The 72,089-nt window shown below is 28.0% G+C and overlaps 1 protein-coding gene across 1 annotated transcript; it reads left to right on the top strand.

Annotated features, from left to right (window-relative positions):
• Positions 1-9,040: 9,040 nt before the first annotated feature.
• LOC132930613 (uncharacterized) lies at positions 9,041-59,396 on the top strand. Its single transcript, XM_060996567.1, has 4 exons — positions 9,041-9,626; positions 31,895-32,033; positions 53,965-54,274; positions 58,907-59,396. Exons 1-4 carry the CDS (start codon positions 9,153-9,155, stop codon positions 59,025-59,027), a joined length of 1,044 nt encoding a protein of 347 aa, XP_060852550.1. The 5' UTR covers positions 9,041-9,152; the 3' UTR covers positions 59,028-59,396.
• Positions 59,397-72,089: the final 12,693 nt, after the last annotated feature.

Consider the following 72,089-nt stretch of genomic DNA (forward strand, 5'->3'; position numbering starts at 1 on the left):
TAAATACATTTAAATTGACGAAATAATTGAATATTTTAAATGTATATTATATATATATAATATAATATAATATAATATGTATATTACTAACATTGGAGTTGTTTCGCAAGTAATTTTGTATCGCTATATATCACGATTTAGTGTACCAACAGTTTGGTATGGTAATTAACATTCAGGATGGGTTAATAACATGAGTTAGAAAGCTCTTGGTAACCGTAAATCTAAGGAATTCGGATAAGCCCCAGCTACCCGGGCCAACGCATGATTTATTGCTGGGAAGAGCAATGCATTACTAAATCCATGTGCGTGAAATTTATATGTATATTTTATATAGGTACTTTATTATGCATATAAATATAATATATTATAACTAACAGGGTACCTCCTACGCAAAATATAAAATTAGTGAGTAAAATGTATTTATACATATCAATACAGTTAATTATGTTAATTTGTCTATTTAATATAATCATGATTTGCAAAAACTGTGAAAATATGAATCGTATAATATTTTTCAAGTATTTTAAGAGAATTTCATCATTTTCATAATTTAATTTAATTTTATATTAATATAAATTGGACATTTGTAAAGGTAAAAATTGAAATAAATAATGATTAATGATTAATATTTTAAAGTATAGAAACACAATCGTTAATTTAAATTTCTCTAAAGAATCTTTTTTCTTTTAAATCTAAAATTTAAAATACATTATATTAATGAGCTTTTAAATTTTATTTTAATAGGTTGAATTTATTTGTGTTGCACATCTAGTAATCTAGTTTTAGTTTTAGATTCTGAGTGGAGCGATAAATCTATTGATTTTACTATGGTTTGTATTTTTATTTTATCTGTGTACACGACGATTAGACAATAACATTTTTACTTTGAGAGTATAAGAACATTGGATCCAGTTAGTGTTTTAAAAGGGTTAACATTAAAAATTTTCAGAACTTTTTTTTATAATTATGAAAAATAAAAAAAATTAAGGAAAACGTTAATTTTTACGTAAATCAAATAATATTATTAAAATAATAGTTTTACAATCATAGTTACCAAAATGTAGACTGTCTTCACTCAGAATCGTTTTTTATTGTATAGAATGAGTTATCATTGAATTCAAATTTAACGAAATCCATTATAGTAATTTACTCAATAACGATTTTCTCTAATGTATAGCAGAGCATACACTTGCATATCTATTTTTTTAAATTTAGTATTTGTACAATCTGATAATTTAGTTTTTTTTTTTAATAAGTGTAAATGGTTGTAGAGTTTATACGAAATAAATAATTTAATTAATTAACTAAATTTTGGGCGAAGGACCTATCCAGGAACATCATGTGTTTTAAATTTAATACACGATTTGTTTTTTATTTTTTTTATGTATATTGATATTATATATTACTAATAAGTAATAATTCAATATTAGACCAATAAATAAAAATACATTTTGATAAGTAAATATTATAGTATTCAAACTAAAGTAATATCTTTGAGAATTAAAAAGGAAAACTGAAAGTTGATGGTGGTTTTAAAAAATAAAATAAGTACAGGAAAATATGATCTGTAGTATATTCTGAAAAAAATTAATTTTTAACTATAAATGTATCAATATAATGTCACACTGTATGCAATGTATTTATTTTCTGTGTTTAGTCCAAATCTGCTTTGCAGCGTAAGCATCTATACAAAAATTTAATCTTTATTGTTTTTATCTAATATGTTACAAAATCTAGTTGAAAATTTTAGAAAAAACTTTTATTTGAACATAATAATGCCACGTCAAATTATCAAAATGTACTTAGATCGTAAAAAAAAAATTACTACTCATTTAATGATTTTCTAAAGTTAAACGATTTATAAATAAATTATTTCGAAGTAAAATAACTTAATATGCACTACACTTAATATCGTTGTGTATACATTTCGATTTTCGAATTACTTATTTATTCAGTTTTTTTTTCACGATACACCAATATCCCTAAAACGATTTAATATCCTGGAATAAATGTGTTTATATGTACAAGTGAAAAAGTGCTCAAAAGAAAGTAGGTAGGTAGATAGGTACACCATTGCGTTTCAGTTTGTTTTTTTTTTTTGTCATCAAAGTATATTTCTTATTGAATTCAATAGAAAATACATCGATTTAGCTTATATAAAAAGAAAACACATTAACCGAAACTCTGTTGTACACAAGGAGATTTCAAATTGTACGAATAATTTGACTTTACATAACTCCATTCAATTCAATTTTCCTATCACAAATTACGGTACCTAAGCAATTTATCAAATGAATACGTTGTTTTCAACATTTTACTTCAAAGGAATAAGCTCTGTTATCTGTTTTGTCTACAGACAATACAGTGAATCTTTCATTGGGAAATACAAGAAAACACATTTAAATTGATTCTAAAATACTGCGACAGTTAATATTTATATAAAAATTACAAAACATGCGTTTACCTTATTATCATTAATGAGTCTTCTAAAAAATACTCTTCTAATTAATATTAGTATTATTCATGTACTTGTAATTGTTACCATACATTGATCAATCAAATTATTGTCATATTATTAGCCTACCTACTTCAACAAAAACAATTTATAAATTGGAATATTGTTAGCAGTGTTTTAAAGTCTACAAATTAATTTTTTAAATTAATAATATCTATTACAGGCAGAAGATAATAGCTCTATAATTTGTGGTATTTTTTTTTTTTTATCATTCTTTCACATACTATGAGATTTATATTTTCCTTTTACTCATAAGGAACACTTAAAAGCGTTTAACATCTGATATGTTTTTAAATAATATTTTATATGATGAACCTATAATATTGACAATATAATATTATTCACGATAAAAACAATATTTTACTAAATTATGTGATGTATTTAACATAAATATCAGGTATTGCTCTTTCGATTTTGACAGTAATATTATACTCACGGTAAATTTTCTTCCCACAAATTCACTACTGTCTGCTGTTTTCTTACGTTATGATGGCATGGTTTATATTTTTTGTTTTTGTTTTTATTTTTTATTTTTTGTACACCAAAAGTAACATAACCGCGTTGAAGACGAATTATACGGTCATTTGTTGTACCGGAAAATCTAATTTGGTACCCACGGAGAAAAAAATAACTACTGTTTGCGCACAGGCAATATTTCCTCTTCGTTTTGGACAGACGAAATGGCGGCAAGTGCTCTTACTCGGTAAACTTTCTTCTCTCCTCGGCTTTTTTTCTTTTTTAAATTCCCATCGGTCTAATTCTCGCCTCAGACAGTAATTACTTGAGGAACGTTTAGTTTACGGGTTTCCTCTCTGCAGACAGTTTTTCTCAATTCTCCTTTGTCCACCACCCAGCTCGTCAATCCAGGAGCGCGGCGTGGAAAGAAAATGTCTCTCACCCTCCAACCCACGATAGTTCTACGGGCGAATTTAAAAATAATTAATTGTTTGTGTTGCTTACGTGCTTTGCCTGAATTACGTTTGGTTTGGCCTCGTAGTAATGCACAAATTAAAAATGTATATAAAAACTGTTCACTATTACTGTCGGTCTAATAATATTGTTGGTTTTATGTATATGACTTTAAAAATGTCAATATTATTAACTGACGATGTAAATTCGATACAAAAAAATGATTATTCATTGAATTATTTATAAAATGTATTTGACCTTATTAGATTTAGAGTTATGTGATGAAACTATTTTACAGATTTATATGTTATAAGTGTTACGTTATATTTATATTTTATTTACAGTTATAATTTCAAAATATTATATTACTATTTATAAGCGTGTGAGATCAATTGTATATAACTATACATATGAACTAAGTATTATGTAGGTTTGATGTTAGAAAAAATCTAAGTGATATGCATATAATTTTTTAATATTGGTAAGTTGGTAAGTATACATTATTATTATAGTGATCAATGTCTAAAATTCACCAATAATTATTAATGATTATGTGTTCAGAAAATTCATATTATATGTATTAACTATTTATAGCAACTAGTAAGAGGTTATACTTAAATATTTAAAAAAAATATATGTATCAATTTAAGGTATAAATCGATAGATATTTTGTATTATAATTATGTTGGATACAATGTCTTAAGCTGATTTCAAAAAGGGTATAATAATATGAAATAGTTATTTTACTCCTGTTTACTATACCGTTTAGTTTGTACATAAAATATTATGACTACTGAATAAAATCTATCAGCTTTATATTAATTAAATTTAATAAAAAAAATATTTGGAAATTCAATTTATCCAACAAACAAAATTAATTTAAACAATTTCAAACACACACACACACACACACACACACACACACACACACACACACACACACACAAAATACATAATACAACAGTAAGTTACGAAAAAAAGAGGGAAAGAAATGGATATGAGTTAATGAAACATAAACGTTAAATACTGCATTTTAGATTAAATCAAAGTGTCATTTTTAATGAACTGTCTGTTTTAATCAAACATGTACACATATAAATATATATATATATATATATATATATATATATATATATATATATATATATATATATATATATATATATATAGATATATATATACAAAACAGTGGGCATAATTTTAGTAATTCACATTTAGTTTAAAACAATACAAAATTCATTAAGAGCTATATTATTTCTGTGTTATTATTATTTCAATTATGCAAATGGGCAAATAGGTGATGTCAAAAAATATTAAAATAAGTGAAATCTGTTTACTGTAATAAAAAAAAACTATTTTTTAATTAAAATCATTGCAAACACCGAATAAAATGCACTTATAAAGTTTAAATATAAATATAAAACAATATATTAAGATGTTTAATAACGAAAAATATTATGCGTATCATCATATGAATATTTATAATTTATTTTTTTCCCGTAAAATAATGTTTTGTATTCTACTGATTACACCATTATTATACGAATTTATATAACTTCTCGTCTATGAGTAATTTGAAAATCATTGTGTTTTTTATTGATTATTTTAATTGTCCAAAAGTTTTCATAATACCCCGGTTCATTTTTAATTATAAGTTTACAAATGTCAATAATAAACAATGGTTTAATTAATTACATTATTCTCAACATTGTACGTTTATTCGATAAATTATTTAAAAATAATTATACTAAAATTGCCTAGTATCAATTATATTTATATTAATTAATATTCTTTATTCTTATTATTTTTCATATTATAATATTTATTTAGTTTTCTTTGAAGAAATAATTTTTTTTTACAGTGATTGATTTTTTATAACCCATCGTTCAATATTAATATTTCAATAATGTCTAATACCTCATCGTTTCATGTCGCTTTGATTAATATGCCACGTAACCGTTAAATCTACACCGTTTTATATTTTTCACAAAGTTAACGATCAACATTTTTTCCCTTTCATCAGAAACGCCGATTTTCTACAATATATAATATAATACACACAATATACATAAGCAGTATTTCTTCTCATCCAATTCAAGGGTTTTTCTTTCTATTGCTACTGTCCCTAGAAAATGTTGGTATTCTAGCAGATTGGGTTACGGATGAATTGATCACTTGAAAGAGTTTTCTTTATTCTTTATCATCTTCTTGGGTATACATATATATATATATATATGCGTGCGTGTGTATGTGTGTGTTTATTACCAAAAAAAAAAAAAAAAATACGATAATAGCGACATGTCATGGTTGGCGTAACCGACAAAATAAACAGACCTGTAGAAATGAACCTTTAGAACGGACAAGTGCGCTTTTCTACCCTTTGTTTGTTTACATTTTCACACTTCCTTACTAGTTTGCAAAAAAGATACAAACATCTAATGTGGTATAAGAAAATCCAAGAGGAGAGAAACAGACTCAGTTAGAGAGCGAAAATACAAACAATTCTCACTATTTTAAATTGAACAAAAACTAAATATCCTGGTTTACTATCACTATAAGGATAGTAAATGTAAATACAATTTTTACGTATACATAAGGTTAAAACAACACGTATTCGTATTACTATAGTCTATAAAATTAGAACAATTTAATCTTAATATTAATTGAATTAATATATTTTGGGATAAAAAAAAAAAAATGAAAAATGCAATCAGTGTTAAAAAGTTATTACCAAGTTCCTAAAAATGTTTTATGTTTAGAATAGAAACATTTTATATTTCATTAAATATATAAAAAAAATTGGTTAAATGAAATGTGTGTTAAGTGCATTCAATATATTAAACATAACTATTTTAATGTTATTTCATTTCTTAAGGACATACAATTAGCAGACTAAAATAAATAATAATTATAATGCTAGTTATTGTAATTATTCAGTAGGAGGTACCTACCTATATATTTTTTCTTTTTTGAATTTTATTATTTTAATTGGCATTTATTAAGAATGATATAATAATGTTCGTAGATAAAATAACAACAAAATCGAAGATACGTGATGTTTTATCTAATTTATAATTTCTGAATAAAAAATAATTGCTTGATATCAACGTTACAATCCATAAATCATTGCATATGATTTCGATACAATGGTAATATTGTGATTTCAATTTATGATTAATATGCATTCGAACGTTTTGAAATGTCATTAGAGTTTTTGTGTGTGTATTATTATGAAATTGTTTCCATTAGATGGCCTGTAAGAATAAAGTTTGCAATCGAGGGTTACACTTGGAAAGTTTTGAAGCGCCAAAAACCTTTATGGAAATATTGATAAAACAATAAAGATATTTACAAAAGGTTTAACAAAGGCGGTTTAATATTTCTAAACAAAATAAATTAAACTTCAACAATATAATAAATTCTTAAGATAACAATAAATGAATAGAGTTAACCGGCATAATGTTATTAAATTTGACGCCCTAGAAATTATTTACATCTCATCATACATGCAATATTTTGTTAGGTTTGTTTTGGTTAGTTAAATTGTTATTAGTTTAAATTCCAAAAATAAAATAAAAACATCTCTACAAAACAACACGATACATAATATGATTTGCCAAAATTGAATTGAACGATATATTATACGAATATATTTTATTATATATTGTACATGACTAGAAGTACAATCGAAATCTTGATTGTACTCAACTTTTAATCAACGTAGCGAAATATTTGTAATGATATTAACTTGTAAAAGGTATAATATGATTCAAGGCGATTGCCAATTAAAATTTAATTCGTTTTGGGCCCACCGAGCTGCGTGGCCTTAAACGCTTGACGACATTTTTATGGAAACACACAACTAATCAATAGAATCTCGTTTAAGTATACGAGTACGGCAAAAATGGGACAGGTCGTGTAAATACACAATAAATAGATTACACGTTTGTGAGTAAATATTGCAAAGCAATTCTGTAGCGCACGATACTCTAATAACGTTATGAGTGACTCGACTCAAAGATGCGTTTAACTAGGTACACAGACAATTTGTTGCATTCCGCCATACGGATATTTACATATAAATACTTAGTACAACGATGAGCATTGTAAAGTTTAATACAAACATTCTAAATATTATGGCACGGCAAGAAGCTTTGATATCATTTCTCCAAGCAGTGCCATATTCAAATTAACGTACCTACTATAGAAAAGACTAGGTTAAACGGCTTATTTGATATAATCGAGTCGTATGTCAAATATCTTATATTATAGGCGATGACACTTGGCCGTATAGCCATACGGCTCGCAGTGTGCAATTGGTCGACCGAATATAAACTGCAAATTCTGCTATTTATTACTGGAATATCACAGCGTTAAGAAAAAATAAAATTGAACTGTATCACTTGCACAGGCGGAAATCGGAGGTGAGAGCTTGAGAGGACTAAGCACCCCCCCCCCCCAGAAGCTTACAGTACAGGTCTTAGCATTATAAAGGTATTTTATAATGAGCATGTAATTTCACCAAATTTCCGCTTATGAATTCACTTGTGACGTACCATTACCACGATTGCAATGGGAATAATATAATAGTATTGTAATACATAAAGTAAAAGACCAGCGCGGTCTATCAACTTTTGATAACTCGACATTTCAACGATTTCACGCAATTTTGTTTTACTTAAACAACTAATGAATTATGATAGGGTTTTTATTTTATGGTCTTATATAAAATACAAATGACAAGTTTGAAAAACCGATGTTTGGTTTATATATAAATATATATAATAACAATTATATAATGACAATTTAAACTGTGCACAGTTGTCACAATGGTCTGAAAAAATTGGAATTGACAAAATAACATTGTAATAATTTTAACGAAAATTAACAACATTCGCACTCGAAAAATTGTAATGGCTAGTTTTGAATAAATTAAAAAAAAAAAACGATTTTACGCGTCAAGACTGCAACAGAATTGGAAATATTATTGTACGGCCGTGGCGCAACAGCACAGTAATACAATTGTAAGTGACTATTACGGACCTAACCTATCCAAGTCCCACACTTACGTACTAGCTTATTTATTATTATTATTATTATTATTGTGCGTGCTGATCCGGGGGAGCTATTTCCCGAGAAACCGTGTACATATATAACACGCGTATACAATATATACCTGGGTATAAGGTATGTCATGACGTATATATAGTATGTACGAAATATAATAATTCTCGTCCGTTAAACGGTAGTGCGACACGCTGTAGGTGGGTACGCTCCTATTTTTATTTCTCTGTGTACTTATTTTTTTTTGTTTGTTTTCAATTGCCCCGGTAATATCAGCATCCGCTGCGGAGGATGCTATTGGCTTCCCAATTGAATGTCGCGCCCATTTCTGCAGTGTATTTACTGTCGTCGTCGTCGTCTTTATTATTATTTAATACGGTTATAAAACACCACAGACGCACCCAAAAATACCGATTACCTCACGGTGTCGGCCGTGAAACGCTAAAACGTAATGACAATAATGACGATAATAGTAATAATAATAATAATAATAATAGTAATAATAAAATCCCTACTCGACGGCGGCGGAAAATCGGATCTTATATAAGGACGGACGCTCAAATCGGTGTAGTCCACCACAATCCGTTTCGGCGCGTCGTCAATCGTATATTACCGATATATAACTGACAATTTTTATTATTATCATTAATCTACAACGACAAAGATGATGAGCTCCTCGATGACCGGTCCTAGTGGCGGCAGTGGTGGTGGCTTGCAGAAATCATCGGCCGGAGGTCCCATGTCGACGTCACCACAGTCAGCTGCTGACAAGTCGGCGACAGTGTCTTCGGGCTATGGTACGTACAACAGACGCGGCACAGTGGATCGTCGCCGTCGGACCGACTATCGTGGAGATCACCACGACGATGACGACGACGGTGACGACGACGACGACCGACTGTCCGAGCTATCCGACTCGGGACACTTTCTGGCCAAAGGTGCGTTCCTTATCACGCCCAGCAACGAACTGAACCTGGAGAAGGCGACTGCCATATGTGAAAAGATGAACTACAGAGGACCATACTCGGTGACCAAGACGGCCACGGGTATACTGTTTAAGTTTGCCGAACAAGACGACTATCACGTGACGTTTCGCAAAGGATTTCACAAAGTGACTAACTCGAGATTTTATAAAAAGGTAAGCAAATGGATTCGGAATATTATATAACCTATGTAAAAAATAAATCTCTCGTACAAATACATACACGTTTAGATTCTTGATCAATACGCAAATATATTTATAAATATATATATATATATCAATTATTATTGCACGAACCATTGAACCACACCATAAAAAAAATAAAGGAAAATATTTTTTTAATAATTTATTCATCGTTAGAATAATAGTACCAATATGACGTGGTTACAAAAATTAATTCGAGATTTAAATTTAAAACTCTTATGCAATAATTTTGTCATTTGACATTAAGAAACTTTATTCATCATTACCCGGTCCAATTGACGTTTATTTAAATTAGGAAAAGTAGAGTAAGTTATCTTACTAGTCAGTATAATATAATAACGGCATAACGATTGAATTATTATGTGATGTTAATATTATACCGTATGAATGTATGATAATGACAAAATCGATGTAATTCTTCCTTTTGAAGTGTGAAACTCATTGTAATAATATATGGCCAACCATTTTTGAAAATAAAAAAATCGTTTATTCCTCACACCGAGGGTTGGAAATAGGTAGATCATATTAGTAGAGTGGAAAAAACTGGACCTTCAAAAATATTTGACTTTAAAACTGAGTACCTAATTGAAATTCTTCCGTCTTTAGAAGATACAAAGATTTAAGTGTATTTATTCTCTTTGTTCGTCTCAATATAGGCTTATAATAATAAGCCAATAACCTACTGAAGATCAAAAGCTACTTAGCATGTTAAATTATTAAGTGATCTTTACATTTATTACGCTGTATACATACTTTGAAATGTGCATTTAATTTCCTCTATGATAATATATACTTATCATAGTGATTTTAAAAATTAAGTTTTAAGTTAACTTGTGTGTTTAATACAAAAATTAACAAAATACTTAAAAACTATTATTTACATTTTTTTTCTGGGTTTCGAAATTTTTTAAATTTTAATCCTCTGAAACCTTTCAAAACCAATTTCCGACCATTCCTCTAAACAAAACATTATGTTTGAAAAATGTTTATCGTTTTTGGACTGAATATAAAGGATTCTTAAAATTTATTGTTTTATTCCATTATGTTTTTATAAAATGTGTACATTTCGTAGCTGGCTGTAAAATCTTAAAATAAATGTATACAGTCGAGTCTCAATCACTTGAATTTCAAAGGAGATAAAAATTAATTAGTCTAAAGTATTTTTATGTAAATAACTCGATTTTTTTTTATTTTAACCAAATTAGCTATTATTATTATTTATTTACTAACAAGAATTACAATTAAAATATTAAATTTCTGATAATACAATTTAAGATAAATTGGTCATTGCCGACTTTGTCTTATCTTTGTACAGTTATTTTTACTTTACACTTATTGCGACAGGTATTGCATTGATTTTTTTTTAGGCATCTATAAGTAATAAGAAAAAAATCGAGTTATCAAGATTCGAATAAACGAACCTCAACTACCTATATTATTATTTAATTAGTTTATAATTATTGATCTTACATTTAAATTTATTAAATACCACCATTAATATATTATTACAATTTAAATCGACGTAGTATGTTATTATAGTCAAAATTGTTTAGTAATTTAGTTATTTTTAAAAAAACCCACTAGCTACTAGGTCGAATTTTTAACTACTGGAAATTAGTTTTATAATTTATATTTGAAAAAGATTCTTTATCAAATTATTCATTGGTTAAATTATATGTTTTTTTCAAATTTATATTTTATGTAATTATATTATGAAAATAATTTGAATAGTACCTATAACTAAACATTAGTAGATAACTGGAATTACGTTTGTAACAAAATAATAATTCAATAATAATAATAAAAAAAATAAAAAAATTAATAATACTAATTAATTTAATAATTTTAAATATTTTCTCTCATTTATATTATTACCAAGCCATTTAACCATATTTTTTTTGTATAGAATACATCGATAATTACTTTGTAGGTAATTCAATAATTGTATAGATTATCTGATATATTGTTAATTATTTATATTAATTTGAAAATTTGACTTAGAACTTAAAAAAGTTATATCATTTTTTCATACCAGTAGGCATTGGGCATTTATACTAATTATTTATTTTGCTGTTTGTGAATAAACACAGTAAGTTTAATTTAAAAATAAATAATACATCTCATTTATTTTTTTAAAAGATATACAAAGTGAAATTAAAAGTGAATTATTCCATTAGTTTAATTTTTAGTGATTTATTCTGATAAAGTATCTGATAATTATATTGTATTTGGTTATTGTTATGAAATTTTTTAAAAACAGTTTTTAAATGGGAATAATCCTATTTTTATATCGTATTAAAAGTTGAATGACTAACATCTTAATTGGTGCTTAAAATATTAAATTTATCAGAGAAACTTCAGAATCAACTGTTTTATTAAAATATTTTATTTCATACTGTATTATTACAAAGGGCTATTATAATAGTAATGTCAGTATTGAAACATTTAACGTATATAATATAAACGTAGCTATTAAATTACAAATTTAAATTAAATTTTTTATGTTTAAATTTAAAATAATATTATTATGGTGATCTTTTACAAAATTTAAATTGTTTTTATAAAATGGATTGTTGTGTAAGAATACTTTATCTGAGAAATTATTATTTAATAACTATTCCAAGGGTTACCAATAATAATAATCACAATAATAAAAACTGCCACAGACAGAATTAATATTAATGTAGACTTTTAATAATCATGAACTTTATTTGTCCAGTCCATTATATTTATTTAGAATTCATTTCTAAAAGGATTTTACTATTAATATATATATATAATAATATACCATTTTTACCTTATTCTGATTTATATTTTTTTGAAATAAAAAAGAAACATTGTTTTATACGTTGTCATAAAAATATACCTATCCTAACGTAGAGTACAATTTTAAATTCGAAAATAATTAAATAACTTTGAATTACATTTAATAATTGTATTATCTTTAATTTTTTTTTAAATCACATAAACAACAATCATAACTGTACATACTCCTAATATTAACTCTGTAATTTTAAAAAATTAAAAGAAAGAAAAAGGTTAAAAATATTGTTTTTGACGTCTATAGAACAGAGTTTTTATGATATTTCACTCAGTCTATTATTTCATTAAACTTAGCTCTTTTATAGTTTACTTGCATGTAGAAGTACAGAACGTGACTAGAAATCCCAAACAAAAATCAGTCGAGTCACAATAAATTAAATTACATGGTTTATAAATTTTGTTATACGAATTAGTTTACGCAGTTATAAAGATAATATTATAATCATATTAGCTTGAAACAAAATATTTTTCCCATATAAAAGTATAATAATGTTAAATACATTTTTTTTTCTAAATAACAAACACGATTTTCGTATTATTTATAATGCCTTAAATGCCTTTATTTTGTTTTCTAAAGAAAAAGAGTTATGACCAACTAATATTAAGTAATTTTTAAGAGATTCTATTAAGTCCTTTACAGAGTTTTTGTGGTCATAATTTAAGTTTGTGTTCACTATACATAATATTATTACATGTAATAATTTGCAAGGTTTGGCTTTTAAATAGTCTTTACATAAAATAAATAAGAAAATTTGAAACAAAAATTAAAAATATATACTTTGAAAAACTTTTTTGTTTATTTCTTAATTTGAAAGAAACAACCGCTCTTATATACTTTATTGTGATTGTGGTATTAATGAATTATAACCACAGTCTGAAATAAAATCTTAAGCGCATGTTTTAAATTATTAAAAATTAACTTTTGAATTTAAAATAAATAACTATGAAAATTACTAAAATATAATATATTTATTTAAGTACATGTTTTAAACTTAATATTTTTTTGATAAAATGTATGAAGTGTTAATAAATACATAAGTCTTATATTTTTGTTGGGTATGCATGTTATATTAAAACAATAAATATAATTTAATTGTAACCAAAACAGTTATGTTTATATAATAAATCAACTAGAAAACATTGGTCGTTAATTTTTTTAAAGTTAACTTTAAATTATAGGAGAATTGAAAATTTTACGAAAAATATTATTTTACACAATGGTCAATTAGCATTATTTATAAGTGCTATTTCTCTAGCTATAATTGTCTATTGAATCAGTCATATTTTCGATAAATTCATCTTGACGCATACAATGGTAAGATTCTTCATGTAAACACCAAAATCATGGACGTGTGAGAGAAAAATACCCGTTAACTATTATAGTAAGAAAAATGGCATAAAGTGTAGTGTGTTGTATCTGTTTGTTTGCTTGACATTGAATAGAAATCGCCACACGCCACAATCTAACAATTCTCTATCTCTCATTCCCTTATTTGTTATATTCAAAGACATTTTTTGTTCAAACAGAAGTACATTATTATTATTTTTTATATAAAGCTTTGGTCAGCTTTTATTAAAATATGGCTCAAAAGAAAAAAAATGAATTGAAAGCGAAAAAAAAATGTAAAATCGCAATCTCTTTAATAGCTCTTTATATTAATAATATAATATATACGTATTATTCTTTGAGGTATATAAAAAGGATTATCGTATTTTAAATTAAAATTATTGTTTATATATCAATTAAATATATATAACTATATTAGATATATATTTAAATAAAACTTAAATAATTTAAAATATTTTTTTTTGTAATATTTCCTTTCCCAAAAATTGTTATAAAAATACATAAAAAAGTGTTATATATACTGATAAGGTTGGCACTTTTTTTAATTCGACCAATATTATTTTCAAGTATAGAGTAATAAATAATAATATATTAATCTTTCGTCAGTATATTTATAGCAACAAATTTTCTATTAAGTTATAAAATACAATAAAAAAAAATCATTTGCAATTAAATTACTCCAATAAAACATATTATCAAGATTATAGTCTTAATATTATACATAATTATATTAATTCACCAATTACCACATCTTATTCTTTTGTTCGCACCTATAATTATTGTTGAAAACATTGGACAATTTCCAAATAGTCTCTTAATGTGCACCCCTTGCATACTACACCCACTTTTAAATCTAAAAAATCAAAATATAAGAAACTGTTGGAACACTTTTTAAGTATTAGAAAATGTTCGATGAATATCATTTAAATAAAATTACGTGGTCACGTTGTGGCGTATATTTTGTTCGAGGATACAATGCGTATGTCAATTTAAAAGAATAATATAATATATTATAGCTATTAGTTTTAACATTTCATTTTTAATATATAATAAACATTATGTTAATAATAAAAATACACCATTTTAGATTTTTGTAATTTTACTAATTTATTTATCCAATTATAACACTAATAATTAGGTATTTATTCATTATTGTACTATAAATCATAGTTATTTTTGGTCCAAAGTTCAATCGTATTATCTAAAAATTAAGTAAATAAAAATTCTAAGTCTTATTTGAATATGTTAAGTATTTAAAAAAAAAATTAAATCTTTTATTAATAAATTGTATTTTATTTGTAAACCACTAAATGCTATGAGATTATTATCTTATACTATAAACAAATTTATATACAACCGTATTTTAATAAGCCAATCTAAAATCCTATTAACTTGAATACTTTAATAATGTTTACGATTTCCCACTTAATTTAAAAAATGGCTTAACTGTTACTTTTTTTATTACCCATACGCATGGTTTATAATATTACTATTTATGTTTATGTTAATAGTTATTAATACCAACATATCACTTAAAATCACTTTATCTTTTTGGATAAACGAAATAAAAAAGTTGTGTTCATATAAGAATATATATTTCATATATTTTGTATGAATATAGAAAATTAAATTACATTTAAAAACAAATGTATAGATTAAGTCAAATATGAAATCACATTTCTGATGGTAAAGAATATTTGCGTAAATATAGTTTAAAATTATATAAATGTCATTAAATAAAATATATTACTTCTATTTTAAACATTCATAGGCTATAGAGGTGTTTCAAAATATATTAGTTGTACAGATAGTAAGTTCATATATAATAAAGATATTATATAGAGTTAGTTTATATGAGGAACTAAAAATATATTAATGGTTTATCGTATAATGTGTAATCAATGCACACTTTTATAATCTTAACAATACATCAATAATTCTTGGGTTATTTGAAAAATATCATATTTTACTTTAAATTGAAACAAAAATGATGAAAAGTTGTGAGCTGAAAATCACAGGAAGGTACATAAAAAATGTTAATATCTATGAACAAATAAATGCAAACTAAACCACATAATATCATATTGGTAAATACAATAATAATTTGTTTAAAAAAAAGTCAATTATATGTTTACTATTATTGTTATTCATTTGAATAATTTTATTCTTGCTTACTTCACTTTAATATTATGTGTATAGTGAGCAGTCAAATACTATTATTTCCAACACATTAAAAATTAAAAAGCATTCAGGTAGTTCTTAAAGTAATCCACCGATAACATAATTACTTACATAATATAAGTTATGATATATTTACCATATTTATATTATTTTCTAACTCAATTACAATTTACCTTTTAAATTTTTTTGCATTAACTCAATGTTAATAAAACAAAAATAAAACATATTTAAATTTTCCTTTTACAATATGTACTTATTCTAAATTATATAGTATATTGTGGGTAATCTGTTATTACTCGTTTAATAATAATAGTACTACTATATTCGCGTTAAGTATCTTGTTTTGCAATTTAAATATTAGTTTTTAATTTGGAAATGTGTTTATATTTTCCATTACCTAATTAATTATATGTACCTTTACATATGTTTATTATATTTCTCAACAAACGTAGAAAGAGCGTTGTAAAACATGAATTGATACCATCAAATTAATTTCAATGTACGAATTTAATACAAATAATAAAAAAAAAACAAAAAAGTATAAATACTACGTACCTACTTGGGACAATGGGATGTTTTTTTTTTTATTATTTTTTTATTTTACCTTCGTGTTAACGAGGATGGTTTGAGGCCATATATGGTCTACTTACTTTATTTAAAATACATACTATTTAATACTAACCACGCGATGCATATTGTAATATAATCGATGGAAAAATGGATAAGTTATATAGGATTTCCGTATAATAAAGTTCGGTTTGCGCATAGGCACGAGCGCTAATAAAATAAAACGGTCTGGCAAGTTAGAACGTTAAAAACTTTCCGCTCGGGTTTAATACCACCCTGCATTATACATAATAATATTATTATTATTATATACACATGCATGCGCGCCGGAGGACCCCGAGAGGCTTTTAGGTCGTTCCCGGGCCACCGATTAATTTGATGCATATTTTAGAATGGCGGCTTATATCCCGAAAGCACTTGCGATAAAAAATGCAAGGGAAGCACGTCGTAGTTGAAAAAAAAAAAAAGGAAAAACTACAGAAAAAGACGAAACCCCCAAAACGGGGGATTAAAAGTGCAGTGCAAAGCATAAAATGCGATCAAACACAATAACATTATATCATATTGTATACTATTGTGCAACAGAAGAAGTAAAAGGAGTAGTGCGTATACTAATCCACGGTTTAGGATGGCTTTTGACCTTTAATAATGGCGAACATAGATTTTTATGACGAGATGTGATAACGACAAAAATACTAAGTACAAAATTAACTGCCTTATGAAATATAGTGTTGTTTCCGCTCGCATCTTGTGGTCACTTCGACTGTCCTAATTTTATTTCATTATTTTAACGAATACATTTTCTCGGCGGGTGCGGCACTTACCACAGTGGCGTATTATTACATTATTACGGACAATGTGGGTTAATATTCGTAGGTCGTATAAGGGAAACATACGACCATCGTAACTCATACGACATGTTATTAGACGTGAGTTTTCAGCTCATTCTACTTTGTACCAAATTCGTTTCAAGTCGTTTATGCCATATTATTATCTACTATAGTCGGGTATAGTATTATATTTAATGAAAAGCTTCAAACAATTTATTTTTCATAATAACCAATTTGTTTATTTCGGTTGGTAAAAATAAAAAATTCAAAATACAATCATTATTTAAATATAGCCACGACGTTTAGATGACCTGCAGATATATGTTAGAATAATAAACGCCAAAATCCTACAATAATATTATGTATTATAAGTGCTTCTATGTAATACGAGCACAATCAATAATATTATTTTACACTATCAGAGTATATTATGAACCTAGAGCAGATAATTGTTATTGTGACGAAGCGGAGCCTATATAAGATTACACTGGGTGGAATAAAGAAAACTCCAAGCTAATATTATAATCATTTACAATATACATAATACTAGGTATAAGGTACGGTTGAAATGCTAAACAAGTTGCCGTTAACCGATCGGAAACTCTACAAATGGGCGAAATGTAGCGTTTCGCAATCACACGGTCGGGTGGTCTAACAAGCTTTGGCAATTTCTACATTATCATGAACGTATAGAACGCCTTTGAATTAACAAACGTATCGCGAGCCGTTTCTTACACCGTGCCGAGTATGACGCACATGCACGAACGAAATCGATGTTCAGACTTTGGACAATCTGTTTCACGTTTTCTGTACGTTAATATTAAAAGGCATATTATATACTATACACACGTATAATGTTCAGCGTAAATTATTGAACGGAATGTTAATCCGATTGTAATCGCCACATAATAGACCAAGTTTATTAATGATCAACAATAAAGGCGTGTAATTTGTTGAAACAACAACAACAATAATGTTAATTGCTGAACTTCTCTACCAGAATTTTGATGATTTAAAAAAAAAAATTAAAGAAATAACTACTTTTGAATTGACAATGATTACACTGTCAATTATTGTTGTAAGTGGACGGGAAATGAAATTACTGTAAATTATGTGTGATATTATATCACTAACAAGATAATCTTGTAAATAGGACGTTCAAACTTCCGCTATAAAGTTTAAAAACCAGCGATTTTCTCTAGATCGGTATCGTAGTCTCGAATTATTGCGTGTCTTTCTATAATTTGCGCAGATGAAGTTCCCGAATAATGTTTTATTATTATTATTATTTTTTTTTACGATGCGTGCTTGACAATTTTTGTACAGTATATTAATTTAACATACAACAATCGTTTTATAATTTTCAGTATCCCAGAAAATTCTTCAGTACCTATCTACGTAGGAATTTTTTTTTAGATAAAACTCGATATAATCTTATATTTTTATACATTTCAGTTATAAATTTATAATCAATATATGATATTATATTTTATTATTATTTCAAAATTTATATTCGTATGAGAAAATAGTAGAGAACATATATTATTATATCTAATAAATTGTTATATACATAAAAATAATTAATACATATACTATAACTTGACGTGTCTAAAAAGTTTTACAAGTTTTTAAATTGGGCTTTTGGAATTTAATTGATTAGTCATTATTATTCAATGATAATATAATATAATGTATACAATACACTACATGATTTTTAAAAATCAATAACTTAAAAATACCTGGTTTAGGACATTAATAATTTTTGTTTGTACAGCACCCGCACTAGGAAAAATATATTATTATAGATATATGATCATAATAATTACAGGCTCAGTGTCAGGTTACATATTCACTTATTATGATAATATAACTATAAGAAATACTTTATTATATTATTATATTGTATATGATATATCGAAACTGTGAAGCTTTTATTTCTTTTATTGTGTGATAAGAATAATGTTAAAAGCGTGTATGTGTGTAATTTTTAAGACTATCGAAATCGCTGGCTATTAACCAACTTTTGGCTTAAATTAAGCTATACAATATTTAATAATTAAATTATTATAATAATAATTTGTTAAGCTTATTCAAAAAAAATATATAAATTGCTGCGTTACACTTCATATCGAGTGCTTGTTGTATTGATTATTGAAAATAGACTGTTGAAGATGTTATACACTTCAAGAGTTCAGTGTATTTAGGGCTTTGTAAGGTTTTCATTGTATAAGTCACATTCTAGTGCTGGTTCTTTGCCGATAAGGTGGAAGTGGTTTAGAAATGTGTATCGTATTTTCACCCTTGTGGTTATTTCTTTCTTTCTCCGTCTAATCTCAATTCTCAGGGAATATTTTCATATTCTTAATGTTGAGTTTTTTTTTTTTTAATTCTGAGGGTTTTTGAGAAAATACATTTTTCGTATTGGTTTTTAGTGCTTCTATTATAACTATTATTTCAATAATTTTATCTTTAAAATATATCTGATGTAGTTAAATTAATTTTTGTGGAATACTGAGATAAGGCATTTTCGTTGGCTTTTACCAAGTCTGATATTTAATTTATAGTTACCCATATGAATATTATTTACTGGATCTGTTTTAATAACTCTTTTTTTGGTTATTGGTTTAATTTACTTATGATATACGTTATATCATAACTTATATATGGTATATCATATAACTTATAACTTGAAACGATTTAAGGATCAATTGATTATGATGATGCAGTTTTCTGAGTTAAAATATGATATCATTCTCAATGCTTCATAATATATAATATGTTATATTAGTTTTTGGCAGTAATAAGTATTTATAATTGTTGAAAACATAACGTTTCACATATATTATAATTATTATATGTTACTATCAGACCCGTGCAAAAATTTAACAAAACATTTTAGCATAAGTACACACTAAAATATATTTATTCATCATAAATGTTTATCTTGAGTATTTAATCTTTTAATACCAATGGGTATGTTGAAATTGCAATGGTATATTGTCAAAAGTTATCCATCAAACCATACCCACACGTTTTAGTCGTTTTACAATGTATATTATATTATTTAAATGGCGTATATGAAATCGGACTTATTTATTTAATAATATTGACACAATATGATATGAGTACCATTTTTTATTGCCTGCAGTAAATTTATGTTTGTCTTATTATAATTTAAAATTATTATATAAGCTTACAATGTCAATTCGTTAATAAATAAAAACATAAAATATTTATCGATGACCTGAGTACCTATACAATCTACATTTATAACTGATGACTGACGTACATTAAACATATTATGTGCCATAGATATTTTAGAATTTAAACATTTTCAAATAAATTAAACATTCCATTGAGCCAACTACTATTCTCATGTTGAAATTGTGTAATAAAATAGATACCAATATTTTATAAAGTCTAGTAACATCTGTGCAAAATAAACATTGTGTTTTAGATAGGTACCGTGCATTTAAACTAATGACTCACTTATATAAGTCAGAAAGATTTATTTTATATTTAATTGCAATTTATATTGTAGACGATTTAATTTGATGCTAAAACACACAACAATCGATGTTCATTCTTCAAAAAAAGTAATTTTTATTTTTATATAATATATAAATCTAATAATTTGTATAATGCATCATTTTGATTTCGAAAAGTAACCGAATTGGTTTCGGTATGCATTCTACATTATAAATGATAGCACAGTTTTTATATTGTATTTCATTATAAAATTTTTCTATTAAATCAAGTCAAGCCGGACTACTATAATTTTCCGTATTTCAATGTTTATTACACAAATAATTATTATTTAACATAGAAACACGACTGACCAATGCCTACAATATTATAAATTTATATTTTATACGTACATTTTCCATAAAAAAAACTTAACTACCCACGTCCCTGATAATTAAAATATAGAGTGTATTTCAGTGATATAGAATTTTAGTAAGTATTGATTAAAATTCTATTTTTATTATAATTAATTCGATGACCATTGTAAATAATATATTACAATGTAGAAATAAACCTCAAGAGAGACAATCAAACTTTATAATCACTTCCACCACCATTGTAAATAAATACCACTGGCAGCATTTCCTTGGCACAATATGTGACCCGGGACAATAAAATTACAATCTAAATCATGCTGCAATAATCTATATGTGTTGTTCTATATTTGAATAATCGTAACAATTTTGTACTACGCATAAAACTATATTTTATCAACCGTTAAATTATATTTTAAATTTGCGATGCTGGTAAATATACCAAGTCGTCACAAAAATCTAGTAGGGTAGTAAGTATATAATATATATATATATATATATATATAGGTATATGTGTACCTATATATAAAGTGGATACGGAAATTAAAGATGACATGTATTTTTTTTTAAATTAAAAATCACACTAACTTTGGATCGTTTATTTTTATTAACAAGTATTTTATAAACATATACTGAAAACAAAATAAATATTATTAACGTAATATATTTAAAATTTATAGCAATTTAGAAGCTTAACTAAAATAATATGATGTTTACAGACGTTAATTACTTTTCGAGACTTTTTACTAATTGTCACAAATCATTATTATATAATTAAAATTTGTAACATCGGAAAAATGAAAATGGGTAAGTACCTACCATACTTAACGAAACTTGTTATTTACCGCGTCATATCACCTCGTCTGCAGAGTCGGATTAATGAAATTAGTGGCCCTGGGCTAAGTCAGTTTTTGGGGCCCTATTTTTTTTTAATAAAGTATTTTTATATAATAATATGTCAATTGATATTATTTATTAGTTAAATAAAAAAAATATTTTCCCTCTGAGAAAAAAAATTACATTACACATAACATTACAATTCGTGTGGCATAAGTGCATAACACATTTGTATTTTGTGATTATGGCTATACACAATACAATAAAATACATTTTCATACGAGTAACACGTGGACAATTTGTTACAAATCGCAATCGTGTTAATAATTTCTATTTCATGGAGGTGGGTGGAAAAATTTAATTTTCTGCTCGGATAATGTATATATACCACTTTTAATATAACCATCTCGATCTCGCCCGACGCTGCATAATAATAATAATAGAACGGTGACACGCCGCGTGACAAATTAATATCATCTACACATAATAATATTATCACTATTATTATTATTATTATTATTATTAAAGATGACGTCTGTGTAAAATATTATTTATATTAATATACTATGTACGTTGTATTTTTATATACGTTTCCAGACATAGAACCGGACGCGTTTTCCTCGAACTGATATTGTTATATTATTTTCCTCTCCGAACCGCGTTACGATTCACCGTTAAAACGCATTTCAAAGAGTATAATATTATTATAATAGTATACATTATATAGGATTAATGTGTGAGGTTTATTTGCCGCACGGATATCGTCTTACGATCGGTTTAATTTGGGAAATAAAACATTTTACGTACATACACCCGTTACCATACGGGTCTTGGTGTTTTATTTCAGCGTCCCATCGTAAAATCCCGTTATCGTTGCGCAGTATATATTATATATTATTATTATTATTATCATTATTACTGTTCCGCGGTATAATATTATAATATACGACTTATTCGCAAACCACATAGTAACTATATATTGTGCAAGTGCGTATCGCGATGTTGTAAGGTAGTTAGATAGACATATTATCATATAAATATATATATATATGTGTGCATATAATATATATATGCCGATTACGCATTAAATAACAATACAGTCACAGTCACCAGTGGCAAACAATTTCAAGCAAGGACCTCGTATATATAGCCACGGGACACACATAATGAAAATCAATAAGAATTTTCACTCTATATTTGTGTTATTTATGATTAAAATTTAAAGTTTCAGATTGGTTGAGTTCGTATGTGAACATTTATTCATCAATATTCGCTGCGATGTTTTTTATATCAATTATAATGTAATGTACTGACTCTTTCGATATTTATATTTTTATTAATTTTATCCATATTATTATTTCGATAAAACAATTAGGAGAAGCAGTGTTGTTTATAAAGTAAAAACAAAATAATTAAATAAAAAACAGTTTTGAAGAGTGACCGACTATAGAGGCTACTTCGATATAATATTATAATATGCAATTATTAGTAATTCGATTTATTTACATTCGTTATATTGTATGTAATATAAATTATAACTACATACTTACTTATGAATGCATAGTGTTTACTCCAACAGTTATATATCTACAGGAAACTGCGTGTGTATTTATTTTTAAATAAACCATGTTAGGTTTACATTAAACCATCGAAATATAGTAAATATAGTATCTTATAGTGTTATATAAGATATGAATATTAATTTATATCATGTTCTTTATGACGATTAAAGTTTACAATACTTGATTGGTAATTATAAACAAATGAGTTTGACTGTTTATTATACTGCTCATTAGTAATTAAAAAAATGATTAAAATGATTAATTTTTTAGTCCACTAAAGTATGCGTTATTCATTCATACCCAATGAAATATTTTGTTAGCATTATAACCATAGTACCAATAGTGTTATTGTTTAAATTATGGATAAAAAATTAGTTAAAAAATAACCATTAATTTGTATACGTGAACATTAGTCTATTTTGTACAAAATATTTTAGATTCTGAGCGGAGCGATGAATGTATTGATTTTAAAACGACGTGTGTATGTGTTATTTTTTCTGTCTATTATCTCCTATAGGCAATAAAAATGCTTCAATTTTCAAATTATTAGGTTATTTCTGGTAGCAAATTTGATCGAATCAGTACTTTAGGAGGTCAAAGGAAATTTTTAATTCAATACTGTTCTTGATAATCGGAAAAAACGGATATGTTTAGGTAGGTACCCAAACCAGGATTTGACAAAATTAATTTTGTTTTTTTTGTTCTGATTTAAAAACAAATAACTGTAGGAACTTTAATTTTTTTACCAAATACATGGATTATCATTTTGATATGCATGATAAAATTTTCAAAATATTTTGAATTTTTTGAGCAATTAATAGAAATTTGAAATTTTTGGTTTTTAGTTGTTTTTTTTATAAATGAAATTCAAAATGACAACACATAAGTTTTTCTTAAAATATCTGTATACAATTATAAAAGTTTTTTTTATATGCATTTTAAATTTAAATTTCGTAAAAACGTAAAAATCATAAAAATTATAAGTTACAAGTATTTGTAGTAAAAATTTTTAATTTTAAAAACTAGGGTTTAAAATGTAATACAATGTTACTCATAAGTATCATAAGTATATATACGCAATTGTTTTTTTTTATAGCTATTTTTGGTTCTAATTTGGACAAAATTACCTACTTTAACGGTGAATAACTGATGACAATATTAATTTTTTTGTTAAAATTCAAAAACATTTTTTGTTGGGGCATAAAACTTTTACGTATATTATGAATTTTAATATACGCAGTATCATTTTCAAAATATTTAGATAAATTTAAAACAGTATATTATATGTATACTATGAGCCTATTCACACATTCATACAAAATCAGTAACACTAATAATATTATAATGTGGTATATAAATATAAATTATTATACTAATTAAATATCGGAAAGAATTAAATCAACGTTTCTTATTACTAAAAATAAAAGAAAAATGACTTTTATAGATATATAATATAAAAAAAAAAAAATCATGAATTAATTTACTTAGTGGTATTTCGTATATAGGCTGACAGACCGTGTCCCCTTCTCAAAATCGTTTCCCGTATACAATAAAAATCAAAATTTATTATTAGGTACTTATCTCTTTACCTTTTTTTTTTTTCATTTTTAAGTTTTTAATACAGACTATAGTTATCACTTATATAACTATATAATTTAAATATTACTGATTCAAAAAGATTTTACAATTTTCATACAAGCCGTTTGTCGTCATTTTGATGATGCGGGTTGACTGTGACACGAGTAAGGTATCAGTTTTGTTTTTCCCAGTGAGTTTTGAAAATTTGAAAACTTCTCTCATATATAATTATAAATTTCAGATACTTTAACGAGTTTGGTACTGAATATCTGCTAGCAAATTGAAAATGTATACCTATCCGCCATCCGTGTATGAACGAAAATATCAAAGCTAAAATGTGCGGAGAATACCGTAGACAGGAAATTATAGTATCTCATATTCTGTCAATCATATGCAAGCAAATTATTTTCAGAAAATATTAGCAACCATCACATGACAAAACATTTTCAATACAGCCGATAGTTCCATAGTTCTAATGAAAACATTATATATACCAATAATCTAATCCTATTGTAAAAAAAACAGTTAATTATTTATTGTTATTAAAATATAAAATTTTACCAAAAACCATTTATTAAATTGTGATCATTTGTATAATTAATAAAAAAATCAAGGTAGGCAATCAAAAACTGTACAAATAAATATAATATAGTCACTGACAAAATGTTTGTGATGATGGTAGAATCATCAATGGTTGGCGAGTGGTTAAGAAATACCTAGGAATTAAGTAATCGTTTCTGGTTGTATTGACGATAATGTAACGATTACGTCTGTGGATGGTAGTTTAATTACAATTATTTTGTGGAATCAGAACACGAATTTTCTAACTTAAGGCTATTAAATTTTAGTAAAACGCTTTTAAGTTTGATAATGTGTTTTCAATTGCCAAAGTTACATATTTACAAAGGATTCTATAAATAACTTTATCAATTATTATGCATTTTAATATTATATTAACATAGGATTTATTTATAATAATATTTACAATTTAAGGGTATAAATCAAAACTAAAATAAATGTAAAATGTACATTGCCTAATTGTAATATAAGTGACTGAAAATATATTTTATACAAATGTTTGAAGAATGTCAACTTAAAATAAATGAAAACCTGATTTAAAATTAATCTTAAGGCAATCAGATCCGGATATTTATAAAGGAACTATAATGCAGACAATTTATAGTTTCAAGGGGTAATGATCAAACAATAACCGTAAAGAAAAATAAAATCTAACCATTTCAACGATCATAAATGACTTAACAGGAAAAAAATCACACCCCGTAAAATAGTCGGTTTATGATCATTTTTTTATGTACGCATATAGAAAAGGAAAACTTTATTTTTGAACTAACTTTAATTAATGCAAAAAAACAAATACTACATCTCATAATACCAACTCAAAAATTTGTGTAGTATAGACATTATGACAATATTATCACGACTTAATAGAATAGAGTTTTTAATCAAAATATTTTGAATATAAACGAAATTATCGAAATCTATTTATATCGCGAAATTTTTAGAATTAAAAACACGTCAGTTGGCTATTTAACGAAAAATATAATGACTGTTAAGTTACGCAATTTCGATTTTCGGCTATTTGTTTATTTAGAGTTTTTATTGTATGAATGATGAAATGGTTTCATATTTGTTCTCTCAATGTATTATTTCGACTGCATCGATACTATTATTAGTTTAAAACTAAAAAGTTATATTTAAATAACGAGAAACTGGAGTTTTACGATTCAAATGAAGTTTAGAACTATTATTAAGTATTTTTTTTAGTTTGTTAGTAATTTAAAAAGATGAACCGGAATTGATTTGTCGAGAAAAATTATAATTATATTAAACTAAAAATGGAAAAATATTAAAAATACAAGTTAGAGCCTTTTGAATTCTGAGCCTTATAATATAAAATGTATTTTTTACTACTGAGGTATATACATAGTATTAATTCTACATTTCTACGCATATTGCATATATAATATGTATTTATACATATAATAATGTATTATTCCTCAGCTATAACCTAACCAATACCGACCGAGTGTAACTAATATAATTTAATTTATGCGTTGAATAAATACACAATCGCGTATCAAATATACATAGTATTTAGGCACTAATTTAATATTATGTTAGTCATCCTTATTAATTGAACGCATCAGTGATGGCATTTCGATGAATTAATGTGCAAATTATTATTAATTTTTATCAATATATCGATAATTATTATATATTTATATAATAAATATAGCCTTATAAATATTATTTTATTATTATGCAAAATGATACACCGGGCTAGGGCCGTCGGAAAAACATTGATTTTATCGGTTGAGAAATTGCTACCGCCCACACACCTTTGCCGCCGCTGCCCACCCCCCTCAACCATGGTCATCCCCTTCCTGCGCCGGTGTGCAGTGCCACCGCCGCCACCGCTGCCGTCTGACGAGTACGCGCCATTCTGGGTCATATCGTATTGATATTTCGCCACGCTTTCCGCCGTCGTCGTGGTCGACGACGCCACCTCCGCCGCTGCCACTGTCGCCACTGCCACTGCCACTGCCGCCATCGACTGTGGTCATGGTCGCGCCGCGTTCTACGACCGCGATTGCCACCGTCACTGCCGCCACCGCCGCCGCCTCCACCGGTGTAGCTAATTAAAATTAGCACACGCCACTGACGCCCCTCCGATACGACACGGACGGAATGTTCGTAGGCGAAGAGAAAGCCGCCTGCTCTTTTCCACCCGTGTGTCCTTATCTCTCGCGCGTTATCTCATGTGCGTTTGTTTTTCCTATTTACCTTTCCTCACTAAACGACTCTACACGTGCACGCACACTCATAAGTATACGGTTATTATAGCCGTTAGACACCACTCGCACGCGATTTTTTTCCTCATTTTTTCCTTTCTACCTCTCGCCAAAATCACTCTAAAAGATTATCCTTTAGTAGTTGGTCGTTGATTTTTTTTTTGGTTTTGTTCTCGTCGAATGAAATTTTTGCTTTTCATCGCGGACGGGAAAATGTAATTTTTATTTTCTTAGATTTTTGCCGGTATATTTTTATTTTTGTTGCGTGGTTTAAAACAAAAATAGAACACGTGCATCTCCAAAACAGTTCAAAAAATTTAAATCTCGAGACCGTATATTTTTTTTACTGTTTTCATACCCTCCCCCCCTTTCTTCCTCCTTCTGTCACTACTCACGCGAAGTATAAAAATTTTATTAAATGAACATTTATATCAACATTTACTTATCTAGTGACCTGCACTAGACCTGCATGTTATCCATGACTGCAAATTTTACGCTCAGATCAATCCATTTTACATTATTATTTTTAATTTCACAGTGAATTGACCTTTTATCAAATTTAAAAGTCGGACTATTTTCTAGAGCCTCGCGTATAATTTCTATGATATATTTATCATATTTATGAATCAGCATTATTAAGAGCATTATACAATGTATAATTAAACAAATTATAATTTTAAAACGTCCATATTCTTGCTTCAAAATTAAAATCATTTCATTAACAGAAAGCGATAAATGATAATAATTGTTATTCCTTTCACATTAGATAATAGGTTTATTTACTGTAATGTTAATAATAACAATGTGAAATGAATTCTTCTGGAGGTAAAATTGTCTATGTTTTGCACTGTTTAAGACTGAGACACACACGCGGATACGTCGTTCTTTGCATAAAATATTTTTAAAACTTTTAAGAATATATCAATATAGGGCAGTCAATATATTACGTATTATAATTTATTTTTATTTATGTTTTCTGATTTCCTGGGATTATGGCCGCTCTTTATATTATACATAGGCTTTTGTAACTTTCTCTTTTCTTACATTTTCAATAAACTTTGAGCGTATGGTTATTGATTTTCTTTAAAGTAAATATTTCACTTTATACTTTATAGATATAGAAAATATGTTTGCAATACTTTTTTTTTTTCATTTTCTATTGTAGTCATTTTACGCCACGTAACCACGTAATATAATAGACATTATATTTGTATTTACTGTTCATATACAGGAGTTAAGTAACAAAACATGATATTATTTATTTTACATTTTTTGAAATTATTTAATAAAATACTTATGAGTTATAATAGTGAACGCGTGTCTTGAGTAATATACAAGTATTGTAAATCATTATAATTCTTTTATAAAATGTTATATTTTTTTATATGGGTACTTCTTAACAGAACTTCCAGTAGACGTAAAACCCACATTCAAATAGAAAATTAAAATAGAAAATATACATGGTTCATGCATGATGTATTTTCTTTAAATACAAATAAAATACACATCGTTATAACTTATAACTTACTATCAGTGTATTTTTTTAACCATACTTACGAATACTTAACATTTTTCATATTTTTAATAGAAAATAAGTGTGATAGAATAATTAAAAACTTTTACAATTTACCATTAAAAAGAAAGAAAAAAACTAAGTAAAAATCTCAAATAAATGGTTTTCCGGTTTATCCTTTAATGTATAATGTAGATAACAAAATTACTCAGATATTATAATAAAATTAGACAATATATTTTGATATCACTGGTATCTATTATTATTTATTTGGCAAATACATGTATGTAGTATCTGATGCACATAATATCTCCTATAGTATAACTACACGTATGCCCGTAATCGGCACCTAAATACTATACTGTATAGGTAATTTGTATGTAATAACAATTACCTTTGAAATATTTCTGCTATGTTTCGTTTTGGTGGTCTCATTGCATAAAGTGACTGTGTCTGATATTATTACCTATTAGCATAACACTTTAAGTGTTGTATTTACGAAAATAAACCTAACGCTAGAACACGGGACACCTTATAGAGAACTTATAATCGATACGATGTACTTTTAATACAAGTATTATGTTATTTTAATGGTCACATGATATTATTAATTGCTCGTAAATTGATATATTATTATGACGTCCTATACGCGCAGCCTACATTCGGTGTGGTTTCATTAACGTCACAGGGATCCGATAAATTATTAAATAAAGCTGGTTGGTGTTCTGCAGAAATAAGTGTAGAGGTATGGGTGAGGGATTTTTTGTGAGGCAGAGGAGAGGGGGCACGTGACGCAAAAACGGAACGTTTGAAAATGACAAATTGCTATAGCTAAATACGCAGCCGCCGCCGCTGGCACGACACGGCGGTCATGGATATATATATATATATATATATAGAAATAAATATGTCGCAGGATTATTCGGGCAAAATGATTAATAGCTGGGTGGCGGCATGTGATATCCTCCTCGACTCTCGAGCCACAACCGCTCCTCCGTTTTGTCACTCTTTGCCTGTAAACGTTTTGTGTTTATTTTCTTGGTTTTTTTATTTTACACCCAAACACACCTAAACAACCACCATGCAACAGCAACACCCAGAGAGGCTTTTTCTCGTTTCAAAACCACCTTCGTCCGTTCTCAATACACTGGAGCAGCGCACCCCTTCAACTGCCTCGGTTACGGTATGGCCGCGCCGGCAGCATATATCTGCTTCTTTTTTCTCTTTTCCTTTTCTTTTTCCTTTTCATAATATTATATATATATAAGCGTAACGAGTTTATTATAATGTATTACGACACTTATTACTATGTTAAACCACAAAATCGAATTTCCATTAAGAAACAACCTTCAGGGCTATGGGCATAACACACACGTATATTCAGATCCAGATGTTGATTATTATTTATCATTTTTTTTCTACTTTTTTGTGGATTTTGATTACAGTTTTTTACAATAGAGAATCTTCAAATGAGTGTTTACAATCAAAATAATTGCATAAAAATGTTCATAATTAAATTCTGACTACTGTAATATATAAAATTTCTTATTAGACATACTTAGACTATATTGATTTTTGACAAGATAAATTAATAATAATAATAATAATATATTTTTTTATCAAACTTAAAATGATGTTAAGTATTAAAAAATAAATAAATCAATAGTTAAATAATATAATATATATATATATGAAACTGTTTATAAAGATAAAGTCTAAAACTAATAATATTTATGACATGGGAGGGCGAATTATAAAACTCAATTAGATTATAGAAATTATAGAAATTATTCTTACAAATCGTATAAAAGTTTAATAAATAATATTACTCATAGAAGTTATAATATATATATTTGTATAAATCAACGTATTTGAGTCATGATTTTGAGCTAAAATTAGATAAAAATACACTTACTGAAATGTGTACTAATTTATTGTATCTAACTACCTAATAATATGGTATGCAGTAAGTGAAAATACTGTAAAATAAAACAAAAAATCAACATCAACTACAAATAAAATAACTTCTCCGCTCTATAACAAAAAATTAAAACACGTAAAAAAAAAATCGATATTAAATATTTTTAATCTATTAGTACGGAATAATGAGAAACACTAAACATTAATTCAATAAGAAATGTTTCAATGGTAGCGACTGTAATTATAATTATATATTATTAAACGTCTTGTGTGCACTAACTTTATTTATTTATTATTATTTTTTTTAAATTTATATTCAAGAACTTAATACTATTATTTGTCACTTGCAATTATACCGTCAGTGTTCATTACTACATGCAAATAAAATGTTTGTACTGACATGTTTTAGATTCCTATACCATGCAGACCACAAAAAACATTTTCGGTTTTGGTTTATGAGATCCCCGAAGACATTCCTGATGAAGACATTCGCCATTCGTTGTATAAATTTCAAACTGTCGTCGAGGTCGTCAGACTTTATCATGCGGGTAATTTTTAGTATAAACTATACAATATATACAATGCAGTGCCATTTTAGTTCTTTATAAAAACGGAATTTACATAGGAAATAATTCAATATTATGTTAAGAATCCGATAACTGTATATTTGCATTAAATTCGAATTCATAGTATGCGATAAAGACGTATTATTGAATACTTACATACTTACTCATACGAGTATTCATAAGAAAAAAAATCTAACTACCAATGGACTGAATGTATTTTTACTCGTGTGGTTTTTATTGTTCGATATACGATTTCAAATTGTTGGACTTACCTTAACCCAAGTATTGATATTGAGTATTATTATAATAAAAATAAAACTTCACTCTCATTATTACTTTACCAGTTTACCATACATATCATTATAAGCCACATAATAAACATATATTGTAATTTGTATATCCATCAATACCATACAAAATGTATACATTGTATTTTAAAATAATTTATTTTATACAGGCGGTAGATAATAAACGCTATATCAGTAATTTACATGATATATTACATGATATAAAATAAAATATATAATATTCAGTTATATAAGGTGATGAAATTAATTAATTAAATAATTAGTTCGTGTTCACATAATGTTTGTACACGGGTAATCGGTTTTGTTAGTAATTCGAAAGTTTCCGAGGGAGTATTACTCAAAACGATAATAATAATAACTTACCAAGTTGGAACATCATTAAACATTACTAATGTAAACTACCAAAACAAATTCGATGTAATGTTTAAACGTCAAGTCATTTAACTCGTAAAACAACAGTATTAATTAATCAAACCTCTGAACACCATAATATTGCTTACTGCGTGCAATAAAAAGTTTGAAAATTTAAAATTGAATAATTTGAAAAAATCAACTAATTTAATCTGCCGAAAATGTTTCATTTGTTACAACATACTCGCTTATGCTATGGAATAAATATTTCATATATTAATGTTATGTCAGTGGATTTTTTAATTGATATATTTTAAGTATACCTTCCTAATACGCAACAACAGAGTAATAATCTAAACTAATAATAAGCAGATACAGCACACCGTATTACGTATATGGATTAAAGTCATTATATTATAGTGATTAGTGAATATTATAATTATATATATATATATATATTAGTATATTACACATAATTTAACAAAGTCCAAATATACGTGTATCATGGTTTTATTTTCCAGTGGATGTTATTTGGTGAGAGTCGGGTCTTACACAAATGTTAACTGTTACTTACTCACACATGTAAATATTTAATGCACTTATGTACTACATCGTGTTTACTGCACATTGAAAAATAAATAAATTTAGATAAAAAATGATTAAAAGTGATTTTAGGGTTACAACGCGTTCAACGATAATTATAAAAATTGAAATAAATGATATTATTTCGGACGTCCATTGTACCATTTTTTTTAATTATTGTCTTCTGCATTATAGTTATAACATTTATACATTTTCAATAATTTTATATTTAAAAAGTTTCAACTTTCATAACATTTTTAAAAATAACAATACAAATAAACCTTATAAATATTAGTTTGTATAAAAGAAAATGTTTGATTAAATTTTTAGTATTATTTTAATGCCGTAGACCATAACAGTAACGTTATTCTTAGTTAAAATTGAATTTTGTAGATGACTTTTTTTTATTAAATAAACTCAACGTCCTCATCACTGAACATCGTATTAGGTCATATTGATGACATTTAAAATCTGCAGTCTGGAGTCTAGACCGATCTCAATGGATCGGACACGGAACACGGAAAAAAAATTGTACGGACAGATGAATTATTATTTTAAAATAATCTAACACGTAAGGATAAAAAAGATTTTACCACGTCTAGTTGCAGTTTGGCCATTTTTTTTAAAAAAACGTATGCTATAACATATTATCGGTTTGCACGTAAAAATGTACGTCGGTTTCTAGTCATCTCAGGCGTTATCCCTTCTACCCATCATGGCTCCTTATAATATTCCTCTTATAAATACGTCATATCTACAATATATTATATGCGTACGGGAAATATTGGTTTTCGTATTTGAATATATTTCCGTTTTCTTTGCCCCTATACAGATATACATATATATGCGTATAGTAAACCATAATCATGTATACGTCATGTCTTCCACGTACATTTTTCAATAGGAAAACTCGAAAAAGAGTATAAAAATGAAATACTTTAGAAAACTATACGCAGAACATCTCACTAGAATATTATAATATATATATATTAATATACGCGTGTCCAGCGGCGATGCCTCTGCGGGGGTGTTGGATTAGGTTCGTAAAGAGTTTTTTCTTTTATTTTCTTTCTTTCCACCCCTACCACTCTCACCCACTCACTTACTCGCACGCTAACCACCTATCCGATACGCCGAAATAATGTTTACTGATTCTTATTATTTCACCCGAGGGTGAATGAACGGCGAGTCTAGGGGTATAGTACCCCAAAATCATAACAAGTTGGTCTACATGCGTCCAATAACAACCATCACTGTTTAAGACCTGACTACTGAGAAAAACTATATTATATACGAGTATACGATATTGTAAAAGCTTACAATCATTGGAAAAATTAACGATTTGTACATTTTTGGAATTTTCACTCATCAGTTATAAGAGTGTAAAAACTAATAATTTAATATTATGTAAAAGCTAAATAATTTTGTTAAAAATAATCAAAAATAGAATAATAATTAAATTAAAATAATTTTGCTGTTGAAAATTAAATAATTGTAGTTACACATCTAGTAATTTTGAATTAATTAAGTTTTGGAATATTTTAAGTAATTTGGCTCATTTTCACTGCAGTAAAGACACTAAAATGTACTGTAAAATAAATATAAATTTATCGTCATTTAAAAAATTCAAATAAATTAATAAGTGATAGCGATAAATATATGATACTGTTTTGTAATTAATACTAAAAATATTGTTGTTAAAATATTTCTAAAAACGTTAATATTTTTCGAGACAATTATCGCAGTGCAAAACAAAATTTGAGTACTAATATCATTATATAATAACCATCTTGGGAATTGGAGTCAATACCTCTTTGCCACATCTTGGCTGAGTTGTAGTTGATATACGATGAGAATTATTATGATAGTGCAATATCTAAATATGTATTAGTTGTATCACTGCAGGCTAGGATCCACTACAACAACAACTAAATTATAATTCTTGGTCCTTCGACGCTCAAAATATGTTTATAACCTTTCGGACGTATAATAACATTATTCCGTATTAATTATTCCTTCAATATAATATGTAGGTACACAAAACATAACTTTATGATTAGTTTGAGTTAACTTAATGAAAATTAGAATATTGGGTCCAAACCTAATCTCCAGATTTAACTCGGTTCCTGAAAAACCCAAACGAAAAAATTTTATTAGAATATATCTAATAGATAACTGTGAGTTGTTATTGTTTAATTCTTTAATAATAATAATAATAAAATGGTCAGAAATAATTAATTAATTGACTTTTTGTCAATACAGTAACACCATACAATTCATAGTCATAGACTTAAATTATATAATTGAAAAGCCTTATTCAATCTTAAAAAATAATTCTTTCATTTATTTTTTTAACCATTTGTTTGAATAATAATAATAATAACAACATAATTATTTTGATATTTTAATAATAATATTAATAATAGTATAAAAAAATACGTTGTTACATTACATAACATTTAAGCTAAATCAGAACTTTTCATTATGCGAGTCATACAGTCGAATATTGGGAGAAAAATTCGATTTATTTAAAACGTTTGCATCGATGTAAGAAAAACGTGAAACAGTGCCCCCAAGAGACGATATTATATAATAACAACTACGTGCAATTATAGTTGTCCAGCACATATAATAATATTATACACAGTAGGATAGCTGCCTTGGGCATTGGAATTCGATGCGTCTTTTCTGTATTTGATTATAATATATTTTATAGTCGTTGTAATATTATGTGTATATATATGTATATATACTTGTATTGTACCACTGCGGGCTATAATATGCTATAACAGTATTGTAATCGCGAATTCTTGAGCTGTCGGCGCGCAATTGTTTATAAGTTTATAACTCCACAAAATGTATATCGGATATTATACAGGCATGGTCATATTATAATATTTTGTTATAGATGCAATGTGAATTTAATATACAATTTTAGCGGCACATCGTGATAATTTGAAATTGTTGATGAAATTTAATTATTTTGGTGAGTAGTACGTATAATATTATCATATACGATTTACGTCTTATCTGAAATACAATAAAACAAAACAATATGTGCTTTCCAAACATAAACCAACTGATTTTATAGGTTTTTATAGGCACATAATATTTTTACATAGCACCACACCATATCTGTCAAATATTTAAAAAAATAGAAATAAAAATACTTCTTAAAAAAAAGTGTAAATACCTACTTATACACTTATACTGAATTATACAACTGAGAGTAAATTTAAAACTATTCGAAATGTTCGACAATACTGTTGTATGCTGCAATAAATTTTGAAATAATTTTATCCGAGTGAATTTTAATAATATTTAAACAAAAAACAGAGCTAGGAAATAAAGCATTGTAAGTCTTGATAGTTTTATTTATTTATTTATTTTTAAATATATGTGGGATGCTAAAAATCATTAACCATTTGAAATCAGACACGAATTATTGTTGTACTCTATTACATGCATTATACTGGATATTTTATGGAATTTCTCAATAGTTTTTGTGATAATGTAAATGCGAAAAACTATCGATATGCCAATAATAATACGTATGTAACCTGATCTGTGATTCAGAACAATACTAAAATAACTGTGTGGCGCAGAGTTATAAAATAAAAATTCTATACGCATACGTCATGACCGCTGTGGTATGGTATTGATAATTGCTCTAGTTCGCGTATCAGTTTACTATTTGGAAATAATATGCACAGGCACATCAAGCGTTGAAATTCAAATATTATGCCTAAGCATTTTCCTCGTATATAATATTATAGCTATACCCCTGCATTAATAATATATTATGTATATTATTATTATCGTGTAAACAACAGTTGAACAGTGAACCTACTGCAATCAATTTGACAAAAATTACAATAAATCAAAGAAAAAAGAAAATTCGAATTGAGTACATATTTAGCTGACTATAATCAATCTAACTTTTTGATTTGATTCAAATTAATATTATTACATTAACGAAATCGGTGTATTATGATAAATTTATTTCAACTCATCAAACTATTATTTATTTTGTTAGTTGTTTAAAATATAGTAGGTATCTTCTTCTAGTAGATTTCCATAAAAATAATTTAAAATGTTTAAACTATATCTATCGAATTAGTTTCAAATTAAATCTAATCCCTAAAGAAATATCTACTTTACTCGTAATATAAATCAAATCGAAATTCAAGTTTCATTCTCCACATAATTTCGTATGTTACAAATACAGAAGTAAATTAAATTTTAAGCCTGCAGTCAAAAACACGATATTAATATATTATAATATTGATTGAATTCCAAAGTATTATACATGGATTAAAGATTATAATAATAAACCTTAAATTTTAAAGTATAAATCATTGACAACATTATAATAATATGGGACATATGAACAAAATTTATAGGTATATACTATTTTATAAAGCTATAATTAAAATTTCTAAGTGCAAAGTTTTGGAAAATCTATAAATTCTACCCCTATTTTCTAGAAATTTCATTAGAACAAGAGTTTACTAAGCAACAGAGATTATTGGTCTGGTTTAAAACTTATACGTAGAATATAATATACTATAGGCGTTTTAGGTATACTGAAATATTATATTATTATTGAATGAAGTAAGTCTTGTGCAAGTCTTTTTCGAGGAAGATCCTATTACGAAGGATAAATTTCACGCAACACTTTATAAAAATATAATATTATACTCACACGCCATGTTTGGTGGACGATAATAAAATTACGTACACGAGGGATTTCATTTTTGGTTTACAACATGGGGATATTTCGGCTGAGTTTTGTTTTAAGAAGTTCACATTATTATATCGCAGTGGCAGTGGAGTAGATCTGTAGTAGTGATTCGAAAAAAAATTAAAATAAATTATATTTTTTATTTTAATCTAATTAAGTGTTTATTTTTACAAATTTGTTTTATTCTTTAATAACTGCAATCCAAAATTTTGATTTTTCTTTGGCCTGTAATAGGACACTTTTCAATCATGTTAATCGTTATTGATTTGGTTTTATTATATTAATGTTTTAAAAAAATACATTTTGTTAATATACATCGATTTTTCGATAGGATATAATGTCTTAGGAGATAATATATATATATTAAAACCGTTACATTCCATAAATGACAAATAAACTGAATATAAAATCAATACTTACTAATGCTAAATTAATTACTCTAATATAAAATTTACGAATAGTTTAAGCTATTTAATTATTATCGGCATCCCCGTAATCATACAGACTGACTTGCTGACCGATTACCATTGATTATTTTGATTATTTTTTTTAAACAATCGTGCACAATGCGTTTTTCTATATTATATAATGTGCGCTGTTATAAAAATAATATGTTACGGCGTGATACTCAGTGTGTGCGAGTAAAAGGAATTTCAACATTATTCGGCCGGACGTAACAGCGGGTAGCTGATATGGTGTACACGGTAGTGGTGATGGGTGAGAGGGTAGTGGAGTGTTATATCCGTTTCTACGGTTTCGACAGCAGAGCTAGCTATTGTCGTCACGATTTTCCAAATCCATTATCCCCGGGAAAATTACTCTCGCTGTTATTCTTCTGTATTATACACATACACAGATACTGAATAATATATTATATGGTTTCATTTTATTCTCGTATTTTTTTATCGTTGCAAAAAATAAGTTTGCATGACGTATACAAACAAATGGGTTCAAATACGCGTAGAAATTACCGAGCTGAGCTGGATGTCCGATAAAACACTGTCCCCGGTTTTAGGTTCGATTGCGGTTCTCATAGTTTCAAAACGTCAATAATACACGTGTATCCGGGCATAAGCCATGATTCGACCAGACGAATTCGGCGACCTAACCTGGGGCATGTCGGATGCAACACTTGTATCATGTTTGGTTAGTATATTATTATGCTAGGAGGGTGATTGTAAATGAAACACAAATACGTACAGTTCACATAATAATATATGCCTAACCTAACCTATATAATACACGAGGGTAAAGGGTATATCGCAAAATGTCAATCGACTAATTTGCTCATCTAAATTTCAAATAATTATAACTTATTAGCTAGACACTCTTTTAAAATTCAATTCAAGTTTCTAGGCGTAGCGATATCTATATAATATGTAAATATTTTACAATGATGTGAGTTTTTATTAATTTTTTTATATACTTTTATTGTGTTTACTGTTACAACTTGAAACAGTAAGACAACTTCAATTTTCAACTTTAATGGTGGTTTCTATTAGCAGAGTGGATCTAGTTGGTACTTGGAGGCTCAAAATAAAAAGTTCCAAGTACTTTTAAGGCTGTATACACGATGGAAAAATATATAGATACATCACAATTTGTATTTGTTTGATACGCACAATTCATTCAAATAATTTTGACTTCGCTTATATCTTATTTATCCAATTTTTATAAGTTGTCGTTTTATATAGTATACATATAATTATAATATAACGAAAATAATTAAAATATTTGTATTGGCTATTTTAACTTAATTTTATTATTAATCTGTAGGTATTAGATAATTTTAACAAAATTTAATTCAAAATTTACTATTATATTTTGTAGTTCAAAAATTATTAAGATGCATTTTTACCAAATATTGTCTTGTATTAGTATATTCTAGAACTTATAAGGTTTTTAAAATATTTTAGATAACTTTAAGGTATTTATTCACACTGGAAACTATTGAAATTTAAAATTATTTTTAAACAATTTATCTAAATAATGACAATTTACAAATTACTTTGTGAGTACAAATGCATACAATTTTTAATTTTATCAACTAACATTTAAAAATTAAATATAAGTTTTCTCGTATGTTATTTAATTTAAAAAGTTTAAAAACTCAAAATATCAATTACTTTATTTTGCTTAACTCGTTATTAACTCATGGTACAATATATTACATCAGCGAAGATTTATAATTTATAAGTATAATAAATCGCAATTGAAGAAAAACGATTATCGTGATATCTGCAATGCATATTATTATCTGTTATTTTCATTTCTCAGGTTCAACAAAAGTAAATACCTCATAGATGTAATTATACGGTTTTGGTGTATATTGTCCACAGTAATAATAGACCATTGTTATTACTATAAGTTGTAACAATACCTGAAACTGTACACGTCACTGTGCAAGGATAATGAATAACTACAATAATTAACAATAATAACCCGGATGGTTGTCAAAACGATATAATTATTCGTTTTAATCCTACTTCAATTTTACGTCATTTAACAAAAGCCTGGCAATGAAAATTAGGACAACACAACGGAGAAAGTATCTCATTCTTGTCGTCAATATAATTTATAAATTTGTTTTAAAAATTTAACTTTGCATCATAAAATACAACCAAAACATATTTTTTTAAATATTTTTTTTATGACACGTGTAACAATCGTAACAGCTATTTTTAATTATATTTCATTATAATTTACTTAAAAGTAAATTCAGTTTTTTGAAAAAATTATATATAATTTATTTTCGTTTTATTTTTAATTACGCACACTTTTTGTGACATATTGATAATAATGATAATATTATATTTTAATGAAATAATGTTTAAAAAATACTATAAACTGAACTACACGACAGCCGTGCACCTAAAATGCATATCCAAAACGCCGTACTGCCATTATTATAGAAACAGGTCAACATAATAATATTATTATTTATTATAGCTAATCTTTTTTTATACATACGAAACGCTAAGCAAGTTCACGCACCCCAATAAATTAGGGACATAAATCGATTATATTAATTCGTTTTATTTTCAATATATAATATTATTATTATTATTATTATCCTACGTATTGCTCATATGTCCTACACGGTATGGTTCAACCATGTTAAATCATATTTTTCGCAATTGCTTATCAAACTGATAATTTTAAAATTATATTTTAACTGAATTAAAATATATGAACATTTACAAAAAAAAAAAAAATAAACTACTTTCAATAAAACTATTATTTAGTTACTGTTTACTAATATATAATTAGAAATACAAAAACTAGCTTATGAATAATTCCTTAGTTCCGAAAGTACAACAAGTACTTAACAATAAGTAGTTAAAAATTGATTTTGAAGAGCCAAAAAATACGTATTTATAATAATAACAATAAAAATTACTGTCACATCTAATAATATTGTTAATGGATAAAATATTTTTAACCATTTTTCATTGAAAACAACATAAAATTAATTTTTACGATTTTATATTATATAATATATTTTTACCGCAATAAACAGACAGACTATTGAACAATACGTTATAGAAAAATCAGCAATGCTGATTGTGTAATAAATGATGAAATAACAGTGTTATGGCGTAGCATAAGGCCATCGCTATAGAAGTGTATACGATATATTGAAAGTTTGTGCAAAAATGTTTCTACGATATAATATTTATTATGATTCTTAAACAAACCTTACGATCTATTTGGCCGTTATTTATACAATATTGGTATGATGCTGAGTGATAATAACGTAGTATACTTTGTGTCAAAAGTACAAATATCGTTAAAATTCAGATTTTATAGACGCAAATGCTAAGCTATATAAACAACCAATCTTGGACTATACACTAAAGCCTTAAACAATATTTTTATGATATTTTCTATTGTAACGAAAACACAATGTTTATCATTTGGAAATTACCATGAGTTTTTAGATAGTACTTTATATAATATATTATATTTTAGTACCTACCTACGATAAGATTCTAAGATTCGGGTATTATCCAATATCAATGTTGATAGAACCCAGTGTTTACCGTACTTATTAAGAACCTTGATTTCACCTGTATTAAAATGGTATGAACCGAATGTAGGGTATATTAACTTTGTTATTGTAAAATCACTACAGAGTCAGATTATAGTTTTAGAATTACCACGAATAGTGGTTACTCCTTGATTATTTCAATAATTGTTTTCACTTATTTAAAATTAATCCGTTAAAATATATCTGTATTTATTTTATAATCCCACCTAGACTCTAAGTACTGGAGACTCACTAAATAATAGTTACGCTTTAATTTGTTGTCTAAAATGTAATAAATTATAACGTCTTACATGATGTTCTTAAATAAATAAAGAATACATATATAATACAAATTTTTTAGACGTACCTACGTAATATAATATGTGCTTCAGTTTTAAAATCTACAAGTTAAAACGTTTTAATTGATACGTTTGGTAAGACACTTATAATTATAATAAATCAAATAATTCCATACCACACATAATATTATGGTTATTGCAATGCGTGATTAACAACACGAGCTATGTTTCCGTGTATAAGTATTATAATCGTTTATCGTTAAAGCATGTCGGGTGACTGTGTGAGTTAATGAACGGTGGGTGGTGGGGGCTATAGAAAATTATGTAATCTGCTATATGTACGGTTATTGTATCACAAAATATATTTTTAGAAATAATTATACCTTGACGAAATCTAATGGATTATAATAATATCATCATTATTATAGTATTATTTTCCTGGTACACATTTTGGAAACTTCTGAAATTATCATCAAAATCAGCTTTCGTTAAAATATTAACAATATTATAAAAACAACATCAATCAAAATAATTGTCGTCAATTTATGGAGCGCACATGACGTCGATCTGTATTGTTGTCACTGACGATGACGGTGAGGTGTGTCAATGTGTTGTGTACATTGGGTACGGGTGTGTGGCCTCGCGGGGGGAGTAATTACACTTCTTGTGCACATTTATTCTAACTAAAGTATCCCTTTCCCCGATACTCGACAGTCGACGGAACACCAATAAGTTTTCATAGTATTTAAATATTAAAACAAACGTCTTTTAAATTCATTTGTTTGAAAAAATGATTTATGATTATTTTATAGTTATTACAAATACAGTATTTTGAATTTTGAAACTATAATTTACATATAGTTTTATTTAGGGTCGGAAAAAATATTTTAAACGTTTGTATAACATCTTATTATATGATTATACTTTCTGAATAATATTTGATTACGAATGCTTCTTTACTTTTAGTAAACATGTGTTATAGTTTATCAATAAGGCTATTAAAACACAGAATATTGTATTTTCGTATATTCTTAATTAGATATATTACAGTAAGAAATTTCATAACGTTCAAATAAATTTAACTAAATAGATACATAAGAAAAAAATTGCACGCTAAAAATTAATATAAATAATAATATAATTTCTAGCCATACAGTGAGTATATAATGAGTGCAGACTGTAGAGTAGTAGCATTAAAGTTGTAGCACACGTCACGCCTTATGAATTAATTCGGTCTATGCTTGCGTTTGAAATTTTTCGATTATGATGAGCAAACAGAAACTATATACAATAGGCAACTTCTAAAAAGAGTGATTCCTACCAAATCACGCTTGTTGGCGATACAAAATTATTGTTTTATGCATTGTAAGATGGGGTTTGAGAGGAAGGGATGGTTATATAAACTATTTTTTTACAACTACGATGTTGGGGTTAATGCGGTGACGTGGCAATATATGGGCGCGTGCGTTCCTGTCCATATTATAATATAATTTTATTATCATCGGCATTATTATTATTATTTTTATTAATATTATTATTATTATTGCTATTATTATTATCATAGTTTTTAGGCTACAAAAAAAAAAACACTTAACATGAATTACAAATAAATATTAATAGTGCCAGCGCCCCAGTGGAGTCCATTTGTACTGATTAAACCAACATTTTATTTATTTATTTTTTATTTATTCTGTCCTTCGCGTCCGACAACCGGAGTCGGTATCGCTTCGTACTGCAGTATATATTATTATGCTGACTAACATTATAATAATATGCTCCTACCGAAAATCTTTTGCATTATGTATATTATTGCACACACACACACACACACACACACACACACACACACACACACACATACATTACAAACGATAAAAAAATATACGACGGTGGTTTTGATATACAGAGTGATTCGCCAAAACATTCATACCTCCATTTTTTTTATTTATTTAAATTCTGATTTTTAGAATTTTTAAATATTCTTACTTAATAAATACCATATTTTTAAATTCTTAAGATATTTTATATTACTTTAACATTGTCCTAAGGCGATATGAATTTCTATTTTAAAATGAAATTCGCTTTTTTACTGTAAATTATTTAGTGCATATTTTTGTATATCTAATTTATAATGTAAACGAGTAGTTTTCATATTTATTTAAATATTAATTATACTCTAAGGATAATAATCTTTAAAAATGCTTTTAAAAAATATATAAATAAATTTGATATTGGGTCTAGTAATTAATAATAAATAAAATGCTGTATAGTCTAAAATATTTTTTTTTTTAATTATAAATGTTGATCAAGTCACAATATTCTTCATATCTTTCAAACTCTTTATCGTGCCCGTGTTATGTTTAGTAAACAAAATTAAATACTTGTTTATATTTTAAATTTAATACGTCGAGACTTTCAGAAAAATGATTTGCCACATATTTTACAATTAAAAAAGAGGTGAGGTCAATTTGAAAAATATAAGTTTGATATTCCTTAAGTAATAGAAAAAAATCTTAATAATTTTAAAAATACGAACCTAAAGTAAATTTACGGATTTAAATATCAGATTTTGAATAACTGCACTGTTGACGAAGAAAAAGACAGATGAGCATACTTAGAAAATTGTGATGAATCACTCTGTATACACACATGGGTACTTTAAGTATGCGTATGCGTATGTGTGTGTGTGTGTGTGTGTGTGTGTGTGTGTGTGGTAAATGGATTGGTTATTTTCTCGGGCCTTGTGGCTCAGTTCGTACGCATATCATATACACATTTCCACGAACGTATATTTCGTACATAGCAATGTCAGTACATATTATTATTATTACCTATACGTACCTAAAACGCGTCTATATGTGCGTATTATACGCGTTTATTGGACGTGGTCGGACCGGTATGTGTAAGAAACCGTTCGGGAGTTTTCGGCGAGGACTCTGCCGCAAGGGGGTTGATTTATTTTATGTACGCACACACACACACACACATACACACACCTATATATGTGTATGTGTGTGTGTGTGTGTGTGTATAGGTATACATTATCCACTGGTGGCATACACGCGCGTTGTGTCGGCTACATCGTTTATCACGTCAGTTGTCCGCGCGCGTGAGTTCTACGGTGTGGCGCGGCGGGGAAGTAGGGTTGTACGAGTAGAGTCGGTTATTAATACCTTCGACCGACTACCGCACTACTCTATACATGTATATATACGAGTGTGTATACCACATTATACCGCTGTATATACCACTACGCTCCCTCTCTAATACTTTACACGTAAATACGCACACACTCGTACACACACAAGAGTGAATACGGTGTACGTGGGCAGTGGCGGCGGCGACAGCGCGCGCAACAGCCACGAGGCGCGCGGAAGAGTGTTTGCGCGTGTATTTTTCCGCCGCCGCCGCCGCCGCCGTTGCCGTCAACGAATCATTTGTTTAAACCCGTCCGCTGGGCAGACGGAGGTGGAGAGCGCGAGACTAACGACCGGCCGCCGGTCTAATAAAGAATTCCCGTAACGTTCGTGACCTTTTCCGCGCTCGTATTTTCGACGACGCGCTTGGGGTGGAGAGTTCTGGTCCGCCACTCGACCCCTTCACACGACCGACACGACCCTGCGAGTCAGCCCTGCGGCCCACCTGCACCCCTACCCTCCTCCCCGCCGGGGGGCTGTCGACGGACCGAGCCGACCGTTGCCGCCGCTATAGTTCTTACACCGAAATTTACAATTCCCCTCCCCCCCACACACACGTCCCGTGCGAACACGACCCACCACCACCATCAGCAGCAGCTAAGCAGCCCGTCACTTTATTGTTTTGGACATTTTGTATTATATTATACACCTCCACACGTATTACATTAAAAATAAATAATAACAATACCAAGTCGCAATGGTTATTTCGATTGAACGAACAAAATCATGTCCAAGAGACCATTAGCTGACCATTGATTCATTAAATGTTAAATATGTTTTGTGTAATCGTTCTTTTAATCCTAAAGTAAATAATATCACCTGTACACTGAAACTACTTGTTTGAAAAAAAAACGGACCATAGTGACGATAAACATATTCTTGCTCAAAAATTAGCTCTTGTTGCTTTTTATTTTCAGACGAAATTTGATAGAAACATTAATTTTATTTTATCGACTCATAAATATACTGATTAAATGCAAAACAATTAGCAGATAATTTATAGAAGTTAATTGATCCAAGACCTGTTTGATCATCCTATTTATCCTTCTTGCTCGGACTTCCTTCCAGTAAAACACCTTTATACCTGTAATGTTTCAATGTAAACAGTTGAACTTTATTACACTAAGTTTTTATTTAAACTTATTTAAATGCAATGTACACACTTTCAACATCTAAACTGTACTATCACACCACTACTTTACACACTTTTGTGTCGGGAACTCAGGATCACGAAAACCATGGGTTGAGGTAATCTTATACGATTTCTTTGCATCAACAAAAGAACCGGTAATATTACAGACAGTTTTAATTAAATTCTTTGCGTAGACAAGATACGAGAGTAAAGAAATACGCAAGTCCCATTGCATACTGCCATACTGGTACATAATATAATATTATAAAAGGTTAAATATTTAATCACAGGTTTAGTTTTTTTTTTTTTTAATTTAATTGTGTGTTCTATGCCAAGTGTGTATGCAAACATTGCAAACTATAGTTAAATCAAAAAATACGTACAATTTTATATTTTCCATTATTCTAGTTGATTTCTTTTATAGTGGACGTACTGATTGTAGCAAGAGAAAAGTGTAACATTTTTCAAGACTGTATGCATTCACATTCGAGAGTTTTCGTGTTTCGGCTAATGGAGGTTTTACTAATCATATTTGATAATATTATATTAATATCACATGGCTATACCTACAGTTTTTCGATAATAACTGTAAATCATGAAAAAAACATTATTTGTTTCTCACTACAATAGGTGTACTCGATAAGTCTTTATGACCGTTCTTCTATCTACTAATTGAACGTAAATTTCGTCATGTCATCATAAAATAAAAATATATTATTATAGAATTGACACACGATTTTTTCATTGGTAGTTGGTACCTACCTATTTTATCGATTCAAGCAGAAACTTTTGCAGATACGTGAAGTAATAAGACAACGTATTCCCCATCCCCATCCACTCAAATACTCAATGTAGGTAAACGCGCGTTCGCAAACACAAAATCATATTATGCGTATGTCGTACGTGTGCTATATTTTTATCTTCAGAGATACAATCGCCTATAGTCATAAAACATATACAATAAATATATTATTTTTATTTTATTTTTATTTTATATATTATATGTGCTGTAAAGCAATAAAAAATATCGTATACTTTTTTTTTTTTTTTTTTTAATTATAATGCCTCGTCATTTATATACTTGCGATTTTGTCCACATTTCACCCCGTCTGATAAAAATAAATTCCAAACTTTTATATTTACTTTAAATGAATGTGGATAGATGAATGTTTTTCATTACCATTTGTATCGGTCGAATGCTGTAAAAATAATGAAAAAAAAACAATTTTAATTATTATAAGCTTTTTAATATGATATTATAATTCAACCGTTGTGACATAAAATATGACTCCCTTAGTTACAACAGAACAAATAGCTATTTACAATTTATTTAAAATAAACTTTCAACTGTAAATGTTCAAGTGTTAGAATATAGTTTTGCAAACTAGTAAATATTAACTTGTACTCAATAAAGAATTTCAAAAATACCTGGAAAAATTATTGTTACATCCCAAGTGGATACATAAATATTTTTCAAGCTATTAAAATATTATAGTTGTATTTTACATAAAAAAAAAAAACGGTAATGTTTTGTACTATGTATAAAGCAATATATTATATTATTACGTTAACTTTTATACGCTACACAGTTATTTTATTATTATTATTTTGACTTTATAAAAAATACCAACATTAATATTTTGGTTGTAATTCAAATATTTATAAACCATAACATTTATTAAAAATTTATTTTTATTTATTTATCATGATTTATAAATAGATGATCTGTATATACAGTGGCTGTTGGTTATATTAAAATAAAAAATATATTTTACAAGATGAGCTGTAAATATTTTAATATTATAAAAATTTACTCAAAATTATATAATATAAAAGTAATTTTTTTTTATACAGATGACTATTAAAGTATAGTTATTTAAAGGTTCTGACCTTATCAAATTATTATAAAATAAACCGGGTTAAAAAATCCTAGTCTATCCTTTTATTACGTTGAAAAGTTTCCATTCAATGTAATACATTTTAATCATTTTCAATACATTTTCTAAGAATTCTATCTCGTTCTCTTATTTTTTATTTTATACTTTCAATTACATTAATTACATGGCGTATAAAATATGCTGAAGATACTTATAGATTAAATATAACAAACGGATCATGTAATAACTTAGAAACTTAAAAAATGATATAATATATTATACATAAATATTTTATTAATTGTATTTTTATCTTTTTTTCAACTAACTTATAACTAAAAAAAACGTACCAGTGGAATTCATATACGCCCACATAACGTTGTTCAATTTGTATCTCATTAATCATAATCCACTTCTTATTTTTATATTAAATTAATAATAAATTATGACATTGATCATGAATTGTACACCAAATATAATATTTCACTAGAACACCTTTAACACTTACCTGTATAATAACATATTTCTTTCCATACACAATTTTACCAAATACATTAAAACAGTAGTCTGCACTCGGCAACCTTTTTAGACTCTAAAGACTCCAAGGACAAAAATAAAAATGTTATATTCTTAAATTAAAAAAAATACTGTCTAAAACTTTAAAATAATTAAATGTATAAAAATAAATGTCTTCGTTCTAAAATTTAAAGCGAGCTATATTTAATAGCGACGCAGGCCACCGATTGCCGATCACTGCATTAAAATGATAAAACCAAGATGGTTAATGCTGTTAATATTGTCTATTGGGGAGGATATATTATCTCAAATGATATTTTACACCAAAAAAGGGTGATTTTATTTGAAGTATTTGGCTTTACTCGTTTGATTTGTTTAGATACAATTTTTTTTATATTATTTTGTCTTTTTGGAATTTTTATTTCACAATATATTATTTAAAATAGTTTAATTTCATAAATAATAATAGAGTTCACGTTAAAAATGTTTCATTATTTTTTTTATGTCGTATAATTATTATAGGTATGCAAAATTATATAATAACATTATACTTTATTTAACCTATATTATATTATGTTATTATTTACTAGTATAAAGTGTAATATTGGTGGGCTCGATTTGCGGTGTAGTCGTTGTATCAAGTTTCTGATGAAGTAGTGTTTCAATTAGGTAGAAAAAAATGAGCTGAACATCTTATTAAAATGATTTATACACGTTCTGTTCCACTACGACGTTTTATCATATTCGCATCATATTATATAATATACATATAGCATACAGTTTATTATCGAGAGTGTCACTATAATAAACTATCGTATAAGACATCGATTTCTGCGTCGGTAGAATAATAATAAATAAAATAAACATTAACTGGTCGAACAACAACGATGGTATTATCCGTTTCGCTCGTAGCATACCTCCACCTTGCAGTCTTAAAACACGTAATTGTTGTACAGACGATTACACCAATAATTGTCTATAATAATGTATTATCAATAATTACAGCTGATTCGTTTACAATATGCACGTGAACATGTCACACGTTCGATGAATTTTATTTTTTAAACACTTCAAGTCGGAGTAACGTAGTGTACAATATTATTATACCTAAAATACTCACACGTGTAGGCAGTTTGGATAATTGTCTAGTTAACAAGTTACTCTAACGTCAAAAGTTCAGCAACAAGCATTTCACAATAATTAAAGTAAATTATAAAGACGCATTTCTACGATGTTGTATTAGAATTTATTATTTTACTATATTATTTTCCAAACCATTGTGTGCGCACGAATAAAAGAGTCAACATGGTCATCGGAAATTGAAATTATGGCATTGTCCGCGTGGACTTTTTGTCGATGTTCTATGATTTTAACCGTAAAATGTTAACCGAATCGAATAAAATAAATATCAAATATTGTGGTAATGGTAGCGCACAATGATCACGACCACTGTGAAATAAAATAAATCACTCGAAAACCTGTAAACTCATATCTTGATATGTACTTTCGTGAAAAATAATACGGTTGTCCGAGTGATTGTGAAAAACGACGATGAATCAATAATATAATATAGTCAAATTGATTTTAATGACTTTAAACGTGGACTTTTGCATTTATTCAACACCGGGGTATTTGAATGTGGCTCGTCGAGTGTCGTTAATCAATGCCGACTGCTGCGGTTATTTCAATCATAACCACGTGCCACCGCCGCGTGTTTCTTTCATATTATTATTATAGAGTAGTAAGTCATGACGTGCTCTTCGCTATACGGTTTTCTTCGGACACGCAAAATACCTGCAACGCGTGTCCTATCCGTGTGACGGACGAACGAACCTATAATATGATATCACAATATTATGTCGTCTACGATAGCACACCGCGTGCGAGCCAAACGAAAAATTCGACAATTTTTTTGCTAGCACCGTCGCGGCGTTCCGGGCAAATACGTTGTTTCACGGATATCCGCCGCCGTCTCCGCGGACACGACCGACGCAGCATCACTATATCATATTATACGTACGGCGGCGGCGGTTGGTCCAGTGCGGAAGGTGCGCGCGCGGTAGGGACGGACTGCTCGTCGCGCGCGTAGCTCGCCGGCGATCACGAAGCGGGAGGTCGTGATAATAATAATTATTATAAGACATAGAAACGCAGCGCGAACACTCACGGGTACGTGTGGGTGTGTGTGGGCGTGTGTGTGTGTGTGTGTGTGTGTACGTGGAAGTATATTTATACATGTATTTAGCGCCTAGATAATTGAATTCTAAAAATCCTGTGGGCGTCGCAGAGGCGGCGGCGACGGCCCGAAACGGACGGCGGGTGGCAATGATAGAGTTTTCCGTTCCGCCAGCGTCCCCGTGCAGCTCTGACCGCCCGCGCGACCCACCGCCACCGCCCGGCGACGGTTTTCCACTTGCGACGCGTCGCGTCTCCCGCTGGCTGGCTCACCACGCGCGCGTATACATATAACCTTTCGCCGCTGCCGTCGCCGCCGTCGTCGTCGTCGCAGAGAGCTCTCGCCGCGTCGTTCTAATTACACGACCGACTAGACGACGGCATACGGTTTTCGCGACTGTCGCCAGGCGCCGAAAACACTGTCGGCCGATGCCCTCACACGTCATCGGTACACTACACAACACATAATATAATATACTGTTAATATATATATATAAAATATATGTTAGCTATTCCTATTCGGTTTACATTTCGACATCGATAATATATATATATATAATATGTGATATTATTATTGTTGAAATGCACACGAATTCAATTCAGCCTTAGACATAACATTTTCCTGGAAACCCTATACGGCCCGGGAGTACCTATACGGGAAAACGTTTTTATTTTTATATAAATCAATTTTTATTTTAAATTATTTCTTCTTATTTCACGACGTACTTAACCTATAAAACGAGTACATCACTATACCGATAAGAGTTGAACTGAATCTTTTTTCTATTCTTTATTGTGTTTAAGACTATGATATAGGCAACCTTACTTTTTTCTTTTTCATTCAGTTGAAATAATAATAATATTAGAACAGAATTTAAAAAAAAAAAATGTTACAAAAATTATTGTATTTTAAAAATTAACTTTAAAATGTATCTCTTTAAAATTCGCTTCTCGCAAATTAACCTTTTTCAAGTATTTCATAAATAGTATTATATAAAAAAAAATGTATAAACTTATAGCATTTTTATAAATTAAAGTAGTTATTGAAACTTTTCTCTCGCGAATTTTCGTCGTATCGTTCTGTTTTATGTACAACTCTATAGTATAGCAATATTTAACCGTCGTGCAAAAAATATTGTTGCTGCGTTATTATCATAATAGCTGTTTGTTGGAAATAATTTTGAACGAAAATATCAATTATTATATCTTTTGTTGTTAATTTTGTACCGTCGAGAAAACAGTTTTTTAATTAAAAATACATGGGTTATTATTTTCATGTCTAATTACACGGCTTGACGTGTATACTTAAAACTGTGTTAATAGTAATAGTTGTCGTATATTCAATCTATCATTGAATATATTATTATTATTATTATTGTTTTATTTACTAAATTTGAAAATACGTCTTTGATGATTATCTGACAAAATTTAATTATATCACTATTACTATTTTTTTGGAAATTTGAAATAACATTTTACAATTGCGACGTTCAAATTATAATATTTAATATAGTTCTATTAGATAATATTATTTTGGTATTTGGTTATATCTTATATTATAAGTTGTTCTTATTAAAAAAAAAAAAAAAAATAGCCTACATTTTATAGAGTAATCGTTAAATTAAAATTTTTAATCGATTTGATAAAACTTGAACTTTTTTTAATTTTTTTTTCCTATCGAAAAATGATAGGTACTTGTATTTTTGTATATACTTTAAGAATTCATTTTTTTTTGTCGATGAAAAAATACACGGTAACCCACTTAAGATACGTTATAATGGAGTTTTTTATAATAAAAAAATACATTTCACATGAATAAAAAATAATACTAGTTTTCGTAAAATACTTGCTCTAACATTAAAACGAAACGAACCTCGACCAAAAACTTTTAACAATTATTTAAAACACATACTTGACAATAATGATAGCGTCTTGTAAAATGTTTTAGGTCTTAATCAATATTCACAACTTGAATGAAACATGGTTATGAAATTTACTATCCATCACTGAGTACCTATCATACATTACCATATGTGTCGCGTAAAACAAAAATAAAATCGATTAATTTAAAAGTAATAGTTTTTTTTTTTTCAATAATTATAAAATACTTTTAATTTCATAATCACACATTATGCCGATCTGAGTTATATTTTAAGGATTTTTCTGTCATGAGTGTATGGGACATATGTTGAACAACGGAAAAGTTCATATTTAGTTTTAAAAAAACTAGGTATAACCACATGTGGCAAAAGGTGAATCTGATTCCCACATCTGCAGATATTGTAGTCTTTAAAATATTGTTTCTCATAATCAAGTTAAAATAATTCGATGTTAGAAATCATAATACATAATGATTAAACTTAACTTAATAAATCCTAGTCTCTTAAATAAAGTAACAACAAAATATGAACGAACTGCAACTACCTACTAGTGACCCGAGTAATAAAGATCATATTATATATCGATAGAGTAGTTTGCGTTATGGTACATAAAATGTCGTTTTTGGAAAATTAAAATGCATCATTCGTAATTCTTACATGTTACATTTCCCTCGTCTTTTCATCTCTGTCGTAACATCATCATGTATATTTCCTAACCCCCTTTGACCTAATTCCCCACCCCCACACACCCGTCATTAGACACACACACACACGGACCGTCACCTCTTCTAACCGCATACGTTTTTATTATTATTATTATTTTAGGGTACCGCCATGCGCCCTTGACCGTGGCCGACGGAAAGAACTCGGCTACGTCGCAGACAGCTGTTGAACAGCAACAGCAACAGCTCCTGCAGGCCGGACCGGCGTCGTCGCTGGCGGCGGCGGGCGGGTCCGCGTCTGCGAACACGCAACAACACCACCCCTCGCCGCCCGTGGTGCGCGTCACACTGGCGTCCGTCGAGGAGTGCAACGTACTGCTGCACAACGGCTTGGACTTTTACGGGGCCACTTTCTTCCCCGTGGAGGCCGCCTCGCCCGTTGTACCGAAAAAGAAATCGTTGCCGCCAAACAGGTATATATATATATATATATATATATTTATATATATCACAGCGATGTCCCCACAAGACCACAACGATAAAACCACATAGGTGCTAATAACATTGCTATCGTATAAATAGTTTAAAATGTTCAGAATTTATTGATTTATATAGTACAATGGACAATATGTTAACAATAATATTAATAGACCAAAGTGTCGCGGAGTACCCACACATGCAGTGCCACTCCGTCTCTTCGTCTGAATTTTCTTAATAAAATATTGAAACTGATTTTTCACTACTAATTTGGGATTCGATTTGTATTTATCGAAAAACACTTCAAAAACAGATATTCTTCTTTGGAGTATGGAATTAAAAGTGTATGTTGCTGTTTTAAAAAAATAAATTTGATAAAAATAATGAGTGAGGACACTTAAATGGATCACTTTTTATTTCGGCACGTAGATATTACATGCCAATACGTTATTATGAAATATTATAATTTGTTATTATAATATTTCAATGGAACAACGGTATAGTGATTTTATTATGATTTACGAAACCCTTGAAACAGATGAAACAGTTGAAACTATCTATGATTATGTTTGTACGTCGTGTACATTAGAAATATATCTAACTGCGAGTCATAATTGGGAATTTATAAAAATAAGTTATAGATATTTTGAAAATTATTCTTAAACAGCTGTGATAATAAATTGTACTAACTCAGAGATAATTTTAATGAAAACTACAGCTATCTCGTTATTAATAAATGGTCCAATTACTCTTTTAACACTCTGTTTTTATCAAAATCCATAATTTTAAGGCGTTACTAGAAACTTGTTATTAAAGTGAATATTTTGTCAATTCAAAAACTTTATCTCACCCGTAAATGTATATATATTTTTATTTTTTTTATACGTTACATGTTTTACGATATGTCTGATATATAAAAAAAATATACATTCACACAGTAAATAAATTGTCACCGAATGCCATTGCTGAAATATAACCGTATCTCTACAATACCCAACATATTTTTAAATAAAATAAAAATAAAAACAAAGTCAAATAATAATTGGGATGTACGTAACAGTTTTCAATGTTTAGTACATAATGCGAATAACAATATAATATCGTTTTCGAACCGACTGGAGGCACAAGCGGTTTATTGGATTTTATTCTACGGCCCCGGGCAGCATGCGTCGTGTACGTAATATGGGTCATACACAACCGTCAGCTATCGCTTGGTCTATTGAGACCCACACGTTAACGATGATCACAATATTTTCAATTTATTATTATTGTGCGTCCATATTGGATATTTGGATCCCAAGGTCTCCAAGCTTTTTTAAAAGAGACTAAAAATCGTACGCATAAAAATATATGTAAGCATATTGTAGTATCACCACTTTCAGTTTACAATTGTTTTTCTGAAAATATAAATAAAAATATCTAATACATTTTGACATTTTATTAATCTGTGAGCATTTGATATCGCTATTTTTTGCATTTCAAAAGTTTTCTCAAATTAGTTATCATAACAAGGTCCAATCCGTTTTATTAAAAAATGTCCAACGAAACTTTAAAAGTTTTAGTAATTTTCTACTCCTGATTTAATATCAATTGCATTTAAATGTGTAATTTAACAATCGGCAAATAAAAAAATTAATCTTTCCAAAACTAGGTTTACCGAGTTAAAATAAAAAAATCAAGTGCATAGTTTTCATGGGTATTTGTTCATTCACAGATATATTCCAAAATGTTATAATTTGTGCTATATCATAATTAAAATGAAAAAAAAAATACATAACATACAATTTAATGATAAACATTAAACTTTAAATCAATAGAGTCTCAGGATTCAGGATTAATGAACCTTTTAAAGTTCAAAATAATTGTTGTTAATATATATTGTTTTACTATATAAAATAATAGTAACGACAAACTTTATATAATTGCATAAATTCTAGGAAAAATATTCAATTGAATATTGTAAATTAAATTTACTTTTTATCGAGTATTATAATAGTTATCCAACAGGAATTTACGGGGTTGTACAAGTATAACATTCAGTGTAGTTTACTAGTTTTTGTCTTTGCCGTTTTACTGTCAGTTTTCAAACGAAAATAATATTTAAACAACCGTACCATATTACACAGCGTTTCACCGTACGTATTATTATTATATTACAGCCGTGCGTGTTTGTTTGAATAGCGACACATAAATACACATACATAAATACATACATACATACATACATACACACATACATATATACATACATACATACATACATACATACATACATACATACATACATACATACATACATACATACATACATACATACATATATACATACATACACACACATATTAGTCTCGTCACGACATTGGTAATCTGATTTATACGCATGCTACTTTAACTGCAAAATTTGCGAGGAGAGAAGACATCATCCTATAAGCACAATATATACAGGGTTATTCGCCAAGCATGTTCCCTTTTACTTTTTCAATAAAGCAATTATTTAAAAACTGATTTTTAAAATTTTTAAACATATACCAAACTTTAAAATTCTCAAAGTTGTTTGTACTGCTTAAAGATAATTCTTTTAGGAGATACACAAATATACATTTTCATTTTCCAAATTGTAACCCCCTTTTTATGCATTTAATATGTAATTTTCTGAATATTATGTCGACTTATCAAAAAAATTGTACGAGTAGTATTTTATACCTAAGTTATTTCACTTTATATACTAAGGATAAATTATTTATCATAGGTACATGGTAATGTATTTGAAAGATGTGGGGGATATAGATATTTGAGAATTATATTAATTAATATTAAAGTATCAACATTTAATATTTGTAAAAATGTTCCAATTATAATAAATCCTAGACCCAGAAAGTCCAGTAGATTCAACATTAAATTTGTTTTATATTTTTCTAAAGCTAATTTTTTTAATATAAATATTTAAAAACCTGAAAAACTGCTCATTCTTTTTCAATAAAGCAATTATTTAAAAACTGATATAACTAATTAGATAGATACATCAACATTTTCCAAAAAAAATAAAATGTCCATAAAATAATAAAACTATAAAACTAAGGGTACTAATTTGAAAAACAGAAGTTTGTATCGTTACAAGATGTTTCTTAAATAGTACAAGACATTTCAATAATTTTAAAATATGGGCTTTAAGTATAATAAAATTGAAAATTCCAAAAATCAAAATTTAAATCTATTAAGGTATAAAAAAATGTAGTTGAATATGCTTGATAAATCACTCTATGTAACGCAATAAGTGGTATACGCTGTGCGCATAGTAGTCAAAATACACAAAAACGATGACGGACATAATGGTTAGTAAAAAATTCATGGGTATTATGTTACATATTAAATGATATTAATATTATGTGCGCGTGAATATTCCAACTTATTATTAGTATAATTTTATGATAGTCGTGATGCCGCCGACTTTTCTAATTGTAATGTATTGCACAAAAAAATTACCAACATCACGTCGCATTGAGTCTTGTACACATAATATGTATGTATGCGGTATACTTATCATTATAATATAATAACAACAGAAGGCAGTAGTTGTATTTTTATGTATAATTATACAGAATACACATTATAGGTACGTGTTTTGTTGAAATTACTTTTTGAGATGTCACACAACATTATCATGTGAACCGTACGGGCGTTTTCTTAAAAATATAATAGTTTGCCGTTCACAAATTTAGCGCGTACGTACATTTATTATCGTGGTTCGCATTGTTCGCATAGTTTAAACATTTAGATTCAAATATAGATCGTTTATTTTTCTCAATTAATGCGTTTTTGGGTAGTAAACTTTTAGTCTTCACATATTCTTGCATCGGTATTAAAACACATACAAACCATTGTTTGCAAAAGGTTACTTTATATTATGTTTATTATTTATATATTTTATTATTTAACAAAAAAATAATTAATAATCTGAAAATAATATGACAATAAGTCAATTTGATCAGTTAATACTTAACAGATAAGATAATAATAATACATGGGCACATGAGTACATGATACTTAAAACGCAACGAACAAATCACCTTAATTAAATTAAAAATTCCCTTCGGTAGTTTTTTTTAACATTTCAATAGAATTTAGCTGTATAAAATGAATAATAAAAAAAATATGTTAACTATTAAATGTAAACCATTTACGGTTTGTGCGGCACTTAGATGTATTATACTTTATGCAATAGCACTGTATATTAAATGCGTACAACAAATAATTTTGAATTTTTTCTGCAGTCACACCACGCCTGACCACGTAATATATTCACGCGTATTTTTGTCATTTTAAAATTCCCGAATAGTCCGTTTTTTTTTTCAACAAACGATAATCACAACTCATCCGGGAGGTCCCATATGCCACCATTTATATTGCGTACCTACAAGAATGCGTAATTATTTTATTATTACATTGTCCGAGTATCTAACACAAACATATAGGTACATCGACGTTGTTAAATCTATACATACCTGACCCCATACAATTTGACGATTGCACGAAACTCAACCGCAGGGAAACGATTTAATTGTATGATAACATTTATTTGTTATCGTTGTACTATTTAAGTATCTAACGCAAATCGTACTGTTTTTCAGCCGTCTGATGGATTTGGTGACGACCAGTGGTCATCGTATACGCGACCTGTTACCAGTCTTCGACTCTGCAGGATTTACGAAAATTCCGCCGCCAACCAGCAAAGTGGTCAAGCCGCACTAGTCGACGACGGACGATCTTTCTAGTCTGGTGGACTATATACGATCTAATGCGAATATTCATAAACGAATATTAATATATTTATATATATACATAATATATGATTTTTATTTTTATTTAAAATGTTAACAAAACAAAAATACAAACTTCGCATCGGTTTACTATACTGCAAAACCATTACAATATTAAATCGCATTTTCTAATAACACGCAACGTTTAGTACATCTTGATGCATAATATTATTATATTATCGTAGTATAACGGTTAGATGGTTATAATATAAACATTTTTTTTTTCGTGTATTATTATTATTATTACTATTATTATTACTACTATCATATTTTAATCCAATAAAAAGTTCATTCGAAACGACGTAGCGTTTTATTTCATTTATAAATAATGTACAGGTACCAACTGTGTGTACACGTAGGAACCTCCCACATTATCATAATATATTTCTGTACATCACAGTCGTTTCGCGGTCCCGCGCCAAAGACTCCGGCAAAGTTTTCTGCGAATTTATAAAGTTTTCGTGCGGAACAGCCGCCACCGCCGGTGCCGCGGTATATAAATGCGGGTCGTCTCGCGTTAATCGTCAATTCAAGACGTAGGTAATACTTTATTTATAAAATACATTATTACGAGTGTGTGTGCACATCTCGAGACAAATCTGCCGCCGCGCCGCCGACGTCAAAGGTGGTGCAGATGTAGTTATGTGCCAATTGTTCATTTTGCATTTAGTTTTACGCCGCTTTCTCTCGCGGCACTCTCTACCCGCTCCTGCAAGACTACCCACTGCTCCCAGACTGCAGCCTCTCTCAGTATTCCCCTTGCTGAATATTATATTTCCACGATTTAACCGCGAAATCACACTTAAGTAGTAGTTAAGAGCGTGCGCTCCTTTGCGCCACAACATATAATAATACGCGAATCAGCACTGTACGATATTATAAAGGTACTGTCGATATAGTATATATTTTAAAAGCACAAACAAAATAATAATATGTAAAATACTATAATGCCGAGTGGTTAGTTGTCACGAAGGCGGGGCTGCATAATATATACTCGTGTCCGTGCTGCAAGTTGATATCTGGGAACACATTGTAATTCTATCAGTTTTGTAGTTTTTTGGCAGAGTGTAACACATAATATTATAGACTTACCACGTATTTTGTAAACAATTACATAATTATTAGAAACAATTTTTTTTCCAGTGGTACGTACTTAATAATTTGATTTTTTTAAAACTTTTTTTTATTAAACATCTCATTTTTTAACTCTATATTTTGGAAATCTGTAGTAAAATGCTATCATTACAAATATTTTACTAATATTATGTCACCGTACACGTTTTGGTGATTAACATTTATAAATATACTAAAAATTCACGATAAGTATATCCCCCGCCACAAAATATTATATAGTATAATCTCTAAAGTTTCATAACACTCACTATTTTAGTTGAGTCAAATTTAACTAGAACCCCAGTAATATCTCATGCCACTAGCTACGTTGTGGTGGAATAGATGATATTCGATTATTACAACGGAGGTCTATAATAATTAATTGTGTCGTAATATTGACCAGCGTATAGAGATCGCAATAATATTATATCCACGGGTTTGCGAAACTATTTCATTATTTTTATGAACCATGCACAATAAACTACGTATAATAATTCACAACTCATAAGTATAGTAAATTTATTTTATTTATCAAAAGGTTATTTTACGTAAAATAAATTAATTATCAACTATTAGAAACTTCAATAAAGTAGGTATTAAATGTTTTTAATGTTCTAATGGTTTGTGTAATGTACCTATATGTTATAAACTCATTACTTTTGGAACAAACAGAAATGTTGTATTATAAAATTAATAATTTAATTCTTACCATTAATTATTTTATAGAAAAACAACGGCTGAATACATTTTTAAGAATTAAATTTACTTTCAGGAAATTAAAACTCTTTTAATAATTTATAATTGATTAGTTTTTTTTTTATTTTAAAGAAGATATTAATTATTATTCTGAATAAATTTTTTAAAATATAATTTATAAACAAACATCAAAATCGTCAAAAACACTCTTCAATCCACACAAATCTACACATTTTGTCATAAAAAGTTTTTTCATATGGACGAAAACCAATAGTTATGACAGTAATACAAACATTTTTTCTGATCCTCTTCTGTCAATTTCTATAAATTATACAAAGTTATTATTTATTCAGAGTTTCTCAAATCATCTTAACCAATGATGTTTTAGTTTGTTTATTCGTAAGAAAAAACGTTACACTATTGGTTCATTAAAAAAAAAAAAAAAACAAAATTCGTCTAGGTATAATTTGAATATTTATGATTTAACGAAGGAAGTCCCGTTTTTAAAATATACCTTCTGTACTCCAATCAATAATCAAATTAGTTTAATTTGATACACTTTATAGTCTCATATAAGAGTTTAAATCATTTTTTCGCTGGACATAACAAGATATAACAACACGGTTTTGTTAAGACAGAGTACGTATTTTTTTAAGGATTTTTTTTAAATACATATATTTTATACTGGTATACCTATTGCAGTTATTTATGTGGTTTCAATGGTCTCAAATGTATAAAAAATTATATTGAAATTTATATTATATTTTATTGATAATTAATTATCTAATCAGCAACACATATAATCATTTTCAATAAATCACAAAAAATATAACAATAGGTACATATAATTAAGATGAAAAATTAAATTCGAATTTAACTTAAATAGTTTCAGTGATTATATTTATTTACTAATGATCACATTAAGTGGAACTCACCAGTCATCGCGCACATCATACTTAAATATTATACGACTCAGACAAAAACGTATTCTACGCACGTTCCAATTTCCGGTAACGATGTAGGGCGTTAAGATTCACGTATCCATAGATGTTATAAGTACTCAGTCATATTCTCATATGTTATACATTGCAACGCTAAACATTATACATATTACAGAATTTATCTTTAAAGCATATTCCAATACAACATCCACCGATTACTTATATTAACCGAATAACTAATTTCTGAGTACCTACTTGAAGCGGTCATATTTACGGGTAAAACTGTCTTAAAACAAATTTTGTTGTTGAAACGCAACAGCAGTTTGCCTTATTAATCAAATTCAATAAGAAAAGTCAACATCGGAAGCCAATTAATGTGATAATAATATAAAATATTATATTTATATTATTATAATGACTTGTGTATATATACAGTTGATTATCTTCTACTATAAAACAGGTGGAAAAAAATTACAAAATAAAAATAGTACGCGTAGCTTTACGTTTCGTTTATTATGTTAGAATTTATTTAATGAAAACTGACGTTAATACATATTATAGATAGTTGAACATAGAATAAAATACAACAGAGCGTTATTAATAATACCAGTATAAAATATTATTAGCCAAGGAACACAGCGTGAAATAATTAAAGAGTGATCATCGTTTGGTTGACATTGTAATTAAAAATAATAAAAAAAAAAAATCTGGAAAGAGAAGTATAGATAAGGGTGGAAATTTACTTTATTATAAAGAATATTACAGAGTTCATATTTTTCGTTTCCGCATTTTATATATGTGTATACTAAGAAAACGGTGAACTTAATTTAAAACAAAACGTAAAAATATTATGGATTTATCCTCGAATCATGTTTTAGGTTTATCAATATATGATTTTTATCAATCAAATCATGATATTGTTTTTTCTAATAATGAATTATTATTGATCAATATCAAACACCGCCAGAAACTAAATTTGAATGATAGATTTCAACAAAATAGAAAAATCTGCTTCAATCTAATACTCAATACATTATTTGTATTGATCCAAAATTGTAATAATTAATAGATTTTTACAAAACTTATTTATGCTACTAACTATTTGTGAAGTATAGAATATTTCATGAAAAATATCTACTCTATTTTATTACAATTGGATATTACACATGAAAATGCGTATATAAAAAGGTCGAGAATTTATTATAGTTATACAATTAAAATTTACGTTATTATTAATAGTGTATTATGTAGGTGATCCTACAATTTCAAAAAATCTCTTTAGTAATACCGTGTAATTTTTCACTCACATAAAAAAAAAATTATCTTATGACACGTCAAAATAAATTGTGTTTACCTCAACACCGCTTAACTCAATCATTGCCGTAATACATTCAGACAACAACATCAGCAGAACTCTGTATGATGAAATTGTATTAGCGTCTTATTAAATATTAATTTCCAGTTCTCTTTACTCCAAATGCTTCCTGTCTACTTTCTATTCTCTGCTCTTATTTTCTATATTTTCATTTCCTGAGCAAAGCCATTGGCGAAAAACTCTAAAAGTTGAAATAAAAATATATAATTGTAAAGTCCATTGGAAAAATTTACTAATTCAATTTTTTATAATTTATTAAAACATTATTATTGTAAAGATACAACTGACTCACATATTTTACGATTATAGTATGAAACATCTAAGATATTATTATGGTATACCTGAAAATTTGTATTTTGGTGAATAACATCATGTGTGTTACCTGAGTCTATTTATGACTTACACCTTACATTATAAACATTTCTATAAACTTTGATCAATCAATATTAATGAAAAAATATCGTTTCAAACACTCAAATCTTAATTATTTTGATGTAAAATTTACCAATATTACACACCATGGACGCCGTTAATATTATATTTAACTGTTTTAAAAGCTCTCATTATAGTTTTATCGACACCTAAAAAGTCACATATATCGATTATGCAACTGTAAATATTTTCATCGTTTAAATTCATCTAAATTACAATTTAATTTTAGTTTTTAGGCCATTATAATAAATTCAATCATACTACCTATTTACTAAATATAATATAGCAGTGATCAAGTTTCATACCGGTAAATAAACTTTAAAACGTGCACTTATTTTCTGAAGTAATTTATTAACAGATTTAAAAAAATAAATGTTTGCTATAAATAGAAGATCATCTGATACAGCGACTAAAAGCTAAAATATCGTAATTTTTAGTTAAAATATAAAATATAATTTTTGTAATATTATTTTATATATATATATATGATATGATGGTTGTTTTATGAAAAATGTCAATAGTTAAATGACAATCTCAATTTAATTGTACCTACTGATTTATTGAAAACAAAACAATTAATATCTGCTTTTTGAAAAAAACTTAAATTTCAGAATTTAAACTACGCGTTTTAAAATAAAATAAGAGCTATAAAAATGATTTTCGATCACTACGGTACCTTTTAAAATAATTACATTACTCTTGATATAAGATATGTGAGAATACGTTTTACTGTTAATTTGAAAATGTACATACATTTGGGCAAAAGTATCCAATAGAACCTTATGATATTATAATATACCTATATAAAAGTATAAAATATTATAAATAATAATTTTTGTTTCCATTTAAAAATGAATTAAACTTTTCAATTTCAGATACCTGTCAGATGTTGAATTTAAAATATCTAATTAGTTGAACGAATATTTTAGAAACTTTAAATTCTTATTAATTTAAATTAATTTTTTATTTATTTTGTATGCAATGTGGAGGCATTAAATTCAAATAGGTATTTGTTTTCGTATTCAAGAATGAAATAATATTAAAGAATGTAGATACTATGGCAAAAAATTAAACAAAATATATATTTTTTTTTTTCACTCTCGCTGTTTTTGTTTCGTTATTTTGTCGTTTTGTCATGCTACCGTCACATACAACAGTCACGTCTGTGCGCGCGACCATATTCATATGGAAATTACAAACGGGAATCGTGATTTGATTAAAAGCCACCTCTCGCCACCGCTCTGTCGCCGCTGGTGTTGCTGATGTGCTACGACTCGCACACCCCTCGCGGTTACATCCCTACGCAGAGCACGTTCAGCGCGATAGTTGGATATTTTCACCGTACATGGCCGCACTAAATAATAATGTATTATAATAACAACCTGGAAAAGATTTTTATTTTTTTACATTTTCATAATTGTTGTCCGTCGACAGTGTTTTGAACGGAAAAAGCTTCGAAGGTGACCTATAGCTGTTCTCACTCGTCACTCTTGAGTAATACACGGAATAACGAATAAATTCCACATAATATCGAAAGAGATCATATTATAGAGTATGATCACGGCACGTCGATTAACCAAACTATTATGTTTTTGGAGTATTCGAAAACATTTTGAATATTAATGAGTAATTAAAATAGTAGTTCGAGATCAAAAAAGGTAGTGCATAATTATTGTGTATTGGATGTGAATATTATTGTTCAACCTTTATTGTTCTGGTAATGCTCTGATAGCGTTTTTATTATTATTATTATTATTATTATTATTCTGTTACCTCTTTGTCCGAACATAAATAATAGGCCAAAGGTACAAAATAATTATCATCCTTAATGAACGAGAAATACTTTACTTTTTGCAGTATAGATGAAACCAACAAAATAAGGATTGGATAATCTTTTTATTGAGTAATTTACTCTTGTTTAAATGCGTATTCGACTTCCATCTATATGGCTATATTGAATAACGGATCCATTGTGAAACCCGTGATTTAATTACTAAAACAACAAATTGTTCCGTTAATTTGAAATCCCTAAATGCTATTTGTTATGAATAACGTTATTTCAATTGATCAGTTATTAAACAGCGTGTGCAGATAGTTGGGACGTTATTGTCGTTGCGATAAAAATATATAATATTATTGTAAGCAGCGGAGGATACCGCCTTTATGACACATGATATTCTGAGATTGCCTATCCCTTGCGCTGGCCAACGAATATAGTATTAATATTATAATAAAATAATGTTAAAAATGATTATATTTCAAACAAAATGTAAATCATATCAGCTGTACCGTAATATTATATTTACACGTCTTAATCTCAGGTCAGTAGGTAACTATAATAGTGGCGTTTGATATAAATTCAGAATTTCTATATTTATTTTAATATTTGATGTACCTATTAAAACGGTTTATTTATTATGGTTTTGGTATAAAGTAAATTTAGTTGACGTATATAATTTTAATATTAAAGCATTAAAGATAAATATAAAATGTATATAGGTACTTTTTAAGTTATTAAATTTAATATATATATATATATTTGTTTTTATGATGTTATGTAATGCACTTTAAAACATTAATTTATTTTTCTATAAATAATAATTATTTTAAACTTCTTTGATATTATACTTTTAACAGTAATATATTATTATATGACAACCTTATTCATTTATTTTTATACATAACGCCTACATCATACATATAATAATATTATTATGTATTTATCTTTCATCTTTTATCTCGGTAGATATTATTAAGTATTATGTTTTTAGAGAGAAATATTATTTTTAATTTTGTGATTAACCTTAAAAATATTGTTTACCTATATTCAAAAAAAGAAACATAATAACATGGTTATCTTTTTGTTAATTATTTACAACTGATCAATGCTATGGTAAATGTAATATGTATACACACAATATGATACGATAAGATAAGATACAATCATATAAAAATATAAACGTAAACATGAAAATAATTATAAGATATCTATAATTGTTGAAGTAAATTAAAATTAATCTCAATTCAAATGTCTAGAAAATCAATTTATAGAATGTGATTAATCACAAATATAATTAGATGTAAATAGGTATGCAATAAAGGATGAGGAATAAGTATATACAAGTAGAGACGATAAGGATTCAAATAAACGTATTTTCTAAATATATTAGACGTAGTATCTTAATTATTTTGATTTTTTTATTTAAAATTCAAATATGTGAATTTAAATATTATATTACTGTTCAGTATAGAATACGAAAATAATTTTACTTCTATTGTAGGTTTCAATGAAATCGAATGAATTGAACAATCAAAAAGAATATGAATGAGTCAGTTAACCTTCTATTTAAATCATCAAGACTAAAAAAAAAAAAAAAAAATTATCTCCATATTTCATTGTTCGTGGAATAAATATCCTAATTGCCCTTCACCCACAGATCTACGTTTCCGGACATATTTTTTCTCATTTCTCGCTGTAAAATAAGAAGAAAAAAACGTTTATCATATTTACGGCGCGTGTAAAATGTGAATTGCCGACTCCCCCGAAGCTATCATTATTACATTTTTTCGGTCGACTCCGAGTCCCACAACACTCGAGTGTAATATTTGTGTGACGGGAAGGGGTATATACACGGTTGGCATACACCAAACCTTCACCGCATTGCATCTCCTTATGATATTAATTGTGCTCTGTAAACGCGGTACTACGGCATTAATACTACACGAGGCTAAACAACAACTGCTTTCGCGAAAACCACGTCATAATAACATAATAATAAATTTAAAAAAAATTGTCATTGAAACAAAATAATATATATATATATGAACTCTGTATATCATTATTACCCGCGGTATAGCTATTATATAATATTATATACTTCTCTTACGCGGTGCCCATTACTACACGACGAAGTCGGCTACACAATGCACATCGTATATACATATAGAAATTATTATTGTACAATATTATTATAATATACGTGTGCTGCACTCCAGTTGTATCTATATATATATACATACCCCCCTCTTATTCTGGAGCTATAATAATGCATTTTCGTTTTAAATTACAAAGCGCTTTAAATTTAATTTTCCGTGGGTTAAATTAACTTTTAATCTCGCCCCGGAGTTCATTTAGCACAGTTTGGTAACTTTTGCGTCGACGTTCTACATACCCGCACACACACACACACACACACACACACACACACACACACATGATCATTTATATATTTTGTATATGTCATGTGTGTGTGTGTGTGTCTGTGTGTATTATATTGTGTTCTCGAGACGCATCCATATACGTATAGTAATCCCATATAATATTATATTTCGTATAAGCCGGGCGTCTCGAGTCTATATAGCGTACACGAGTTTGTAATCGTCGTGATCGCGATTTAATGACGGGACCCGCCATCGCGAATAAATCGAGCAGTGTTTTAATACGCACAATCGAAACGTTTATTGTGTATAGTACACGTACGATACCATCGGCGGTATATGCGCTCCGACGCACATGAACGCATACGAAACAGATTCCGTTGCCCGTCGAGCTTATTACCCTGTGCAATAGAATCATTATAACAATAATAGGCTAATATGCTTTGAACGTTTAGCAATATCGATTTATTAGAACACGTGTCGACCAGCCGGTAATATGGACAATTAAAATAATACATAAATGTACATTTAAATATTTGATCTGTGACAGTGAAAAGTAATACGTAAGCTACAATAAAACAAAATAGTGTACGATATTATTATCGAGTAGAACGAAAAATGAATAGCAATAGACATTTTACGTTCAACAAACCGTTTGACTGGACGAAGATAAGACTCGACTAAAGCATTCTATACATAAGATAATTGTGGCTGAAGAAAGTGGTATGTGACGTGAATGAATGTAAAATTTAGTTTGATTTCTAACATTAAGTGAATTGACTTTAAAGATAACACGGTAGAGAAGGTCATGTGGTGTGCCTGCTAAATTATTGAGACGAGCAAAAATAAACCGAGAATCAATGTATAGAAGCGATGGTGTTTAGATAATGGCTAAGGTCAACTAAGTTTATATGGCACTTTAAGCGTAAAATCAGTATACTTATGATAAAGTAATTAAAAAGTAAATGTATATACTGAACACTCGTTCAATGTTAGATTACTCTTTTTTTCATCTTTTCCTGATAAGGGTGCTAAACGTCTATCATGTGTATTTAAAAATGCTTCGAACAGGAGCAAAGTTCAACGATCGAAGATGGTTATCTGAAGTGAAGAGTTTGGTGTATACAACTTAAAACTTTTAGAGCTTTACTATTAATAATATGAATTTGATGACTCAATAAGAGAGGGAGTAAGTAATAGTAAGTACTAAGCCATTAAAGTCTTTGATAATAGAAATCCGCTGTAAATTAAGCGCATAAAGGTAATGTATAGGGTTTCTAGAGAAAAAGAGATAAAACTGCACTTGCTAAGATTAAGTCTAAGTTGGAGACTCATGAATATAGTTACAATAGACAACATTATGAGTGACCACGGTGTATTTTTTTTTTGTTTTATTTGACAAAAAGTTTAAAAAAAAAATCATTAAGATTTTCAAAAATATTTATTTTAAATAGAATAATTTTAACTGCTGTAATAATAACACATAGTTATAAATCTATCCGTGTAAAATATTACCTTACTTTGTTTAAAATAAGAGTAAGCTCAGTCATCGATCTAAGTTCGTTATTCGGTTTCTTACACACACTACCAAAAGCTCGGCACTAAGTTGTATTAGCTATTAGCCATACCCATTTCTACCGTTATATGTAAAATCCACTTCTAGAATATACTATTTGAGACAGAGTTTAAACAAATTTTCAAATTTGACGACAATAAAATTAAAATTAAATGTCAAGTATTCCAAACGATAATCTATCTAAATAGTAAATATATTATATATACATACAAAAGAAAGAGAGAGGTATTTTTGATTAAAGACAAAATCACGGAAACTACTTGACCTATGAAGCTAAAATTTGGTAGGTATAGGATATATCTGGTTTTGTGAAATTCAACCACAAAGAGAGTTGAAAAAGAGTAAAAATGAAAAAATGTTATACCTATATTAAATACAACTTTTTATAGAACACAAAAATTGTTAGGTACATTTTGTTTAAAAATTATTTTTGCTTATGTGATGAAATATAAAATAATCTTTAAAATTCAAGTTTTAATTTTTTTTTAAATCAACAAAGTAGCAAGGTTTACAATTTAATATTTAAAAAAAGGGAGCAATCCTATTTTTAGCAAGTACCAGTATTCTTATTTTACACTAATTGACATTAATAAAATATATACACTCCCGTGACTTTTATATTCCTCAGTAAATAAAGATTTGTTGACCTGCTTTAATCATACACATACATGAATTACATATTGAATTCACATGATACATAAATAATACATTTATAACTTATAATAGATTTTACGTTTTTATATGTCATTTTAGACCTTGCTATAATATATTTATTTTATATATTCTGAATGATAATAATAAACAATTATTTTAAAATATTTTACCTAACTTTGTTTACGGTGGTTGGTGAAGGACGTGAATTATCTTGAATTATCTATGTCGCGTGTTGTAAGTAATGCATTTGGAAAAGTATTATTAAATTCATAAAATTATATTATTATACGTCATCATTTCAGGCATTTTTGGTAAACCGTTTACTTAATAATAATTTATTATGTATTTCAGTTGGGGTGCATAATATTAGAAAATTGTAATAATTTATTCCATCGTCCTGTAAAACACAAGCAATACATTCGTTGAGATAGATTTAATTATTTATTTTTCATTTGTTTTATATATTTAAAGCAGAGTAAATCCATTTAGTGAAATTGATATAAGTACAAACTAATTTCACTAAATGGATTTACTTAACGAATATTTGAAACTCTAGTTTATGTAGTAAAATGCCAACATCATTAATGCGTAATACGTTTCAATAATATTATGGTTACACTATTTTGATATTCATATAATTTAAAAATCATCAAAAAAATGTTTTTATGTTTTTGTAATTTATAGAACTTGTATTTTGAGTAAACAAATTAAAACAGATCCATACTTTGACACCCTTAAACAAATTCGACCGCTATACATTTCGTATTTCAAATACTAAACATGAATTATACAAAATATTGATATGTCACGAACATATTCAACATTAACGATTCGAATCGACTGCCGTATAGTATTTATCATTGTATATAGACACGTCAAGGAGTTCTCAACAGATACACAGATTTTTGAACTTCGGCGACTACGTTCGTATTGATTTAAAAACTTTAAATACTTGTACAAACGACTAAACATCGGCTGTATATGTTCGATATTATATATTTAGACTGACACACACGACACTGCACGCGTTGACACATCGGCACACGCACATTATTATTGTAGAACACCCACATTACTATACCGTTTAATCTTTCACGATATTCCAAAGTTTTTCAATATTCTCCCATCTGCCTATACTATACTGTCTCTTCAACGCGTGTGTGAAATTCTGCATATGACTTATATATATATATATATATATATATATATATGTATAATCTATGTATGTACCCTTACATGTATATACGCTACACATCACACATTACAATATGATGTATATACATTATATATTTATATAATATTTTGTATATATAAATTGTGACGTTAGGCTCCTCTGGCCGGTTTGACAACGACAATCCCTCATCGTTTCGTATGCGACACGTCCCCGCGACCCTTCGCCTAAATCGTCATGATAATAATAATAATATCATACGTGTACACATCACGTCCTACACCGTACAACCTGTAGATTTATACTGCACGTAGGCACGCGTCTATTTGCGTGCCTTCTTGAATATTCCGTCGTTTGTTTCCGCAGATGTTTCTCTCCCAAACGTAATACGCATTGCTACATTACATATTATTTTGTTTGTTCTTTCAGACGGGATACGAATTATTATAACGTTTACACATGCACAGTGCACGTTCACGCCGTAGGTAGGCAGGCAGGCAGGCAGGCAGCAAGGCGGGCAGGCAGATGGGTAGATAAAAATAAAAAACGAGAAAATTTTTTTTTTTTTTGAAATATTATGTACACGTACACGTACGATTTTTTGTCAGGCGAGTTTAAAAAAAAAGCATCAACCGGCGGATGCTCGCGAAAATTTCCAAAATTGTTGCGAGGCGACCTCACGTGACTGCACAACATAATGTACCTGCCTATAGCTAGCAATATGCAATATTAAAATGATAACAACATTATAATAATACACTACCTGCTTTTTCGGTTAGGTTATTATTATATTATGCGTTTACCCAACCCGCCATGTAAACATGCATTATAATATGGGTCATTCTGTAGCTTTATTAAATATTAATGCACACGAAGGG

The sequence above is a fragment of the Rhopalosiphum padi genome, chromosome 4, assembly GCF_020882245.1.
Source record: "Rhopalosiphum padi isolate XX-2018 chromosome 4, ASM2088224v1, whole genome shotgun sequence".
NCBI classification, from domain to species: domain Eukaryota; kingdom Metazoa; phylum Arthropoda; class Insecta; order Hemiptera; family Aphididae; genus Rhopalosiphum; species Rhopalosiphum padi.

Coding starts and splice junctions, on each gene's coding strand:
- LOC132930613 (XM_060996567.1), top strand. CDS start 9,153: ATGATGAGCTCCTCGATGACCGGTCCTAGTGGCGGCAGTGGTGGTGGC. Junction 9,627..31,894: donor ACTCGAGATTTTATAAAAAG/GTAAGCAAATGG, acceptor GACATGTTTTAG/ATTCCTATACCATGCAGACC. Junction 54,275..58,906: donor AAATCGTTGCCGCCAAACAG/GTATATATATAT, acceptor ACTGTTTTTCAG/CCGTCTGATGGATTTGGTGA.